The 50,467-nt window shown below is 36.4% G+C and overlaps 1 protein-coding gene across 1 annotated transcript; it reads left to right on the plus strand.

Annotated features, from left to right (window-relative positions):
- The first annotated feature begins 10,751 nt into the window (after positions 1-10,751).
- Positions 10,752-37,174, plus strand: LOC109054387 (A disintegrin and metalloproteinase with thrombospondin motifs 5). Its single transcript, XM_019071687.2, has 8 exons — positions 10,752-11,969; positions 25,340-25,472; positions 25,544-25,711; positions 27,362-27,645; positions 29,783-29,966; positions 31,276-31,451; positions 32,432-32,607; positions 35,691-37,174. The coding sequence occupies exons 1-8, from the start codon at positions 11,028-11,030 to the stop codon at positions 36,322-36,324; spliced, it is 2,697 nt and encodes an 898-aa protein (XP_018927232.1). The 5' UTR covers positions 10,752-11,027; the 3' UTR covers positions 36,325-37,174.
- The last annotated feature ends 13,293 nt before the right edge of the window (positions 37,175-50,467 follow it).

The following is a 50,467-nucleotide window of genomic DNA, read 5'->3' on the forward strand; positions in this document are numbered from 1 at the left end:
CTGGAAACTTTTCGTGCCTGGTTTTGATTTGCTAGTCATAGTTAGTCAGCCCAGGATGTGTTCATAAATCAGATCTTTACTGGCATGATGACTTTTTTGAATGTTTGCTTATATTGTAATGGGATGTGTGAAAATTCTCAAAGAATCTGATTAATATCTAATGGATTTCATTATGACATTATTTTCATGATAATTAAGCATGTTCCTCCATCATCTGAATGCAAAAAAAAAAAAAAAAAAAAAACACTCATTCTCATTTTTTAATGCATTCACTTTTTTTAAAATAAATTATGACTCTCAGTAGATTCTCATGACTATAATTCACAATGATTTATTTTCATTAAAAACAGTATAACACATAATATCATGTTATATACTGTAAAAATGTGACTATATTAAATTGAGCATCATTCTTTTTTACAGTAGAAATTTTGATGGAAATTTGTTTGTCATTAAAATAAGTCACAGTGCAATAAGTCACAATGCAAATGTTCCTAAACACATAGTCTTGATTTTCTTTAAGCAAATTAACATACAGGTTGTTTTTTTTTTTCTCTCCTGTGATTTTGTGATGAAATATCACCTATATATATGTTCTTGACAGGTTTTTAGAGACTAGAGGCTAAATTATTTAAAACGGTCATATGATGCGATTTCAAATTTTTCTTTCTCTTTGGAGTGTTACAGGCTCTTGCTGAATAAAGAAGATCTGTAAAGTTGCAAAGACTAAAGTCTCAAATCCAAAGAGATATTCTTTATAAAAGTTAACAAGTCGTACCTTTTATTCTCATTGTAGTATTGTTGTTGCCGCCACCGCCGTGTCGTATAGACGCTGTGTGTTTCACTGTGAAAGCGAAACTACTTTGTTTGGCCTTCCAAAAGAGGCTGATATCGGCTTCGTCATGTCTGGAGCTGATCCGTGCTGGTCGCTGAGGAAATACATCAACTTTGCACTGTGGATCGGCGAATTGGCTTTCACCGTGGATGAAGCGGCGTCCAGACCCGGGGTCGTCACATGTGGTTGGTGCAAGACCAAGGTACACTCCTTCGTAGAATCCGCCTGCCGCATTGTTCTCAAGCCGTCCGCCTCTGCTCATTCAAGCCGGTCGCTGCTCACTCTAGACCGCAGCTCACTCTAGGCCTCCGGCCCTGCTCACTCGGTGTGTGACATTGATCCGTTGAAAAAGCAAAACAACTTTGTTTTTGCCTTCCAAAAGAAAACACAACTAGAAATCATGTTTATATCACGTTTATAATTGGTTTTATATTTTTGTCTCATCGCTCCAGCCAGACAAGGCTTCACAATATGTTAAGAGGCGTAACATTTCCGTCTCACACTTGAGACATTCGGCCAATCACAACGCACTGGATAGCTGGCCAATCACAGCACACCTCACTTTTCAGAGAGATGAGCCTTGTGAAAAATGAGCCTTTGTTGCAAAATGACTCATTTGTTTGTAGAGCATGTAAATATACCTTAAACCTCTGCAGTTTTCTGTTATGAATGAGGCATGCTAGGACAGAACATAACAGATGCCTCTTAGCACTCTTGTTTTATAAATGGATTCATTTAGTGCTGTTGGCTCTGTGTGTGTGTGTGTCTGTGTGTGTGTGTGTGTGTGTGTGTGTGTGTGTGTGTGTGTGTGTGTGTGTGTGTGTGTGTGTGTGCTTGCACAGACGCTCAATATGCATGCCGTCTGTGCACGTGTCCATGCACGCATGTCCATACGCACGTTTTGATAGTGTGTGCTCTAATTTTAGAGAGCATCGGATGGCCTGTGTGTGTGTCCATATGGTTGTGTGGAGTGTTATTGTGTTCAGTGGATGAAGATTATATCCGATGCTGTAATATGCCCATGTTTGTTACAGTACAGCAGCAGCACATCTCCTACAACATAGTGTTGCTTTCGTCAATGAAAATTATGACTAAATAGGCTTGTTTGAGATGCGCCTTGCCTCGCCTGAAATGTAGGCGAGAGTAGGCGGCTGCAGTAAGGGGAGGAATCAAAAAAGACCTTTGAAGTCGGACACTTCCTGAACCTCGCTGTTTTGTCGCCTGCACAAGTCATCAATGGAGGAGATCGCGTTCACGTTTTTTATCGCAGACGAAGTGGATGTAATCGAAATACCACTGTTTTGTCATCATGCGCATCAATTCCTTTGTTCTGCTGAACACAAAGGAGGAAATTTAGAAGAATGTTTGCAAACAAGCAGGTTTCTGCCATTATTTCACGTCCATAGTATTTTTCCATACTATACCAGTCAAAGCTGTTTTGTAGCAAACATTCTTCAGAATTTCTTCCCTTGTTTTAAGCCAGACCCTGACACTTCTCAGATGAAACCACACAAAGATGAGGCATAATGGCTAAACAGTCCATTTAGATATGTATCTGTGCATGTATATTTTTAATGGATTGATTTATTAATTCACACAAACATACAATAGAATAAAGTGAAAATTACAAGGAAGAATTCTAATTAAGAGAAAAATAAAATAAAATAAACACATGTCCTAATTCTTAACTTCACTAGGCGAGTTTTGTTTTTGTTTAGTACGCATGTAAATATAAATAAATAAATGGGTAATCTAATTCTTAGAATAAAGAGAAAATGTATCAGTTGACATTCTCAGCCAATGAGCATGAAGCTGTGTCAGTCGTTTCCCATCATGCTTTTGAATAGCAGTCGGTTATTGTTTTTATTTAAATTTATGTGTGTACTTCTAACATGTTTGGTTGGTAAAATAAATGTAAATTCAAATCAGAGAGTCTTCCGTGTCTGGAATGGATGTATTCTTGAGTCTGTAAGGTAACAATAATATAATAAGATAACCTTGTTTGAAATGGGTTTGGCTAAAAGAAAATTTTGGTTTCATCTATACTTCTAGGTACTTTTTATTATATTGACTGGGTTAAATAGAATTGCATTACTAAAAAGAGACTAAAATACCATTTTCATTGACTAAAACTAACTAAATGTCATTAGTTTTCGTCGACTAAAACTAGACTAAAATGTCATCAGTTTTTGTCGACTAAAACTAGACAAGACTAAAAGGAGTATGAACGTGACTAAAACTAATAAAAACTAAAATGACATCTTCACACAAAGACTAGACTAAATTATAACAGGCCGCCAGAAACAACACTACTGCTTTATGTATATATATGTATATATGTATATGTATACATATATACATATATGTATATATATATACATAAAATTTAGGCCTATTAAAGTAAAAAATGATGGCAGAAATCTTACTGAAATGTGGAATGACTATATATTTTAAAAAGAAAAAACAAAAAAGGCATCAGTATTGGTGATACTGGCCTTCATTCATATTACTTAAAGATGCCATTAAAAATATATTTAAAACAAACTCTCTTTATGTTGTTTTTACATTAATTTGGAGATTCAGTGTGAAAATATACTTATGATTACAAATTTTAATGTTAGGTGCAATTATGCATTCAATTGTGATTAATTACAGAAAAATGCTCAATTCCTTTTTTTTAATCTACTGACAGCACTAATATAATTCTATACATTTATTGTTATATATATATATATATATATATATATATATATATATATATATATATATATATATATATATATATATATATACACAGCAATGACAAAATCTTGCAGCTAGCAGCTAATTAAAGTGTAATTGCTCTCATTCCAACAACCCCTTTTACACCACTTCTTCAGATACCTAGGCATGTTCTCAGTCCTTGTAAACAACTCTGCCTGTTTTGACAGGAAAACTTGTGAATAAAGCATCTTACTCATTTTAAGAGCCAAAGGTGAGCTGTGGGTTACAGCAATATCTCTAAAGATCCCAAAGCATTCATCACCCAAAACACACACCGGCCCACGCCGACTGGCCTGCGGTTTCCCACATCGCTCTGACCTGAGCAAACATCCACTGACCCCCATGAAACTCTGCGATCACAACATTTCACACAAACTGCTGACAGATAGGTGAGAGATGAGAGGTGCCTCCTCACAGCCGGATCATAACCACCATGTTTTGACCACAGGAAAAACAACAGGCCTGATTGCAAAGTATCTGACATTATTCCAGAATTTCACAGGAAATCAACATTGACTCTATTTACTTTAATTAACGTTCCTGCTCTTATTGTGAGTGATTCAGCTGTGACGTTATAAAGAAAAACATGTTTGTTTTCAGAATCTTTCATCAAAATAACTTGCTCCACCTATGAAATTTCTTATTTTTTAGTTGATGTCATGTAGGCCATTGTGGGTTGCTGGTTAAAGTTAATTTAATATGTCACATTATGTAAGTAAAATCGTTTGTGAATGAAGTTTCAAAGTTGTTTTAGAGGAGTGAAAGTTATTACATTTTGATGAAAGATTAGATTAGATTAGTTATTTATGTAGGGCCGTAGCTGGGGTTTGAAGGGCCCTGATGTAGGTTGTACCCGTGAGCCATGTTTGAATTTGTGTAAATAGCACAAATAAATAAATAGAACAAAGTTACAAATTAAACAATGTTTACGTTTTTTCAAGTTTGTAGGTGTTCAAGTACAGAAACAGAATAATCAAATGTAAAATTTCATTGCACAGTCTTTGTGTGAAATCACTGGGGGCTCCCATAATAGTCACCACATTTCACCCCTTTAGTGACAGCCTTGCATTTATGTAATAAGCAGATGTTTTTATATAAAGTGATTTACAAATATGTTTTCTTTATAATAACATCACTAATGAATAATTCATGATACATCTTAAATTAAGAGAGTTTTAAAGACTGATTGCTGATAATAAGGAATTATACACATCTAAAATATTTTCACTAAATAAATAATAAACTGAAAAAAAAATACTTAAAAAAAAACAAAAAAATCTAGTACATTTCATAAATAATTACAAAGAAGTAACATTTGATTAAATGTGAAATTCTGTTGAAGTAGAAAGACTGAAATAGTATTTCCTTGTAAAAAGTACTCTAATATTTATTTACAACTTTGAAAATAATTTTTTACAGTGTACAAAGTGCATTAATATATGAATTCCCAGAACATCTACTGTAAGTCATATGGTAACTAAAGCTGAGTGAAACTGTTGATTATCGCTGTGGGGTTTGAGCGCATAATGCGGGGTGAACGTGAGGAGGTGGGCTTCACTGTCACTATGAATGGATGCGTGATAGTACACAGCGTTCTCTTGTGAACTCCCACACACTCCTATAGAAATGCAGCAGAGCACTGTATGTGGAGGAACAGAGTGTTATACACGTGCTCGTGGGCTAAAACCATATGTATTGGCCTGAATGAAAATGGAATAATTCAAATGATTAGTTTATCATGAAAAATTATTCTCAATTTGCTGGTATCCATATAAGAGATGCCCTTAAAAAAATCAGTTTAATGTGCATTCAATTATGTTGTGTCAAAATGCATTAAACTTTTATATCAAATGACACACACACACACACACACACACACACACACACACACAAAAATATAATAATAATAAAATAGTAATAATAGTAAAAAAAAAAAAACAATTAAAAATCTTATTTCAAATAAGATTGTGTATATGTTAGACATTTTCCATTTATACGGCTTATTGCATTAATGCATTCACGCATTGTTAGCACCATGCTCTACTATTTGAGCTACAGTACAGTTAAAAAGTAGCATGAACATCCTGCAAAACATTTTCTTTTTTATTGCACATATAAAAGAGACACACAAAATTTAAATAAAAATAATATGACGAAAATGAAATAATTAAAATTTAATTTTTTTTAATGTCTAGTTTTTTAAGTTATGGTAAGTGCGCACTATTGCCTGCCGATAAACACTGTGTTTCAGCAGGTACACATACTGTATGTGATGAGAGAGAGACTCTAAAGATTCCCTGTAGCCTGCATATCTGCTGTTTATGACAAAAAACTATTCATTGACTCAGCTTCAGTAAACAAACACTAAGCAGGAGATCCATGAAGTCTCTTACCTTATATGAGAAGCAGAATGCAATTTGGCTCTGAGTGCAATTTTGAATAGCCCACATTTTAATGTTACACAACACCCAAATCCAGTGTCTGACAGCACTGGTACAAAACCACCAGTGTACCTGAAGATGTAATAAGTATTCTCTTAATGCCACATAACACTTGTGAATATCTGTCAGATTGCACGAGCATGAACATACATGCCGACGCTTTTGTCCCAGTCATTGACACTGAAGCTTCTATTCTTGATGCAGCATGAATTATCCATCAACTCAAAGCTCAGGTCATCATATGTGAGTTTGGAGTAGAAGAAAGTGCCATATTTAATAATTAAAATAATGTTACTCAACGACAGGAAGCTACAGCTTTGAAAGCTTTGACGTCCATCCTTTACTTGCCCTCATGTCATTCGAAACCCAAATTACTTTCTTTACAAACAGCTCTAGTTCATAGAAATCCAAAAGTTATTTTAGTATGAAAGATAATTTTATAGTTTTATTTGAATGTTTTCCTATTTCATTTTAATTTTAATTAAAGTTTTGGTCATTTTGCTGTATGTTTTTGTAATTGCCATTTGTGTGTGTGTGTGTGTGTGTGTGTGTGTGTATATATATATACACAAACCCGATTCCAAAAGTTGGGACACTGTACAAATTGTGAGTAAAAAAGGAATGGAATAATTTACAAATCTCATAAACTTATATTTTATTCACAATAGAATATAGATAACGTTTCAAATGTTGAAAGTGAGACATTTTGAAATGTCATGCCAAATATTGGCTCATTTTTGATTTCATGAGAGCTACACAATCCAAAAAAGTTGGGATAGGTAGCAATAAGAGGCCGGAAAAGTTAAATGTACATATAAGGAACAGCTGGAGGACCAATTTGCAACTTATTAGGTCAATTGGCAACATGATTGGGTATAAAAAGAGCCTCTCAGAGTGGCAGTGTCTCTTAGAAGTCAAGATGGGCAGAGGATCACCAATTCCCCCAATGCTGCGGCTAAAAATAGTGGCGCAATATCAGAAAGGAGTTTCTCAGAGAAAAATTGCAAAGAGTTTGAAGTTTTCATCATCTACAGTGCATAATATCATCCAAAGATTCAGAGAATCTGGAACAATCTCTGTGCGTAAGGGTCAAGGCCGGAAAACCATACTGGATGCCCGTGATCTTCGGGCCCTTAGATGGCACTGCGTCACATACAGGAATGCTACTGTAATGGAAATCACAACATGGGCTCAGGAATACTTCCAGAAAACATTGTCGGTGAACACAATCCTCCGTGCCATTCGCCGTTGCCGGCTAAAACTCTATAGGTCAAAAAAGAAGCCATATCTAAACATGATCCAGAAACGCAGGCGTTTTCTCAGGGCCAAGGCTCATTTAAAATGGACTGTGGCAAAGTGGAAAACTGTTCTGTGGGCAGACGAATCAAAATTTGAAGTTCTTTTTGGAAAACTGGGACGCCATGTCATCCGGACTAAAGAGGACAAGGACAACCCAAGTTGTTATCAACGCTCAGTTCAGAAGCCTGCATCTCTGATGGTATGGGGTTGCATGAGTGCATGTGGCATGGGCAGCTTACACACCTAGAAAGGCACCATCAATGCTGAAAGGTGTATCCAAGTTCTAGAACAACAAATGCTCCCATCCAGACGTCGTCTCTTTCAGGAAAGACCTTGCATTTTCAAACATGACAATGCCAGACCACATACTGCATCAGTTACAACATCATGGGTGCGTAGAAGAAGGGTCTGGGTACTGAAATGGCCAGCCTGCAGTCCAGATCTTTCACCCATAGAAAACATTTGGCACATTATAAAGAGGAAGATGCGAAAAAGAAGACCTAAGACAGTTGAGCAACTCGAAGCCTGTATTAGACAAAAAATGGGACAACATTCCTATTCCTAAACTTGAGCAACTTGTCTCCTCAGTCCCCAGATGTTTGCAGACTGTTATAAAAAGAAGAGGGGATGTCACACAGTGGTAAACATGGCCTTGTCCCAACTTTTTTGAGATGTGTTGATGCCATGAAATTTAAAATCAACTTATTTTTCCCTTAAAAGGATTTCCTCAGTTAAAACATTTGATATGTCATCTATGTTGTATTCTGAATCAAATATTGAAATTTGAAACTTCCACATCATTGCATTCTGTTTTTATTCACAATTTGTACAGTGTCCCAACTTTTTTGGAATCGGGTTTGTATGTATATATATTTCTTGCACTAAAATTACAATATGTTATGTCTTTAGTAAGCATTTAGCTTAACTTAACCAGCCACCCCTTACACAATCCTTGTTACATTAGCTAAAGGTCCAATGATACTAAATGATTAGTTATCATTTATAAACATTTACAAATGATGAATGGTTTCAACTTTAGACTGGCTACTGCAAGAACATGAACAAATGATTAATAAACGATTAGTAAATGTGTGAATAGGGTAAATTCAGGTCTTTCGCCACACTGATAAAACATGGGACATTAATTATATATTAAATAATGATCTGTTAAGCATTATATAATGTTTGTAAATGATTTATAAATGAAAGTTATTATAAAGTGTTCTCAAGTTATTTCTATTTTATATCAAGTAACCTTGTTTTGTTTTAATGGTTTTAGTTTTATCTTTGTGGTCTTTATAGTACACATTCACTTCCGTTAAAAAGAGCAGTGTGAACATTCTGCTAAACATCTACATTTGTGTTCTACAATATAAAGAATGTACTGCAGGTTTGTAACAACATATGGATGAGAATTGAACAACGAAAGATTGTTTTTGGATGAACTGTCCCTTTAAGCCAGTGTTGTTTGTGCTGTTGTTGTTGTGATGATGATGTCATAACATAGTGCTGGAATGAGCCTGACAGCAGAATGAACTGGTGTGCACAATACTCAGTGTTCTGTGTCAGTGGTGTCATTGCCTGTGGCGGCTGATGCACTATTGAACAGGGTTTCCCGGTAGCGGATTCCCTCCATGATGTCACGTTGCTGTTCGGTCTCTCCCTCATGTTCTGTCGAGATTCAACCAGTACTGTACAAATAATAACAACGGAACCCTTCAGATATGTTTCACTGATGTCATCAAACCCATTCGACAGATATTATTGAAGAATGATTTATCTTATCATCTGTAACAAATAGCATCGGATGTGTGTTATGCAATAAGTTATTCTGTTTGAGATCAATTGACAGAAAAGCATCAAAGTCAAAACAGTATAGTGCATTTGACTCATGCATTATTTTTCAGTTCTTCTGAAGTCATGTGATGCTTTGTATGACAAACAGACACTTATTTAAGTCATTATTTGCTGAAAATCAAATAATAATAATAATAATAATAATAATAATAATAATAATAATAATAATAATAATGCCATTTGATGTCATTAATGTCAAATCTTCCACAAGGAAAGTTTAATGACTCAAACATCATTCAGATGACTTAAGCTTAACCTAATAATATTAACCTTACAAAAGCTGATAATAAACAAACGGGTAATGTTAAAAATGTCCGCTGTGAAAAATGTGGAAGTATTATATGTACCGTATAATAAAAGTGAATGGAGTTGGATCCTGACGAACACTGAAAAACACAATAAATACACAAATTAAGCAGATAAAAGTAGTGTACGTTCACATTTTTTATGGAAGACATTTTAACATTACCAGTGTGTTTATTTTAAGCTCTTGTAAATTAAGAGAAGTCATCAGTATGATGTTTTCAAATCATTAAATCAGTTTCATTGTGCAAGATTTGACACCAATTACATCAAATGGGGGCAGCTGTGGCCTAACGGTTAGAGATTTGGACTTGTAACCAGAAGGTCGCAGGTTCGAGTCTCGGTGCTGGCAGGAGTTGTAGGTGGGAGGGAGTGAATGAACAGAGCTCTCTTCCACCCTCAATACCCATAGCTGAAGTGCCCTTGAGCAAGGCACTGAACCCCCAGTTGCTCCCCGGGCGCTGGATATAGCTGCCCACTGCTCCGGGTGTGTGTTCACGGTGTGTTCACTTCTCACTGCTGTGTGTGTGCACTTGGATGGGTTAAATGCAGAGCACCAATTTCGAGTATGGGTTACCATACTTGACAAATGTCACGACTTTCACTTTCAAATGCCTTTTTTTCAGTAAATAATGACTAAAGTTTGTCTGTTTCTCACACAAAGCATCACATGACTTCAGAAGACTTTAAATATACTGTACTGTAATGCACAAGTCATATACTACTGCTATGATTTCATGATGCATTTTGTCTTTTTTTAGAGCTCAACAGCATTTTCCCCCACTGCCCATTCACTTTCATTATATGGTAAAGTAGACATCTGTCAGGACATTTTAAACATCACCCAGTTAGTTTATTATCAGCTGTTGTAAGATTAAGGAAAGTCGTGGATGACTTTGAGTCAGTTTTGTGTCCCTCAGAAACCAAAGAGAACATGAGGATGAAGAAATACAGTCCATAGGCTACTTGACTGCATTGATTCAGGCACATAAACATATACAGATTTATAACACATGCAATCAGAAGCAGTGTTACTAAAATAATGATGCGTTTTCCATAACGTGTTGGCATTAGTAGTTTTGAAGCTTATTTATGAACATTTTAAATGGACAACACTTGTTTCCTGTTTGTGAGGACATTTTCAAACATTTGGCCCCTAACAAGTAAGGAGAGAGAGAGAGAGAGAGAGAGAGAGAGAGAGAGAGAGAGAGAGAGAGAGAGAGAGCTGGGAAATAGTGAGAGGAGGAGGACTGAAGTGGAGAGCGAGCACAAAGGGGCAGGACTCTCTCTCTTTCTCTCTCTCTCTGGTGCTTTTAAGAAGAAACTTTGTGTTTTGTTCTTCAAGTTCAGTTTATTTCTCGTTCCTTTCTCATCCAGTCTTCATGTGTTTATCTCCGTGACTCCTGAGATGCGCACCTGGACTCGTGAATCAGTACGGCTCGAATTCCTCATGCAAGTAATTTTAAAGCTGTAGTTCGGATCGTAATGTTTCCAAAAGTTTTCTGGACCGGACTGAACTACATGGAATAATGTGGCGGATTGTTTTGTTGTGTTGCGCTCTGGACTGTTCGTTTGCGTTCAGCGAGTTCCGTCCACCTGCAAACGCGTCTCTGCTCGCACCTGCCCGCGGCGTCGTGCGCACTGTGGATCGGATTTATCACGGGGGAGGAAAAGCCGGTTACCTTCTGTACATGGATGAGCAGCGCTTTCAGCTGGATATGGAGCGGGACGAGTCTATACTGTCTCATCACTTTGGTTTGAACGTGGACGCGCTGCCTCATCGTCGGGAATGCGTTTACCGCGGCACCGTCAATTCAAACGCAGAGTCACTTGCGGTTTTCAATCTGTGTGGCGGCGGACTTAATGGATTTTTCGCGGTCGACCAGGCGCGATACACCATCACGCCGCTCATTAGGTCGCAAGGGCACGAGAATGACCTGCACATCGTCGAGGACGCCGACGCGACGCGCGCTCTCCACTATTACACCCGCGAGAGCTTCAGTTTCGAAGCTATTCCCGCGCGGCACAGCTGCGGCACGCGCAACCACAAAACGCGCAGGCATAAAAAGCGGAAACGTAACGAGGATGCGCGCGGACGCAGATTGTGGACAAAGTTTGTGAAGCCCAATGCGCTGACGCGACGCAAGCGCTCCGTGTCTCGCGCGCGGCACGTGGAGCTGCTACTGGTCGCGGATGCTTCCATGACGAAGAAATATGGGAAGGACCTGCAGCATTATCTGTTGACGCTGGCATCCATCGCGTCCAAACTCTACGGGCACGCCAGCATAGAGAATCCCATCCGTTTGTCTGTGGTTAAAGTCGCGATTCTGTCCGAGAACGAAAAGGGGATCGAAGTGTCCAAAAACGCCGCCGCGACGCTCAAGAGCTTCTGTAAGTGGCAGAACCAGCAGAACCCGCTGGATGACGATCATCAGCATCACCATGACGCGGCGATCCTCTTCACCAGGCAGGTAAAAACAGAAATATTCGCGTCGGTCACGGGCATCAGCCTAGTGTACATTATTTACATTGTGAGTGATGGAGACGCGTGCGCGCAGGTGCAAACAATTGCATTACACTGTATTATTTCGATGTCCCAAAGCGTCACCATGTTTTTCCATCACTGTGCCATTTATGCTTTGAACTAAGTGACCTTACAGAAGTAATGTGGTACAGTGGTGGAATACTTTTCAATACTTTGGTATTTGGAAATATTAACATGGTACTCCAAGGTACTGTGGCTACCATGGTCGTTTTTGTTTCGACCAGCAGTTCTCAAACTTTTCGACTCCCCCACCCCATATTGTCCAACACATTTTGACCAAGATATTTTCCTTTTATCAGCAGAAACTGAGACTGTTTAAATATTCAACAATTTTGTACAATGATACTATTTTGTAGCATTTTAAATTAAGTTTGGATCATAATATTTTTGTTTCGTTTTGCATTTTGTTTTGCGTTTTAATTAAGTTTACATTATTACATTAATATAATTAAACGTTTTTTCAGATAAGTTTATATTTTAATTTAATTAAATAGCATTTTTAATATTTTAATTGTTTTATTTTATTAAATATTTCTCTTGTTTAAAGCATTTTAATTAAGTTTTAATTATTTTTAATATAATTAAATTATTTTAATATAATTAATACAATTATTTTTTAGCATTTTCATTTTTTTTATTTTAATAAAATTAAATATATAATGTTATTATAACATTAAAAAAAAAGAGGGTTAGTTCACCCAAAAATGAAAATTAGCCCATAAATGACTCACCCTCAAGTCATCCTAACCTTTCAGACGAATCCAGTTGGAGTTATATTAAAAACTGTCTTTGATCTTTCAAGCTGTTTCTTGCCACTCAGCGGGTGTTGCATGCATCAATCCAAAAGAAGTTAAATAAAAATCACCAATCCATTGAAAAAAAAAGTGTCTCACACAGCTCCGGGGGGTGAACAACAGCCTTCTGTTGCGAATCTATGTGTTTTTGTAAGAAAAATATCCATATTCAAAACGTAATAATAACTTTAATGTAGCTTGCTCTCACTGTTGTACATGGAAGCAGTTCCGGGCGGATGATGTACAGTATGGAGGTCGACTTTGCGCATGCACCACTCAGAAGTGACACACTTGGAAGCGCAGGGGAGAGATCAAAACAAAGGTCACAAATTAGAAGTACAAAATGAGAATTTGTGAAGAAGAATGTCAGACGATTTCGATATAAGCCAAGAAGAGACTGGTTTTCCTTTGCTAAAGTAAGGAAACTTTGCTTCCTTTACTCCTGTTAACAAACGTTGGTTTTTACGAGACTCACAGGCGATGCGCAGCGCTGACCTCATATGTCATGCTCCCGGAACTGCTTCTGTGTACAACTGTTGGCGCAAGCTAGATTAAAGTGATTATTACGTTTTTAATATAGATATTTTTCTTACAAAAACGCATCGATTCGCTACAGAAGGCCTTTGAGACACTTTTTTTTGTAATGGATTGGCGATTTTTATTTAACTTCTTTTGGACTGATGCATGCAACACCCGCTGTGTGCCATGCTTGAAAGATCAAAGACAGTTTTTAATATAACGCCTACTGGATTTGTCTGAAAGAAGAAAGTCATATACACCTAGGATGACTTCAGGGTGAGTAATTTATGGGGTAACTTTCATTTTTGGGTGAACTAACCCTTTAAGTTTTTAATGTTTTTAATATAATTAATATGCATTGGTAGATTTTTAATTACAATTTTCAATTCTCTTAATATAATTAAATATTTTTTGTGTTTTTAGCATTTTAATTAAGTTTTAATTACTTAATATAATTCTGTAACAATATAAACGTTCGTAATGACGGGAAGAAAGAGGCGGGAACCGGCGGACATTTAAATAAAAACTTTAATAATAAAATAAACACAAAATAGCATGACAGCCCCTCGCGGACGACTGCTGCGCACAAACAGAACCAAAACACAAAATAAAGTCCAGACCTGGTCCTCTCTCATCCTTCACTGTTGTAACTCCTCTTTTTATCCTTCCGGAGCTCCTCCGTGGGACTCGAGACTGGTGAGTGGCGCAGGTGTCGCTCATTTCCAATTACTCCACCGGCCTCGACCCATTCCCACGGCTCTCGGCCCCACCCCACTCGTCACAAATTCAATAATTCAGAGTCATCCTTTGGTCTCACCCCCCTGATTTAGACATGATGATGCTACAAATACAACAAAATCACCATAGTACTACCATGGTATTTTAAGAAGTAACTTTTAGTTCCATATAAATGCTATGGTACATGGATTTCATTACCAGGGTATATTGTAGAGTACCATTACCACCTGATACCATCAAATCTCAGTGCACAGCAGTTTGTGTGTGTGTGTGTGTGTGTGTGTGTGTGTGTGTGTGTGTGTGTGTGTGTGTGTGTGTGTGTGTGTGAGTGACCGGGTCAGCTGGATCCGATCATGTGTCAACTACTGTGGGAACGTCAGTCTCTCTCCCTTCCCGTTCCACAGTGAACTGTAAAATTATTTCCTTTGTTGCTGTTTTTTTAGGCAGGCGTCTTCGCGTTCCCCTCCCAGTCCCCTGACTAGTGTGTGTCTTCATTCAGTGTGTGTCTGTGCACATTCACAAGGGACACTCTCAAGATCTGAGAGCCATGAACCACAGCAGAGAGCTGTGAGGAAAATCAGCACATGAAACCTATCCTGGGCTGGAGACCACACTCATTTCGCCCCTCACAAATCTCACAGTAAAGCGCAGACTCGGTGCCTCTCACTCAACCACCGCGCTTGTGGTTTGGAGCTTGTTGTGTTTCCAGACGAGGCTTGCGGTGCATGTAAGTCATGCAAGGTTTTGTTCGCTGGAGCACTTAAAGAGACAAAATCCTGCACTTCATCAGTAACTTTGTCTTGTTTTCTAGTTAAAAACTAACTAAACATCCCTAAAGCAATATCAGTTTGCATGGTAACCAAGTTTTCAGGATTTACCCTTAATATGATTTTAAAATTGTTAACATTAGTTAATGCATTTGGTGTCATCAACCAGAGCTATCATAGGTAACTAAAACTCAAACCATAAAAAAACTTTTTCATTGCTTGAAATTAATGTTAACTGGAATAAAATTAAATATAAAAAAGTAAACATTTTAATTTCAGCTCATTTTCATATGTACTAAAATAATTAAAACTAAAACTGAAACAAAAACTCATTTAAAAAGCTATATAAACATTTAAAAATGCTTATTATAATTAAAAAAAATAAAAAAAAGTTACTTGAAATTAAATAAATTTTATCTGAAATAATATAAAAAGAACTTAAACATATCTTATTTCAGCTAGCTGCTGATTTATTATTTGATTATTTATTAAGTTTAAATACTAAAATGAAAAAAGTGAAATAAAAATGTATTCAAAACAATACCTATTTAAAAAAGATAAAACATACAAAATCACTTAAAATAAAATTAATTAAAAAAATATACAAAACTATAATCATTTTTCATTGATACTAAAATAAAACTCATGAACTAATAATTTTTTAATATTATCAATCTGTTATTAACACTATTGTTTTAATTCACATTAATAATAATGTATACAAGTTGAAATGTTAAATATATATATATATATATATATATATATATATATATATATATTAGATATATATATATATATATATATTAGAGTATGCGTAAAATCCCATTACCTGGATTGATGAATGCTTTTAAAGTATTGATATCTAATGCATTAATAAGTGAACCTTGTTCCAAAGTGTTACCAAGAAATCATGTTTTGAGTGATGTTTACAAGCGTAGTTTAAAAGGGATAGTTCACCCAAAAATGATGTAGATGATTTTGTTTCTTCATCAGATTTAGAGAAATGTAGCATTGCATCACTTACTCACCAATGGATCCACTGCAGTGAATGGGTGCCATCAGAATGAGAGTCCAAACAGCTGATAAACACATCACAGTAATCCACATGACTCCAGTCCATCAATTAATATCATGTGAAGCCAAAAGCTGAATGTTTGTAAGATACCAATCCATTATGAAGATGTTTCTAACCTCAAACCATACCTTCCGGCAAAAATACAAGTCCATAATCCATAATAACTCTCCTGTGAAAAACTCATCTGTTCGAATCAGGAGAGAAATATGCACAGCTCAAGCACCGTTTACAAGCTAAAACAGTCCAGAACAATTCTAAATAAATATGTGGGTGGATTTTGATGTGACAGGACAACAGTGAATGGTCTTTTTCACGGGAGGAAGCATTATTACTATGGATTATGGACTTGGTTTGAAGTTAAAAACGTTTCATTCTGACAGCACCCATTCACTGCAGAGGATCCACTAGTGAGCAAGTGGTGGAATGTAAAATTACCCCAAATATGTTCCCATGAAGTAAATCAGTTTTCATTTGTGGTTGAACTATTCCTTTAACTACGTAACTAATTCCTCTAGCAGCAGAATTGAGACTGGCATTCATTCCCAGCTGCCCTCGGTTGGCATCTGTAAGTGCTGCTGACGTTGTTTCCCTCTCACAAGAGCAGCCACACCAAATTCCACAGAGAATTGTAGCTTCTGTTGGCAGCGTCGGAAGGATGGACGTGCCAGCGGAGTCTTTCCTCTGGTGGTGTGGAGTCTGACACACCTGGTGGCGTACAGTGTGTGTTTAAGAGTGTGTGGTTGTGAAGTACACCATGTCAACAAGCCATGATCGGCAGCAGAAGCCCACAGACACCTACTGAGAGCTCTGAAACACCGCCAAACCCAAACACAAAGGCTATGAAATATCCAAAGCATCATTTCCTCTCTGCTGCACATAGCCTCCTCTGCCTCACGACTAACAGTGATTCTAGATATTTGTTAAGAAAAACAAGAAAAAAAAAAAAAACAGAATCTGTCATTATTTTTTCTAAATCTGTATGACTTTCTTCTGTGGAACACAAAAGGAGAAGTTGAGCAGAATATTCACGCTGCTTCATTTCCAAACAACAAAAGTGTTTACAGAGATTTTTACTGCATCAAAAAGGGGAAACAAGCATCCAAAATAATCCAGACTACTTATGCTCTATATTCTAAGTTTTCTTGTTATTATTACAACCAGGGCTTAACATTAACTTTTTTGCTCACCAGTCACTGTGGTTAGTGGTTTTTCAAAGTTACTAGCCACTCAGCATTTTCACTGGCCACAATTTTGTTGTCAGAAAATATGTTTTATGTGATTAAAGTTGACTATGGCATGCTAAAATTTACTTAAGCTAGATTTACAACCCTTTTAATGTAAATTACTGCTGTACACACCCAAATCAAGACCTCATGAACTGTACAACACTGCAAGTCATTATCAAATATTTAGGTCTGATAAAGTTGTGTAAAGCTCCCTTTTTATGAAAACATGCAGTCTATTAAGACATAAAAAGAGTAGCTTCTTGCATATAATACATATTGCATATAATAAATGTGGTCCATAAACATTACTTGAAGAAGATTTTGGATATAACTGTATATAAATGTTAGTGAAAGTTGTGAGAAAATTCTCTGTTAGCTGGGATTGCACCATGTTTGATATCATTGATGCCAGGCACCTTTTACATTTTTGTACTTGGCAGTTGCCTTTCTCTGAAGCAATGTACATTTCTTCCAAGGTGTGCATTTGCTCAGTTCTTGAATTCCCTGTGAAATTATATATTATATAGATCAGTGGCTCCAGGGCATCAGTGGCCATTCAGCACTCATGAACCCGCTGAGAACAGCCTTAAGGGTGCATAACATTAATTCAAAAGATAAAAACAACTAAAACTAAAACTAAAAAAAACTATAAAGAGAAACACTGTTTAAATATTTATTAACAACAGCAGTATATACTGTAATGCAGAGTAGGAAAAATGTCTACTAGAAACTAGAAACAAAGAGCACAGAAGAACACATTCAGTTTGTCTTTCACCACCGTACATCCTAGAGTCAGAGCAGTTCACGATTCTCCTTGCCGATCATATACCAGCCATTCTCAACCTGACTTCCACTTTTCTTGTCTTTGTTTACATATATTCACAGGGTATCTGCAGGTTTTTTAAAATCATTTTTTAAGAGCTACACAAATAAAAAGAATACCGTATGAGCAGGGTAGGCTAATATATTAAAATGTAATATTACATGACTTACAATTCAGATACAGGTTTTCACAAAAACAAAAAGTTTTATAAAATGATAAAATATAGCTGTTTGCCAGTAACGGCTGTATACAAAGCCGCTCTGTGTTCATCCCTGCTGGAAAAATAAACAACTGCTAAAACCTGCCTAAGCCGGTTGGCTGGTCTTAGCTGGTTAGTTAGCTGGTTTTCCAGCCCGACCAGCTAAAGAAGTGGTCAAAACCACTCTAAAACCAGCCTGCAAACCATCAATGATCAGGTTTTAGTTTTTTTTTTTTTCAGCAGGGATAAACACTACTTTATGAGACATTTAAGGCTTTATATGGCCTTAAATTTGATATAACTAAATTAAGACTTTTTAAGGCCCCACTGAAACCCTGATTAAACCTTCCAAGGTAGCTTGTGGGAAGACTGTGTTACACGCCATTACTGAAGTCCACCTGAAATATAACATTATTTGAACATTTCTTTTTAATATTCTAAGAATGTTTAAATGTCCAGTTTTCTTGTCATGATTAGAACGTTATTTAAAGTTAATAAAAAATGTTTTATCAAGTACAGATAAGAATCTAAGAATGTTTTCTCTTAACGTTGTGAGAACATACATATCAAATATTAATAAAGTTATTAAAAAAATCCATAAACATTACTTGAAGAAGATTTTGTGAAGAATGTTAGTGAAAGTTGTGAGAACATCCCCTGTTAGCTGGGATTGCACCATGTTTGATATCATTGATGCCAGGAACCTTTTACATTTTTGTACTTGGCAGATGCCTTTCTCTGAAGCAATGTACATGTCTTTCAAGGTGTGCGTTTGATCAGTTCATGAATTCCCTGTGAAATTATATATTATATAGATCACTGGCTCCAGGGCTCCAGTCGGAATTGACACATTTTTTTTAGAAATAACCTTTGTGCACAGCCAGCCTTGTACTCTAGGTTCACAAATGCGTCCATAAAATGTGTTGCACAAATTTGAACATCTGGGTTGTGCTTTTCTGTTGTAAACAAATCTTAACCAATGATTCCTCATTGCATCTACGTCTGGGAGGCCAAATAAAGTGATTTTTCTTTCGCACAGAAACACACAGTGTCTCCCTGACATGGCTGCATCAACACTACTCCAGTTCCTGAAACCATGCCTTCTTTCTTTGCATGAACGTTTGGATGGCATTATGCAAATATTTCCACATCGTGACATAGAGATGTGGGAGCGTGTTTGAATGAGGCGTTTTAGCCCGGTCTGGATCAGCCTTCTCTTTTAGATAGAATAAATCCTTTTGAGGGAGACTTTGAGCTTTGTATCTCTGCAGATCGTATACAGGCACAAATAGCTACATAACACACTAAAGGAAAGGAAAAATAGAAATCACAAACATCATATGTTTATTAGTTCTAACAAATAAGTTTTTGCTCAAAAAATTCATTTGTTTGTAATTCTGCACAGGAGAGACTCGGTGTTGTTTCAAAACAAAATCGGTGTCAACATTGGATATCAGCAAAATCTAATATTGTGCATCCCTAACCTACGTCCGAATCACAGCAGTGATGATATACAATCATATCGCACTGCTACTCGTGTGATATTGCTCATATATATAATTATAGTAGTTTTTTTTTATTTATATATTTATAAAATAAAGTGGTATATTTGATTATTTATTTATTTACATTTTTTATAGCATGTAAGACATTTTTATGGCTGGTACATTTTCCCAGTTCTACCCTTTTGAGCCTGTATACTGCGCACACACACACTATGTACTGTACACACAGAGGGTGTATGAATGTGTACAGACAGAGTAAATACTGTACTGTTTGTTCAGGAGTACGAGAGAGAGTTCATGTGTGATTTTTACATGTGATTTTATAAGACAAACATTTGTATGTGTTGTCCTTCTCTCTGTTCATAATCATGCATGTTTGGTTTAATGTCTCCTGCAGTGATTTCTAACATAAATGATCATGTTTGTAGCATTCTCTTGCCGCTCCACCACCGTCTGTCTGGGGCATTTCACACGTCCGGTGTTTCAGCTGCTATACGTTGACAGTTCACTGAAAACCTCTTGAGTTATTCTGGATGCTCTGAATCCATCCGTCTGCACTCCCACTGTCCTAAATCCTTATGATCCATGCCAGCGTTGGGTAGCAACAGTCTGTGATCGGATCCGGCCTCAGCCGAGAAACTCAGTAGGATGAAGAATTTGTTTTTGACACAAGAGGAGCTCATATGACCAATATATTGAATATTATTTTGTTCAAGCAAACTGCTGATTTCAGGGATTTTCAGGAGCTTAAATGTTAGATGAAAAGTATTGTTTAATCCCATACAGCAAATAATATATATTTTCAAAAATATTTTTTAATATATTGCAAAATATACAATAAAGGCCCAAAATAAATTTGCTAAAATATATTTCAAAATATATTTAAGTATGTTTTCTACCAATGACCATTTTAGGATATTTTTGAAAATATATTTTACAAATATAAATATATTTTTATAAGCATTCAACAATGTATTTTGCCCTACATATATTTCAATCCAAGAAAATATATTCATTTAAAGCTTATTATAGTTATCTAAAACTAAAACCATACAACAAATTTTAAATAAATGTTAACTGAAATAAAATATAAAAAACTTAAAATTGTTTTATTTCACCTTATTGACAAGGCAAGATTTCTCATTTCCCATTTAGTTTAAATTGACTAATATTAAAACTTAATCTGTTATATTAAAGTTTATTTAAGTTTTGGTGTTAATTATTTATGTATACACACACACACACACACACACAAATGACATAAACACAACAAAATTACTAAAACTTTTACTAAAATTAAAATGAAAGCAGAAAATATAAAAATCGAATTCAAAATATTAACAAAAAAAAAAAACAAAAATACTAAAAACTTTAAAATTAAAATGAAATAATAAAACAAAACTAAAAAATAACACTGAATATGAGACATTTAATGAAAAACTTTGCTAATATGAGACATTTAATGAAAAACTTTGCTGTCTGTAACGTTTGAACATTTAACATAAATATAAGACTGGAAATGTGTTTTCATGCCACTGAAAAAACATTTTGAAATATATTTTGGTATATGAAGGTTAAACTAAGCATGTTTAATTTCTGAACTAACTAACTATATTTAAATATATGAATACATTAAGCTTCACTGTTTAAAAAAACATATATTTTGCATCAGTTTAAAATATATTTTGGACAGAAAAGATATTTTTCGCCATATGGGATCCTTCTCATCCTAAGACATCTGATTTTGTAGATCTAAACAGGCCAGCCGTGTCGTGACTGAACCCCTTCACTCAGATCAGTACTGATGTTCCTCTCATCACTGATCGACTTGTGAGAACAGACCCCAGATCAGCAGACCAAGGCCTTATGTTTGGCCGTGCAATTGTCCCATAAATCAGAACCAGGTGACAGAAACTTGCGGCACTGTAGAATCAAATATCCAGAGTCGTCTGCTCCTCCCGCTCGTCTTCCTGTCTGTCTGCATCGACATGTTTGCTCAGAACCCTTGCCAAATGTGAGAGGCATCAGGATATCAGCGTTCCCGTGTGTTTGTCTGCGTTTGCATGTGAGTTGATGTTCTGGACTGACCTGTGAGCACCCGGCACCTCATAACTGTTTGGATTGTTTCTTAAGTGCAGAAAGCCTTTTGTTTTCCAGTAAATGCATCGAAACATTGATTATGATTATAAGACCCTTTGCAGAGAATATAATAAGGAATTTTTTATTCAGTTTTTGTATTTTTATTTATTTGTTTTTTTTGTGTTTGTTTGTTTGTTTGTTTGTATTTTGTTTGTTTGTTTGTTTGTTTTGTTTGTTTTTAAGTTGAGATGATCTTAAGTTCCATATTGTGATGTGACATATATCCAACGTCTAATGTATGGATCATCAAAAATAAATATACAAATAAATAAATATGTAGGACAGGAGCTTGGTTCCAGTCCTATTAGTATTATTTATATACTTTTATAGTTTTTGTTAATATTTTGAATTAGATTTCATTTATACATTTTGTTTTCATTCTAATTTTAGATACAGTTTATTTCAAGTAAATCATTAAAATTTTATTTCTATTATGAAGTGTATTTATTTCAAGTCCTGCATATGTCGCCAGAGATACGACTGTCTTTTTACTGGAAGATTCAGTTATGACAATTTAATTAAACATTACTAGGTCAAAACATTGTTTAAAAATGAAATGTGCATAAATGATTGTTCACAATAAGACCTATTTATAATTTGAAAATTAGTGAATTTTCATTGAATGCCGAATTTACTCATCAATCCAACAAAACTGTTTTATGTTTAAAATAAGAAAAATAAAACAATGTGTCAATGCTAACAGTTTTTGTTTGTTTGTTTGTTTGTTTGTTTGTTTGTTTGTTTGTTTTTGTTTTGTTTTTGTTGTTGTGCAGCATGCATCTCTCCAAGTGATTTGTAACTGTAATTTTCCCTAAATATTTCCCTCTATTTCTAGCTCGTCCTTTAGCCGAAATATTTCCCTGGTATCCTCAGGCAAGAATTCCTCAGAATTCAAGTTGCTCTATTCATTTCTGTGGAAACTCAACTTGCTTTTTAAAGGTTCTGAAGAAAATGTGAGTTTTGTTTTTCTGTGAAAAACATCCTAGCAACCATCCAGATGTTTCAAGCATCATGGCGGTGGGTTTTGCACAATGCAAACACTCACATTCACTGCTGAACATGTATAAATCTAATAAGAATAAAACAAAAGAGCGAAAGCTGTAAGAATTATCAGTCATCAGTCATTTCTATACTCATTAGGAGTATGTGAATGTGAGCTGTAGATGCGTGAGCTCAGGCTTTCACCTGATTACACATTACACATGCGCTCCGCTGAGGTCATGAGCTAAACTCGTTCTCAAGCTGTTTACTGTGTTGCTTTTATAAATGTGATCGTGTGAAGAGCCGCTTTCAGTCCAGGCTGTTTCCATGCGCTCGCAACAAAACACCAAACAACAGCCTTTCAGACCATGTTCAAGACTGTCTGTGAGGATTGATGGTCAATCACGTCTGACAATAAACATGAAAACATGTTCAGGACGTCCAGTGAAGGTCTGTGCTGCTGATGCTGTTGCTCTGAAACTGCAAATTATTCATAAAGTAGTTAAACTATAGTCAAAATACTCATGGAAAACATTTTCAGACAGATTCACAGCTTATTGACAGCTGTTGTTTTTTTTCATTGGTCTCATTGATTCCAAATACCAATTTGATAAAGTGAGCACCATTGATGTTATTATGTTAATTGTTTTCGTTAATTAAAATAATGCTGAAATAAAAGAAAAGATAAATCTTTGATGAAAAACATCAACTTAAAAATTAGAAAAGTTGCCTTGGCAATTAACTGAAATAAAATGAGTTACAAAGTTACTAAAAAAAATAAATTAAATGAAAGTTAAATTTAAAAATGAATCACTTGATTTGAGATTTTCAGATTAGTGGCATCAGTTCAGAAGACATTCAAAAAGCCAAGTATAAATTATATTTGGCTTTGCTTTCATTCTCTGAAATAATCAGTTCATATTTCCAGACCTCCACAGAATCTGTACAGTTTTCCACAGATTTTGGATTTCTTCCATCCATTATTCTTGTAAATGTATTAAATATTTGGCCTAATTTGATCATGCTTTCATCTTGCAATTGTGAAAGCAGTGTAATATACTACTGGTTGCATAATGTAATCAAATCTATTCTAATCTAATCTAATATAATCTAACAAACATTATTGAAAATTATTAATACCGTCAGCTCTGTAATGAGTTGTTTTGCATAAAAGCATCTGCTAAATTAATAAATGTAAAAAAAATTTTTTTTTTTTTTTTTTGGAACTGGGATTAATAAAAAACATAATAATCTTGTTAATTTAAAATTTAATTGAAATAAAGCTGAAATAAAATACGAACATAAGATGGAAAAACTTTTAACAACAAAAAGAATATTACCTAGGAAAATTACTAAATGAAATTTAAATTTAAGCACTAAAATTAATAATGGGAAATAAATAAAAACTAAAACTGAACCTTTTCCTCAAAATTGCTCACCAGTGTTGTTGTTTTTTTTTTTCTAATTTATATTCTATTACAAAATTTATTAATTAGAGGCCAAGCCCTGAAGGGGCATAGCCCCTATTGCATTTGTATTCTTCTTATTATTATTACACCCCAAATTGAGGCAATGGCAGCCAACTTCGAACTTGTAGTGGTGGTCCTTAATAGTGAGCTGAACTTTAGGGTCTCGAGGGCCATCTCTATAGTGCCACCACCAGTTCAAAATCTTTTCAACACTTTGTTCTATGAAATTTAGTTCATCTGATTACTCTCCTCATGCTGAACACATTCAATAGCTTACATGAAGACTCCGCCCATTACATAACATTTTGAAAAGTACAGTTTTCTGATTTGTCCAGTTCTTCCGAAAATTGGCAGAGATGATCTTTGGACTGAGCCACACAGAAATTACTGAACAGAATTCTGATATTCAGCTTTGATTAAAAGTTATTACAAACAACAGTCAATCGAAATGAATTTTGGTATGCTTCATCAACACTGTGATATAAAGGTCCATGCCCAATTTGGCAACAGCGCCACCTATGGATTATGAAATACAAAAATATTGAAGTAAATTTTCGCTACTCCTCCTACAAAGTTTGTCCAATTTTGTTGAAAATCTGATCAGATGATCTTTGGACTGAGCTGCACAGAAATGACTGGACAGATTTTTTATATTTGCTACCATTCATGAGAAATACCTCACCGAAGTACACCTTGCTTGTTTTTTTACTTATGCTAGTTAGCTTAGCATGCTAACCAGCCATTTTATTTGCCGATTTCATTTTTGTAACTATAATACAATCAACCTAAATTAATTATTAACAACAAAAAATAATAAAAAAAAAAAAAAAAAATAAAAAAAAAAAAAAAAAAAAAAAAAATAAAAAAAAATATAAAAAAACAATTAGTCAAAATTAAACTAAAAGAAAAAAACCTAGAAATTATACAAATAAAAAGATAATTTAAGAATATGAATAAAAACTAAACTAAATAATACTAAAATAATGCTGTTTGTGATGGTGGGGATGCAGGCACGTGTGAGCAATGGGTCTGATGTCCCGTGTTGTTGCTGATGTGTGCAGGATCTGTGCGGTCATCACTCGTGTGACACTCTCGGCATGGCTGACGTGGGAACCGTGTGTTCACCAGAGAGGAGCTGTGCCATCATTGAGGATGATGGGCTACACGCCGCCTTCACTGTGGCACATGAGATTGGTAAACACACACACGCATGAACATCTATGTGCACTCTCACACAAGCTGATGACATCACTTCCTGTGTGCAGGGCATCTGCTGGGTCTGTCACATGATGACTCCAAGTTCTGCGAGGAGCAATTCGGCTCCACCGAAGACAAGCGGCTAATGTCGTCCATCCTGACCTCCATCGACGCATCCAAACCCTGGAGCCGCTGCACGTCCGCCACCATCACAGACTTCTTCGATGATGGCAATGGTGAGAAACAATCGTGTTTGAACATTGCAGCTCAAACTGACTGAATTATTATTTGGTAATGATCATAAGGCTAATTTCAATTTGATAGGATCAGATTCAAAACTGTGATACTGCTCATTATAGTAGAATGCGTCGCAAATTGCATGTTGACTAAAATAATATACATTCATACAAATTTAAAGTTAACTAGTACAATTTCAATTTAGTATTACTTATGTTAGTCATTTTTTATATTGATCTTAAACAGTCACAATTGAGTTTCAATTTAGTATTATTTATATAGTGTCATACTGTAGTTCATATTTATAATTTTAATTTATTTGTTTATTTATTTTTTTTGTTTGGTTTTTTTAAATAGTCACACTTGTGTTGTTTGCGGTTAGAAATGACCGTCATTGGAAATGAATGGGAAGTATGCAAAAATACGAAAATACAGAAAAATTTTTTGTGTGCACAATCTACAAATCATTCACAATGCAGAAAAAAGTGCACAGCAATGAAGGGGCGACGCTCTAAAATATCAAAAGTGCAAAACAGACACACATATATGATGGAGGTAATTGTGGTCTAATAGTTAGAGAGTTAGACTTGTAACCAAAAGGTTGCGGGTTCAAGTCCCAGGTCCAGCAGGAATTGTTGGAAGGGAGAGTACCATCACTGAGGTGAGTCCCTTTAAGTCCCCTTGAGCAAGGCATAGAACCCACAACTGCTCCCTGGGTGCTGCAGAAATATGGCTGCCCACTGCTCCAGGTGTGTGTGTGTGCACTTGGAAGGGTTAAATGCAGAGCACAAATTCAGAATATATGTCACTTCACACACACAATATTATTATACACACAAATGAAAGGGTGCTGTAATAGTATGGCAAAGTTGAGTAAGAATTAAAATAAGAGGTGAAAATCAGATTGATTAACCTCTGATAAAGTATTCCTGTTCAAAACAAAAAGTTACATTTCAGGTGTCCGGTCACTTTTGACCACGAACAAACAAAGTGTGACTCCCAAATGAACAATACCAGAGAGTTAAAAACTAAGACATCTGCACACATATATTATTGCTGTCAAATTTTATTAAGCAGATTTTGGCAATGTTTTGATCTAAAATAGTAAAAAAAAAAAAAAAAAATAATAATAATAATAATAATAATAATAATAATACTTTTATTCATCAAGGCTGCATCAAATTTATCAAAAGTGATGTTAAAGACATTTATAATGTCACAAAAATTTCTATTTCAAATGAATGCTGTTCTTTTGAACTTTCTATTCATCAAACAATCCTGAAAAATGAAATTAATCATGGCCCAAAATATGAAGATGCACAACTACATTGATAATAATCAGAAATGTTTCTTGAACAGCAAATGATTTCTGAAGGATCATGTGACACTGAAGCCTGGAGTAATTATGCTGAAAATTCAGCTTTGATCACAGGAATACATTTGATTTTACAATATATTAACAAAGAAAACAGCTCATTTAAATTTTAATAATATTTCACCTTTTTTACTATATATTGATCAAATAAATGCTGTATTGGTGAGCAGAAGAGACTTTTGAACAGTACTGTGCATAAACAGAAAATCAACATTTTGCACACAGTTTCTCCATAATCATCCTGACATATTGCTCTTGTGGTTTGTGTGTGTAGCTGAGTGTCTGTTGGACACTCCTCGTATGCCTCTCTTGGGTCCAGAGGAGTTGCCGGGTCAGAGTTATGATGCGGTTCAGCAGTGTCGTTTGGCCTTCGGGCCAGAGTACACTGTTTGTCCTGGGATGGACGTGTGCGCTCGTCTGTGGTGTGCCATCATCAGGAAGGGACAGATGGTTTGTCTGACCAAGAAACTGCCCGCTGTGGAAGGAACACCATGTGGGAAGGGACGGATCTGTCTTCAGGGAAAATGTGTGGACAAAACCCGAAAGAAACACTACTCGGTAAGACCTCTTATTTATCATCTTATATGTCTCACAATATAGATTTTTTTTGTTGAATAACCTTTTTCACTTTGAATCAGGTCACATTTTGTTATAAAACAGATTGCAAATTGCATTTCATGTTGACTAGTTGAATTTCCATGCTGTTTTCTGTTGGTCAGTTTTGATTTTGAGCTGGTCCAGTGTTATTTTAGTATTGTTTATATACTATTATAGTTTTTATTAATAATTCAAATTAGCTTTTATTTTTATGTAATAAATGTAATATTTCTATTACATTTTTAGTCATTTTGTTGTGTGCTTACTGCTTTTGTCTTTTCAGTTTCAGTTTTGTTTCTGTTCTTAAATACAAAGTATTAGATATATGTAATATTTGGAATCAGTTAATATTTTGGCTATTTTAATTATTTTATTTTAATAGTTTGTCCTGTTGTGCCTTTAAACAACTTGCTCTCATTTGTCTATTTGAACCGCACCCATTTTCTCACCGCATCTGGTTTGCAGTCTTTCTCTGAGCTGCACAGAATTGATCTTTCTCACCACTGCCTCCTTCACATAATAAACATCAGATCTCTGGTTCAAATGAGTTCTGTGGTCCGTTTCTCCAGTGCTCCAGAATTTTTTTCAGTGAGGAGCGTCTCAGCAGGTCTTCAACGTCTCTCATCATCCCCTCCAACTCTCCTGCGCTTCTTCAAACACATCCATCAACCTCTCTCTCTGCTGCTTTCTACACTCCCACTCAACAATACAAAACCCTCACCATCATCACAATAACATCAACATCAGAATAACATCTACATAGTGTTCACTAGTGCCTTGGGTCTGCAAGATTTCTAAATTATTTAAAAGTCTCTTCTGCTCACCAAGGCTGCATTTATTTGATCAAAAATGCATTAGAAATTGTGAAATTACAATTTCAAATAAGTGTTTTCTATGTGGATATATTGCAACATGTAATATATTTCCGTGATCAAACCTGAATTTTTAGCATCACTACTCCAATCTTCAGTGTTACACAATCCTTCAGAAATCATTCTAATATGCTGATTTGCTGCTCAAGCAATCATTTCTAAATATTAGCAATGTTGAAAACATGTTTTGCTGCTTCATATTTTGTGCCATGATATATTTTATTTTTCAGGATTCTTGGATGAATGGAAAGCATTTATTTGAAATAGAAATCGTTTTAACATTATAAATGGCATTACTGTCACTTTGCGTTAATTTAATGTGACTTTGATAAATAAAAGTAAAAATTTCTTCCAAAAAAGAAATTAAAAAGACATTTTATTGATATTTAGCACTGCTGTGGAGGAGAGACGTTTTTCTAACATTATGAAAACATTCTATAAAGATTTAAAATGTCGTTTTTTTTATGTTTGAAAAAATTATTGGTTAAGGAAACATTAGGGGAACATTCAGTTTTATTGCAAGCATTATGGGAATGTTACTTTTGAATGTTCTGAAACAAGTAGTAACTTTTAAAAAACGTGGAATGAACATTTAACTAACATTTAAGAAAAAACATTCCATGAACAACGTATAAATAATGTCTTTTGTGCTAATATTTGGAGGACATTATGAAAGACCAGATAACTTTGAATGAGCGTTCTATTAACATTACTGTTCATAACTTTGAGAGAACCTTTCAGAATGTTCCCTGTCAGCAGCTCAGACCGTCAGACATGTGAACCTAAAGCAGAGCACTTCTCTTAACACTGTTGTCCTCCTGTGTCTCACTGTTCTGACCTATCTAGATTAGTATCAAACACATTTAACCGCAGGAATTTCCCATCCTCTCGTCTAGCAGGGTATTTTTATAGACGTCTCAGAGGTCATTAAGTGTTTTAGAGACTCGTTTTAGTCCCGATGAAGAATGTTCCTCTTGTTTGAGCCTTCTTCATGCATGCACACCCTTCCTCTCTCTGAATGTCCAGCGTTCAGGTCTTAAGCTCATTTTGGCTCTGAGCTTGTTTATTGCGGACCGGTGAATGAATGTGCACACGCCTTCACATAAAACACTTACTTTTGTCCACAGTTCAGCCCATTCATGTCAGTGAATTCCTCAGACGTGATTCAGTGTGTATTCAGTCTGCTCTTTATCATCTGATTTCTGATTATCTCTCTCATGTCACAGACATCGAATCATGGCAGCTGGAGCTCCTGGGGTCCATGGGGTTCCTGTTCTCGTACGTGTGGAGGTGGCGTCCAGTTTGCACATCGTCTCTGTAATAATCCTCCACCCCGAAACAACGGCCGCTACTGCACTGGGAAGAGAGCCGTCTACCGGTCCTGCAATGTCACACCGTGCCTTTCAGCCAGTGAGTGCATGCACACAAATTCTGAGGCAGCATTACGCATACAGCAATCCAAAAATGACTGCAACAAGTTCAGTGAAAGGTTTTATCTAATATGACAGAGTAAAGAGAAATTATAAGTAGGTAGTTGACACATTACAGATTTTAGGTTAAAATGTATATGTATATGCATATGTATATGTGTTCATGGCCTCTGGTTGCGCTGCTAACCATTGCATTAGCAGCGCAAAAGGTTGTGGGTTCAATTCTCTAAAATAATAATAATGTATAGTCTGAATGCACAGTAAGTAGCTTTGGATAAAAGCGTCTGCTAAATGCATATGTAATATGAATGTATAATGCAAAGTGAATTTTAGATACTGTTCACTGTACTTGTTTGGCATTTTATTAACCTTTTTGTTTTCAGTAGTAGTTTTTAAATTGTCCTGCAGTCTGACATGAATTTTTAAAATATAAACTTTTTAATTCAAAACCAATGTTGTCACTGGAACTAATATTACTTTTAGCTGTTTAGCTGAAATAAAGCTGGAATAAAATATAAATGTTAATAAGTGAATTAAGTGAACTAAGTGAAACTAAGTGAATGCAACTAACTGAAATAAAATAAGTTACTTAGGGACTGAAATTACTAAAACTAAAACTGAAATAAAGTTAAATTAATGATTAAAGCTAAATAGTAATATAAAAAAAATCTAATAAAAAAACACAAAAAAAAAAAAAAAAATAAAAACAATAAAAAAAAAAAAATAAAAACCAAATCAAAAAATAAAAAAACAATATAAAAGAAAATAAATAATACTCAAACTCAGTATAAATGACAGCAGTGCCATTTAATTAAAAAATACATTTAAAATAATAATTATATTAATCATAGCAAAAATGTTTTTAAGCAAAGAATTTAAACACATTTTATGTCAGCTACACAAAAGAGTTAATATTTTTATTAAAATCTGTATTTATAGCAATAGTATGCATTAGCTCAATCTGTGTGTGCTTATGCATGTAGTATTCCAGATTTAGTCTTTCACATTTTTATGTTTAAAAATTGAGAGATTTGGGTCTGGGGAATAAAAAAAATACAAGTTTAAAAGTTCAACTGTGTGTGTTTTATAACACATCATGTGCGAGACAAGCAGTAGAATGCAGAAGCACATTCTGTCTCTTATGGCCTCTTATGAAGTTCATCTTCAGTTCAAAGCTTTAGATAGTAAAGGATTTACAGTAAACAGATTTCACTGTTTTCACAATATATCCCACAAGCCCTTCATATATTTGAATATATTTGGTCATATTTGTCTTGTGTCTTTGTTAGGTAAGAGTTTCCGTCAGGAACAGTGTGAGGTGCGAAACGGCCCTCAGACGGACCCTAAAGGAGTGAAGACCTTTGTGGAATGGGTGCCAAAGTTTGCCGGTGTGCTTCCCAAAGACATGTGCAAACTCACCTGCAGGGCCAAAGGGACAGGATACTATGTAGTGTTCTCACAACGGGTGAGTAAGTCATGAACAACAGACGCTTCATTTATGAGCACTTACACAAGGACTGCGAAGGTACTGTTTTTGTTTACTGTAATGATTTCCATTTTTGTACATGATCTTATGGTAATTCCATACGTTTTTTTAAAGTGATAGGTTTCACGTGGTACTTCAAACCCAGCTAACACGGAACATTCACAGAGCATTCTCACACGGTTCTGTAACAGTTTTGAACAAACATTCTTCCAGTAATGTTAATAAAAGATTTTAATAATGTGTTCCAAACTTTAGCACAAAAACATTATTTATACATTGTTCATGGAATTTTTTTAAACATTTAAACATGGAGATTTTCTATTTTTATTTTTTTAATTACTACTTATTTTAGATTGTTCAGACAATATTGAAAAATAATTTTTCCCATAATGTTTACAAAATTATGAAATAACATTTTAAAAACATTTTGAACATTCAGAGAACATTCAGAATTGGAATGTTAGCAAAACGTTCTTAGAACATATTATGTTAAGAACAAATGTTGTGAACAAAATAGAAATGACTTTCAAAGTTATCTGGTCTTTAATAATGTTCTTAAAACATTATTTATACATTGTCCATAATGTTAGATGTTTTAGTTGGATGTTTATCTATTTTTTTTTTTTATTGAACATTCAAAAGAACATGCCTTGATGTTTGCAGTAATTATGAAATTCCTTAAATGTTCAAGAAAAAAATGTTTTTAACTGCTTAAAAACCGGACGTTTAGAAAACATTCAGAGATAATGTTTTGATAACTTAATGGGAACATTAGGAAAATATTGTCAATATCTTAGCCAAAAAAACATGTTATTAGCATAGTACTTTTGTTGCTTTTGTGTTAGTTTAAGTTGATTTGTAAATATATTTGATAAATTATTTGAAAGAGACTTTTTATTTTTAGCAACAGATGAATACCAAACAGTAGTTTATGTTTGGTTTGTGGGGTATTCCTGCAGGTGGTTGATGGGACGGAATGCCGTCCATACAGCAGTTCGGTGTGTGTGAAGGGGAAGTGTGTTCGCACCGGCTGCGACGGTATCATCGGCTCTAAACTCCAGTATGATAAGTGTGGCATCTGCGGTGGCGATGGCAACAGCTGTATCAAAGTGGCTGGAAACTTCACCAAGAAGAGGTTAGAAAACACAAATGGTTCCACTTCTGTTGTTTTTAACCAAACCCTAACAAACAAGTACGTCATCAGAGAAAGATTTTTGGATGTTTGGTCAGGTTTACATCACTTCTGGGTACAAATATCTCCCCAAAATATGGTTAAGTGGTACATAAACACACACTCTCAGACACAAGTCGTCTGGAAATCTGACACTCACTGTTTGTGTTTCTGAGCTTGAAATATACAAAACTGAATGCTTAAAGGAGTCATGAACTGGCTTTATTTATTATTTTATACTGTTGTCTGAGGTCCACTTATGACATTCGCGTGGTTTTAACATTTAAGAACATCAAAATCAATAAGTAATAGATTTTCTACACTGGTTTTGAGGCCGGCTCAATGGGAAGTAAACGCCCTCTGCTATGATTGGATAATAGTTTTGCATAGTAAATTATCTTTCTGTGTGTCTGTTTGACAAGCTACATCCTTCATAGTTGGAGCCTTCTGTGACTCTGGTTAGACATGTACACAGGCGTGGATTAACCCACAGGGTTGCCTAGGCTGCAGCCTGCCCAGACAAAATGAATTAAAAAATTAAACAAGACAAAATTAATGTCTTGTATTGTGGAATGCATGCTCAGCACCGCTGGGGGGGGGGTTAGATTAAGACCATCTTAATCTACCCCTGCACATACACATAATCAGGACATAGCAAAGCGATCTCTAACAAAGCAAAAGTGACACATAGTACAAATTTTTTACTCACGTAAATGTGTTGCGCTATTCCTGTCGGATCCAATATAGATTTTTAATCTCAGTCTCTCTGCAAATCCAGCGTCGACCTGTGTCTTGTTTACAAAGGAATCCGTGGTGTAAAGTGCAAACAAATGCTCAATGTTGTACTTACGTGAACTGAAACTTTATTAAAAATAAAGTTCAACCACACATACCTAATATTTAAAACCGAAGGAAGGTTATGCAATGACGTGTTCTTCCACAACCAGGCACTGCACAATATTTTGCAATCTTTAGCGGCATGTTTATTGCTTGGTTGATCCAGTTTAGTGTCACTTATGTTATTTCCCTTCTATGTCATGCCCAAATCAGTGGGTGGGGCTACAGAATTAGGTGTTTATATTCTTCTGTGGAGGCGGTGTTTAACTTATCCATTATGTTATAGGTAGGCACATTCCAGGATCTGGTGTTCCCTGGGCCTGGTGTCAATAAAAGCATTTATTTCAGTAACAAGGACGTTTTCAGTTCTGAAACTTACAGGGATAATCTTTTAGTACGATGACCTCTTACATATCAAAACCTCAAGTAAAAGCTGATTTCTCAATTCATGACCCCTTTAATGTGATTTACAGAAGTAGGAAATGTTCCTTGTATGACATCCTTTTTCCCTGGGAGAACATTGAAAGAAAACAAAAGAAAAGTAAAATCACAAATCAAATCTCTTGTACAGCTCAATTGTTTCTTCAGTTGTTCTGAGAAAATGTTACTTCCGCATCTGAAAAACACCAAAACTGGAAGTGACGTAATGGGAAGGAGTGCGGTCAGTTTAAACAATACAAAAACAATGGATCGCAATATACTATCACACAGTATTCAAATCCGGAACAAATGAGCTTTTTTCTAGATTAATGCAGATGCAGTGTGTGTGTGTGTGTGTGTGTGTGTGTGTGTATTCTGCAGTTCTATGTGATAGGATATGTTTTTTACATATTATAATGAACTGCCAGATATCACGGTGCATGTGGAAAACAACTCTGAAATATAACATTGTTTATGTATCATGTGAAAAACCCAGCTCTGCGTAAAATATATACAGTATGTATAATAAAATCTAAATTAATTTTTCACTCTAACTAGCATACAATGATTTTTTAAAGTTGTTCTAAAATAGGAACCAAAGCGTGATTCGCTATTAGTCCTATAGATTCAGTTTTCAACGTATTCTGTAGCTTATTATGAATAAAAAAACATCTGTGTGGAGTTTGAATGTTCTCTCTGTGTTGACCTAATATTATTATTATTATTATTGTGAAGTGAAAGGAATAAATAGCGATTCTTTCTCTTTGAGCAGACACAAAGACCTCTTAGTAAAGTTATTCATAGTCAAGTTCGTGGTCACCAGTATCAATAGCATGGATAAACTTTAATTATTATTAGAATTATCATGGCCTGTCCCTGCTTTCTTGGCAGCATAGCTTGGCCGTATAGTAGGCTCATAATTGTATGGCTGTTGTCCGTTATACAAGTATGAATAAACATTTACGATTTCCTCAGCGTCCAAACTGTCATTGCATCCATTGTTTTCCTATTGTTTAAAATGGCCGCACTCCCTCCCATTACGTCACTTCTGGTTTTGGTGTTTTTCAGATGCAGAAGTAAATTTATTTTATTTATTTTTTCACAAAAACAACTCCAGAAGCCTCAAGTAGTGTATTTATAAGTATATTTTAAACAAAATCTAGTTCCTACATTATTTTTCTATACATTGACTTACTGAGTCACTAACCTGCAAAATGCATTTTAAAAGATTTAAAATAGATAGATAGAAACTATGAACATTTAAAGAGTTGTTGCTTAAAATATATCTGCCAATGTGGTCAGAAAAATAAACTTAATTCAAAGGGAAAACAAGATAGTTACACATTTTTCCATAGAAATATTATTATTATTTATTATTATTATTATTATTATTAAAAAAATACAAATACTAAGTTTTGTTTCTGGAAAATGTATTATGAATTCAGGTAAATTGGAACACATTTTGCCATTGAGTTGACTGGAAAAAATATCCCAATTAACCGGAATTAACCCTATTAAAATTAAGTGAGTATATTAAAAATATTTGCCAATAGGTTAAGAAAAATAAGATTTTCAGATTTTTCTGATCCTGTTGGCAGATATCACTTGTTTTAATCATAACCTCTCTTAATTTTTATTGGAAAACAAGACTTAATATCTAAAGTTATTTTGCTTCTCAGGTAAATGTATCTTGATTTAAGAATGTTTAGATATTTGTACTGAAAAAACAAAAAAGACAAAATAAGACAAAAAGACTAATGAGGTTAATTGATGTTATCTGTGTTTTCCAGTAAGGGCTACACAGATGTGGTGAAGGTTCCTGAGGGTTCAACGCACCTGAAGGTTCGACAGTACAAAGCCAAAGGCCAGTCACGCTACACAGCGTATCTGGCGCTGCGGCGGCCTGGAGGTGAATACCTGCTGAATGGGAAGTTCATGATCTCCACATCCGAGACCATCATCCCCCTCAACGGCTCTGTTCTCAACTACACTGGCTGGAGTCAGCGGGACGAGGCCCTTCATAGCATGGGTCCCGGGGCCCTTCAGGAGAGCCTGGTGGTGCAGATTCTGGCCACGGATGCTAAGAAACCACTAGACATCCACTACAGCTTCTTCATGCCACGCAAAATGCCGCTTCCACCGAGAACAGTCGTTGCAACATCAGGAACTGCCGCGGCGCTATCATCAGTGGAGATCATGACGTTTACTACCAAGGTTCCTGCGACGATGGAGCCTCCGACAACGACAACACCTGCGGGGCCACACTGGGTAATGGGATCATGGATGACGTGCTCCAGAACTTGCGATACAGGTTGGCAGAGTCGCACAGTTCAGTGCAAGGACCCTCAAGGGAAGCTGTCCAAGAGCTGCCCACTCAGCGCACGGCCGTCAGCCTTCAAACACTGCCAGATTAAAAAGTGTTGAGGACCCCTCAATCAGACAAACTTCCTAACTGAGCTTTATAGAGCACTTAGACTGAACCATTGCAGTTGTGTTTGCATGAATGCTGTTCCAATCACTGTGGAATTCTGCTAGTGTTTGCAGTCGTGCTGCATTGTGACTCAGACAAGGAGCTTTGACTCCAGCCTCGATCATGGTGGTGTTCAGCCACACCCCTGATCCAAACGATATGCCTCTTGACTTCACAATGGCAGTGATTTAAACCATTGCTGTAGTGTTTGATGTTAAGATGCGTTCACATCTACCATTGATAAAATGGAATGTTCCCTTAATGTTCATGTAACCAAGAAAAATGTTTTTAAAACATAAAAAAAACTGATGTTCAAAAAACATTCAGAAATAACATTTTTATAACTTTTTGGGAATGTTACCATAAATGTTTTGTATCAATATCATGTCCAAAAAACAAAAAGTGTTAAGGATCCCTCAATCAGACAAACTTCCTGAAAGATCTTTTTGGAGCACATAAACTAAACCTTGCATTTATATAAATGCTGTTCTGATCACGGTGGAATTCTGCTAGTTTTCACAATTGTGTTGCATTGTGACTCAGACAAAGAGCTATGGCTCTAGCTTAGAATGTGGCCACAATTAAGCCACGCCCCTTTGAAAAATACACCCCCTTACTCCCTTTGAGTTCACACTGGCAGTGATGTTAAGATGAATTCACATTGATAAAATGCAACATTCCAATAAAATTCACATAACCATGAAAAAAATATATACAGTATTTTTAAAAAACAGACAACATTCTGAAATTACATTTTCATAATTTAATGGGTATGTTAGCAAAATGTTCTGTATCAGTATTTTGTCCAGAATTCAAAGAGAGTTGAGGACCCCTCAGTCATATGAGCTTCCTGACTGAGCTTCGTGGAGCACGTAGACTGAATCTTTGCAGTTGCATTTGTATTAATGCTGTTCCAATTACTGTGGGATTCTGCTGGTGTTCACAATCATGTTGCATTATGAATCGGACAAGGAGTTTTGAATCCAGCCTCAAATATGACAACACCAATTCATGCACCTTTGTATCAATATCATGTACAAAAAGTAAAAAGTGTTGAGGATCCCTTAATCAGATGAACTTTTTGAATCCTGCTAGTGTTCACAATAATGTCACGTTGTGGCTTGGACAAGGAGCTTTGGCTCTAGCCTCGAAATGTGGCAAAGCCATGTCCCTTTGACAAAACCAAGCAATGAAAACCAAATAACACACCCCTTGAGTTCACATTGGCAGTGATTTAAACCATTGCTGTAGTGTTTGATGTGTTCACGTTTACCGTTGCTCTGCGAAACCAAGTCATTCCAATAGGAACTGTCCTGATCAAGAGTTTTGCCATGCAGGTTTTGCTCATTTTCAGGTTGGTCACAGGAATTCGCCCCATTGACCAACAGAAAGCTGCTTAGTTTGAAATTGGATTCTGTGTGAACAGTGCAATAATTGCAATAATTTTAATGAAATGTAAAAAGCAATTTCCCAAATGAGAACATTCATGATTTCAGAGGAAACTAATCATGGTTATAATATTATCATGCAGCCCTACTTGTGCTCTGATTGGTCATCACAGCATTACATCACACTTTATTTGAATAAAGTTAACTTGAACTCACATTATCAACTCTCCCTGAAAAATAAAGTCAAAAGAAATTTTGCAAATTGCTGTCAGTGTGAATGCCCCCATTCAGGGTCTGGCACATTTCCAACATCTTCCCTCCAAAGTAAGCTTCGACTGCAGGAATAGAAAGGTCAAGGCAGAATGCTGATTTTCCATTGTGAATCTCGTAAGACTCATAAGACAAACCAGGAATATGACTGACCGAAAGATCCATTCCTAAGCTCATTTTCAGGTTTTCAGCTGATGTTGATGTGTTTGTTCCTCTGTGCTCTTTGTTTATTTTCGTCTGAGTCTTAAACTCCCACGATGAACTGATCTTTCTTTCTTTGTTACAGAGAAACTAAAGAGGGCGCTGATTTGTAAATGAGTTTGTCATTTTCTGCATTCAGGGCTTGAAACACACTGTGTGCCCTTTATAATCACAATAATGCCAGCCGATCACTCACTAACTCACTCACAGTAGTACCGTTTACATGTTCATTGGAATGTTCCAGGTTCAAAGCAATCAAAAACTTTGTTTGCAGTGAAACATTTATAATGGATGTCTAAGAGGCAAGAATTACATAGGGTTAAAGCAGAAATGTGAAATGTATGTTTATTAAAGCCTGTATACTAATTGCTATGAAAAAAAATGTGTGTTATTTGAACTGTAAGCCCAGTTAACAGGGAACATTCTCAGGACATTCTGGCAAGGTTCTCTCATAGTCATGAATAAAGTTTTTTTTTTTTTTTTTTTTTTCAGTAGCATTAATGGAATGTTGACTCAGACTTATCAGGTCTTTAATTACGTTCTCAAAATGTTAGCACAAAAACATCATTATACATTTGTTCATTTTATTTATTTCATTTTTTTTCATAAATATTTCAGAAGTAACATTCCAATATTATTTGCAAAATTCTAAAATGGAATGTTCCCTTAATGTTTATATAATTAAGAATTTTTTTTTTTTTAGATATTTGGATAGTTGGATATTTTGAACATTCACCGAACATCAGGAATAGCGTTTTAATAACTCTATGGGAACATTAGCACAATATTCTTAGAACAGTGGTGTCCAAACCTGTTCCTGGAGGTCCACTGTCCTACAGAGTTTGGCTCCAACCCCAATTTAACACACCTAAACCAGCTAATCAAGGTCTTCATACTCACTAGAAAGCTCCAGGAAAGTGTGCTGGGGCTGGATGGAGCTAAACTCCATGGCACTTATCCTCCTGTCTTAAAAAACATTTCTGTTAGCTGGGAGACTTCTGTTCTTGGCAGATGAACTTATGTGTTAGTGATGTAAGTGACTTTTACATGTTCATATAACTTTGACAAGGTGACATTTAAAAAAAATTTTTTGTTAAAGTCTTGTTCAAAACAGTGTTTTTTGACATTCATTCTGATACGATGTCTTGCCCCATAGACTTCCATTGTAAGTTACTGTAAACAATCTTTGAAATTGATGGAAGAGTTGAAATAATTTTTTTTCTGTGTTAATGAACAGCTTGACTTGTATTGAGACCAGAACATTCCTTTAAATCATTTTTCACCTCAGTTCAACCTCAACTTCATTTCTCAGACCGTTAAACACTGAAGCTGATGGAAAGAATGACACAGAGTGTGTTTTCATGCTTCATTGCTCAAATAGTCTTATTTACATTTGCAAATGCTCATGTGATGTGTGTTCAAATCATTCAATAACATACATGTGATTTATGTGTGTCTTATTATAGTAGCGGAGATTAGTTTAAAGTCAACATGAATCAACTCTACTTTCATTCATGCTCTTTTTTATTATATATAATCTTTCATAATAATTTGATATCATCTGACTCCATTCCATTTGACCATCTCATCAATTTGTAAATAAAAGTAATTTTAAAAATTAACACAATTTAATGCAAATGTACTACTTTTTTCTCATTGAATATGCTGTTTCATTTGGAAATGCATCATATTACAGAAGTACAATGGGTGGCGAATGCATTTCATGTTGACTTTAAACCTGCTGAAATTGCTTAATTTTGTTTGATTAATTTTACACAAATCCAGTAACTGAATGAACTCATGTGATTCAATGTTTGGTACATTAACTTTTTTCCAGGATTTCATCTGTTTACTCAATGTAATGCAGTACTGTTTTACCGTCTCAATGGGAAATGGCCGTTTCACTGAAAATATACAGCACTGATTTTATAATTTATTGTTTGTAACTGGTATGTGAAAAAAAAGAAAAAACACATGATGATTTTTTTATTTATTATTATGCTCATTTTGTCATATAAATACTATTTAACTATGAATATGTGTGAGAAGAATAGTTCCTTTTGAATATTTTTTTTTTTTAGCCATCTTCATAAATATATGTGTATATAAAACAAAGTGCTATATTTAAAAGTTTACATTTTATTGATTTGTTTGTTGCCTCACTGGAGATGTGTTTTAGTTTCTAACCAGTTACTCAAATGCAACCAATAAAGGGTAAAGTAAATGAGACCAGGGGGGATATTTCTAGCCTGACAGAGACATAAAACACTGCTTCTACTGAACCTCTATTAAACATGACACTAACTACAACACAGTGCTTCCGTAAGCATTTCATCTTAAATGAGATATGAATGAGCGGTCTTGCTGTACAAGACTACAGACTAAACTAGAAGACTGCAAGAACTGAGTTTAATTTAGATTTGATCGAGAGCAAATAGGGGAGAGAGCAGCAAGTTGTCACAATTTTTACTCCAGCAAATATTTCTCAGAACATGTTTATAGTTTTGATTTCTGCATAGACACCAACCACCGCCACTAATGAACATTTCCACTGTTATTTCCCAGGAAAGAAACATACAGTATACAGTTTAACACATGAAATTAAAACATAAATTGTTACATGGAAACTTGCCATTTATTATTGACATTGATTTAAACTTTAAATCATAGATATTACAGGTCAATAACAAATAAAACATATGCCAACATATGATCAGAGAAACACCTGCTAGCACAAAGTGCTGCTCAACCAAATCAAACTAATCAGTCACTGCAATCAAAAGTCAGAGATCTCAATATGAACTCAAACTCATCAAAATCAGGGTGGCAAAGTAAAAATGAAAAAAAAAAAAAAAATGCAGATGAAATTACCTAACTAAAAAGTGAGCAATATTAAATGTTTGAAGAAAATGACTAAAAATAAAAATGCATTCTACTTTCTGGGGTCAGCCATCAGGAGTTAAAGGGGATGTTATACAACACACTTTTCTTTTTTCTTTTTCCTTTTTTTCACTTTTCACTTTTTTTTTCCATATGGTATTGAAAATGGGTGAGGGGGTTCACCCCTGATGAGTTTGTATTCTTCCATACCCAAGAATGGTCTTTCGGTCATTGACTGTGAGAGTTAGTGTTAGGGGTTATACAGGGGGCGCAAACACTGATCTTGCATACCCCTCAGCAAATGTGCAGTTGCGCCTTGTGTGTGAGAGAATCTTGTGGAGAAATCGAAACAAATGAACACAACTGCACACAGAAGAAACACACTGCTCTAAAAAGTAGTAGTTTTTTATATTTTTCATAACATATAGCCTAGTTAAGCAACATGACACGACCAAGTCAGTGCAGTTTTCCCTGAAAACAACGATTGCAAATTTGACATTGATTTTATACAAGAGTTCAAATGAGTAGTTAACATTAAGTGACTTACATTTCAGTACAGTATTGTTAATGTTGACTGTTTTTGCTCGATTTGGTTAACGAAAATAGTTCCAAACAAAGATCACAGCAGAATAGTGGCGCAACTCTGAGCAACACTCAGTGGTGTTTCCTTACTGAATGATTCTGAATTTTTAAATTAATCAGGCACTTGCTTCGTTCTTGAATTAATCAGATGTCTGAATGAATCATCTGAATAAATGCCTCAATAGCCCCTTTCACACAAACAGACTTTATTGGTAAATGGTAAATTACTGTTAAGAGATCATGTGTGAAAAGAACCTTTTCAAAAATAACGTTAAAATCGTTCGAGCAATTTTCTGGTATGAGAAGTTGTAACATTTCCAGTAAATTACCAGTAATCTGCTCTGTTTGAATGCAGAATGAAAATTACTGATATAAGCACATTGAAGTTTGGTACAAATTCAGAATGCACTGACATAAAGATGTCTACTCTGGGCCAATCCAGAGCCGTTGAAATTATTTTTAGGTTTAATTTTATAACCTAAAGAGAACCTTCACAGAACATTCCCTACAGGTTATTTTTAGGTTTTATTTTTATAACCTAAAACGTTCTTATTTGGTTCCCAAAAAAATAACCAAGTGGGAACCATACGTGAACGTAGCTACCTAACAGAATCCTCAACTGAACACACAAGTCCTTTAAGACACACAGATACATTAATCTTTTGAATGAATAAATAATAAATAAATAAAATAATAAATAAATAAGTAAACTATGTAATTCTTTAAAAATGTTTCTTTTGTTTTATCAGTTGTAGCCGAGCCAAACACATCATCATACAGTTATAAGATCATAATTAAGTAATTAGCTACATATTTCCAATATTTTTTATATTTATCACACTTTCTGATGTTCAGCAAAATAATTTTCATCCTCAGAAAAATGACACACATGCACAGCTCATCGGTTCTCAGCCTCGGACATGCCTGAAAGAAACAGTTCTCAGTTCAGTGTCCTGGTAATCCGAAAACCGTTGCAGCAACCAAGAAGGAGAACAGCTCTATGTTCGTTAGCACACGGCACCCGCTGCTCATGTTCATCATCAGTTCTCTTTTCACAGCAGTTCAGTCAGTATTCCGATGGAGTAACTTTCAGTACATGGCATCCACCATAGACGCCAATCCTGTGGGTGCTCCAGGACTCGAGCACCCACGTGAATGGCTGAGCACCCATGGGGAAAACTCAAGATATACTGTATTCACTATCATATTGGCGAAACATATCTGGCAAACTATCCAGTTATTATTTGTGTTTGGGCTCTGGAAAGCGTCAAAAGGTGTCTTTACATTTTGTTTTGTGCAGTGTTGAGCAATGTAGCCAATCAAAGACATTTCTGTTGATTTCTTGAATGCAAATTGCCAATCAGAGGCGTTTAAGTTAAAATCCATTTAGGATTCAAAACACCAGAGTCCAGTGCTGGGTTTTCCAAGAATCCTCTCACCATAACAAAACTTCCTGAGATTGTGATGAACTAAAACATGGAAAAGCTTTTTAGTGATTATAAAGGGAGTACTCTTTATGTGCTTTCTAGGCTATATTATCCATTTAGATTGGTATGTACTTTTTAGTTTTTTGGCCAAATACACGCTGCAGAGTTTCGGGAATGACATCTGCATATTTATGTGGAATTCACACTTGAAAGAGCAATAGACAATACAAAAAAATACATGAAATTGTATTTTCATTGAGGCTAGAGCACACATTTCTGAAAAATCTTCAGTATTTAATTCTGGAACCAGACCTGGATAAATCTGTGTTTGAGCAGTTTTCATTATCAGTAGCTCATATTTAGGCGACCACAAAGAGTTTTATGTGGCAGTAGACTATGCCAAAGTCTGAAAAATTTGCAGGATATTTGTTAATTTCCTTCGTGAAAATCTGTATACAGTTAAAGTACACAGTAATGCATACAGGCTTCATCAAATAGCCTTGCATCTGTTGATAATCATATGTGTGGATTATTTGATTTTATTTAGTGCGAATCTCCGGTAAGCTGCCATCTGCAAGGCATCTGCTACACATTTCCCCTGTGTGTTAACATCATTTATGACTATCAAATAGTACACACCAAGTACATGCCTAGTTAAACAATGAGTAATGAGTCCATACCATTTGCTCAACAAATTATATTTTGTTGATAATATATTTGCGCTTTCAAAAGAAAAAAAGGTGGGGGGGTTGGTTGGGCACCCACCGGCAGAAACGTAAATAGGTGCCTGTGGTATCCACCTTATTTTTCAAAGCTTAAGTAAGCCTTTTTCTGTGAATGTGCCAGACTTCTGGTTCATTAGCCACTATAGGTAAAGAACAAGAAGAATAACAAAGTCCAGTAAATGGTAAAACTTTTTTCCCTACAAACCAGTGTGTTCATAATTAAAATAATACGTTAAAATAAAATGGTAAGAAACACCAGTTTGCAATATCAAGCAGCAAAACAAGCTGTTCTGTACAGCTAAAAATAGCTGGAAGAGGATGAAACCGAAAGCCAGACACATTAAATTTACAAATGGTTGTGCCCGCTCTTACTGGAAAAATAATTTTTCCCTGTTGGTTATAAATAAATCAAATTGTTAAGTTTTTCATACTTAACTTTTGTGTTGATTGAAGTTATTCTTTGTTGGTTTAATTCCCATGCTGTATAGGAATATTACTATAGGAGTATAAACCTAGTTAATCTGGGTTACAGTGACCAAATAAGGTAATAGGAGAAAAAGTTATATATAGTTGGGAGACACACTGTCAGAACCTGGTGCTCCGCCCTATTAAAGGTTAAGGGTAGGAGGGCGCTACACAAATTAGGGCTCGTCCGGGATCACTACTTCCTGTTACCCTCATGAAGACAAAAGATTGAAAACAAGACCTGAGTTATATTTGAAGTGTCAATAAGTAAATTGATAATTATCTGCCTGAAGTTTCAGCATGGCCTTTGGATGTAGCCCCCTTCTTCTCACTGAACTCTCCAAGTGGTGTAAGTAGGCAGGAATTGAGGAGACTCATGCCATACTGTTGATTGGCATACCTGCAACTACTGAAGTAGCAAGTATTGAAGATACTGTTCAGACTGTAAAATCTTTGGAAGAGTGCGGGTTAGAGACTCAAAATTGGGGCCAAGTCCTGGTACCCTCTAGGTGCTACAGTATGTGAGTGCCGTGAGGTCATTGACCCTGCCCGTGTTCCAGCTGAACTGCTGTGGCCAGATGAAGAAGAGTCATGGAAAGTTGTAGTGGCACCTGTTGATGTTTCAGCCTTTTCAGAGTTTTCCAAGAAATTGTTGAAGTTCTTACTGGATGAGGGAAAGTATATGACTGATATACAGGCCTTATTCTCTCCACAGAGTTCCAGTTCTCCTGAGTCTATTAAACATGCCATGGGTGAACTTCTGGAGAAGACAATGAAACCATCAGGTGAAACTAATGTTTATCGATGACTATGTATCTTTTCTGGTACTGTTCCAATACCGACTGGAGAGGAAAGTCTAGAAAACTGGATAGAACAGGCCAGATTAATGACTGAGGAATATGAGTGTTCGGAGAAGGAAAAACGGTGAAGAATAATGTAGAATGTGAAAGGGCTAGCCCTTGACATTATCAAATGTGTTCACTTTTCAAGTCCTGAGACAAGTGCTTCTCAATATCTTGAAGCATTAGAAAACACATTTGAAACCTCTGAGAAGGAAAGGATCCACGCTTTGTCTGACTTTCTGCGTAGGATGGAGAAATCCTTAACGAAAGTGGTACAAAGAGGAGGATTGAGTCCCCAGATGATGGACAGAACAAGGGTTGAACAGCTGATTAGAGGTGCGGTTGAGTCGGATCTGATGCTTCTGCAGTTAAGACTGAGGGAAAGAAGAAAACAGCCACCCAATTTGTTAGCACTGCTAAATGAAATCAAAAAAGCTGAGGAGAACGAAGCCACTCGCTATAAAATCAATGCATCTGTGAAACCCATACAGCTGAAGCAGGATGATAAATTAGACTCCTCTATAATCCGACAACTCCAAGCAGAAATTCAGGAGCTAAGATCTAGATTTGGGGAAGATCCAAACACCTTTGTTCCATCCATGAAGGTTGATCTGAAAGATAAGCAGGAGAAGAAAAGAGCTGATACCATGGAGGGTCAAGAATTAAAGAGGCAAGTTCAACAACTGCAACAACAGCTAGCAGTCATGAGTATTAATTCCACTGCTCAGTCACACCAAGCTCAGGCAAACCCCAGGCCTATTGCAGTTTCAAAGGCCAGTTAAGCACAACAATGATTTCTTCTGTTATCGGTGTGGAGAGGATGGACACATCGCTACCAAGTGTCAGTCGCCTGAAAATACCTCCCAAGTAATACAGAAGTTGTTAGGGGTAGACTGCAAGGAATCCGGTGACTGGAAACAGTGCCACTTCTATTAGTCTAGACAGTTTCTTCCCAGAGGATTAGTGGGCCCTGCATCCACTATTTCCTTGGAGCTGAATGGATGTCCTTGTCTAGCTTTACTGGACAGTGGGTCCCGGGTCATCATTGTATTCGACCAGTGGTATTCCAAATACTTACCACAGATACCCATTCATCTACTCACTGGATTGTCCATTTGGGGACTGAGCTCATCATAGTGGATGTTTTGCTCCCTGTTTCCCTCACTGGGGTGAAAGGGTCGGTCTCCATTCTCACGTTGGTCTGCCCAGAACCTCAAGGTCTTCAGCAAGTTCCAGTAATAATCGGCACCAACACAAGCATCTTTCATCGTCTGACCATGCTCAGTCAGGGCTCTGGTGTATCAAACCAAGCACACTCACTGAGGATTCAGTCATCACTCCTCAAACCATGTTTACACCAGGACCACGGAAAAGAGGATGTCCCCTAGCCAGTTGAGGGACAGGTCAAGTGGAAAGGACCAGAAGCCCTAACTATCCCTTCAAGAAGTGAAATGTATGCAGTGTGTAAAGTGGAATGTGAGAAGCCACTGAGAAAAGACATATTTCTTGTGGAAACACCAATGGATAGTCAACTGGACTGGACTGTTTATCTATCCAACTGTTCTGTCTTCTTCTGCCATTGATGAGAACAACTTCAGAGTGCTGGTTTGCAATGAGACCTTCAAAGACATCAGCATCCCACTGACACAGTTATTGCTAAAGTCTTTCCCACGTACACAGTCACAGTTACCCCAGATGCTTGGACTGAACCGAAGACAATTGATCCCAAAGTGTTCAAGTTTGGGCACTCTCCTATTTCTGCTGATTGGGAGAAAAGGCTTAGAGAGAAGTTAGCTGAGCACAGAAATGTGTTTTCCCTTGAGGAGTGGGAAGTGGGATGAGCTAAATATGTGAAACATAACATCAGACTGTGACAGTGACAGCCAACCAATTAGGGAACGATCCAAATGTGTTGGACCTGCAGACATCGATGACATGAGGCGGCACATAAAAGACCTGTTGGCTGCAGGTATAATAACAGAATCCAGGAGCCCTTATGCCTAGCTAAATATTGCTAGGAAAAAAAATGGAACCATCCATATGTGCATAGACTATTGGACTTTGAATTCCAGAACAATTCCTGAGCAATATACCACTTCCAGGATGGATGATGCTTTGGACTGTGTCTGGAAGTAAATGGTTCTCTGTCTTAAACTTGTGAAGTGACTATTACCAGATTGAGATGGCTGACGAGGACAAGGAAAAAACAGCATTAATCTGTCCTCTGGGTTTTTACCAGTTCGAAAGCATGCCACAGGGGATCACGGGGGCTCCAGCCACATTTCAGCAGCTAATGGAGAGCACTGTGGGAGATATGCATCTTCTCCAGGTCATCGTTTATCTAGACGACCTCATTGTATTTGGGCGTACATTAGAAGAGCATGAGGAAAGGCTGCTTCAAGTGCTGGGTCAGCTAGAAGAATATGGGCTCGAAGCATCTATAGACAAGTGCCAGTTTTGTCAGCCACAAGTCAGATATGTGGGACATATTGTATCTGCTGTTGGAATAGCTCCTGATCCAGAGAAGGTGAAAGCCATGTCTCACTGGAAGATGCCACATGATTTAAAGTCCCTGAGGTCCTTTCTAGGATTTTGTGGTTTCTACCTCCGCTTTATTAAGAACTACTCTGCCATCGTGAGACCCCTGACTGACTTGGCCAAAGGTTATCCCCCTGTCAAAAGTCAAAATAAAGCTGTATAGAAAGGCAAGTACTACCAAGAGTCAGAGCCATTTGGTGAGCACTGGGACCAAAGGTGCAATGAGGCCTTTCATAACATCAACAACTGGCATATGCAGATCAAGCTAAGCCTTATGTCCTACATGTCGATGCAAGCCTGAGTGGTTTAGGCACCGTGTTGAATCAGGAATTTCCAGATGGACTGAGACCTGTTGTCTATGCCAGTCATAAACTGAGTGCTGCGGAACACCACTATCCCATTCATCAGTTGGAATTCCTGGCACTCAAGTGGGCTGTTTTGAATAAATTCCATGATTAGTTGTACAGAGCAAAGTTCACAGTTAGAACGGATAACAATCCCCTCACCTACATTCTGACAAGCGCTAAGCTTTGTGCTACTGGGCATCAATGGCTGGCTGCCTTAGACACTTATGACTTTAGCCTTGAGTACAAGCCAGGGTGCCACAACATCGATGCGGATGTACTGTCATGCTATTTCTCTCCCACTGACCTGTCGCTAGAATGGATGGACCTACTAAACTCTAGAGTAAGGGCCATCTGTTGGCTTGCCGATACTCACCACTCCGATGAACCCTGCAGTAGACTGGTGGATCAGTTAGGGGCTACATCAGAGGTCATTCCCTCTGTGTATGTTTGTCCAGTACAGCTGGAAATGGGACACAAGGAGCAGTTGTCTAACTGTGACTTGAGACTAGCACAAGAGCAAGAACCCATCATTGGATAGTTGAGGCAGGAAGTGGAGAAAGGGCATATACTTACCACTAAGAAGAGTCCTAACCCCATTGAGACTCTCTTATGGCAACAGGGTGCAAAGTTCAACAAAATCTCTTGTACCAAATTACAAAAAGCACCTGCGGGAGGGAGAGACAGCAACTAGTGTTACCAGAAATATATGGGGCCCAGGTGCTACATTCACTGCATGATAAATCAGGTCACCTTGGAATTGGGAGAACCACAAAACAAGTATTGTTTCTTCTGGCCACGCATGAACAAAGACATGGAGCAGTATGTGAAGGAATGTGGACAATGTATGGCTAGGAAGACTTTACCTCAAAGATCTGCTTACATCATGAGCAGTGGCCCACTCTATTTGGTCTGCATCAATTTCCTGTCTATTGAAGTTACAGGATCGCTGGAACTCCTTACCCTACCTTGTCATGGAGAAGCTGCCGAACTTGCCTGTGTATAGGGTAAAACCAAAGACTGGCACAGGGAATGTCAGAACGTTGAACCAAGACCATTTGTTACCTATTGGAGACAGATGGAGGATGTACTTATCTGATGAGAGGACGGATGTCCTGCGTCCAGTGATAACCAGGGCAAGAGCTATTGAGAGAACACAAAGAAAGCAATCAGCACAAGATCATTGTGATTCAATAGATCACTCTAATAGTGATGACAGTAACCTGTGTAAGTACATCCCAGTTCCACAAGGGAGACCTGTAAGGCAGATGCACACCCTCACATTAAACACAGAGAAAGTACAGATCCATAAAAGCCATGAAAGTGTTCCTAATCAACTGGAAGTTATAGGAGATCTATCTGAGTGTGAAGCAGAAAGCATCTTTTTGCCAACCCTTGCTCGAAATGAGGATCTGGAATCAGAAGAGGGAGACAGGCGATTCATGAATGCCCCTAAAGAAGCAGAAACGGAAAGAGTTGATCTTTGTCCAAAGAGAGAAGTAAAACCAGGTGAAAAAACTTTAATAAATAACTGGGACAATCTACAGACAGACCCTTAACCCTGGTATATAGGGGTATGGTGGTGCAAATTGAAGATTTCCCAAGAAAAAAAGAATGTTTGCCAAACATTGTGGTGCCTCCCTATGGCCCAGTGGCCCCAATGTTTGAGTGCAAAGTTTGAGTGCAAATCAAACATCTAGAGCCATAATACTGATGTAGTGGGCTAGTCTCATGGGGACATGAGTCATTAAGCAAGGGGAGAGTGTAACCCAGTGCAGGTTATTATTAAGCACATTAATACCTTTTCCCATGTAATGTGATATTTATAAGGTTTTATGAGTCAGATAGTATTCTAACAGTCTCTGTGTGCTCGGTTGATGCACTCAGGTACTGCTCCTTTAAGAGTTACGGTGAACTATAAAGTTTGTTTGTGTTGCACTTGCTCAAAACCTGTTGTGACCCAGCAAGTTTGTTGCTTCTTTGGTGATTTGTTATTTTTTGACTTATTCCCGCCCTTGTGAATATAGGGGAAATTTTGATTGGACAGAGGGAGAGACCGGGGGATTAAAAAAAAAGTGTTCATGCAGGTAGAGGGGAAAAACCTAGAGATACTGGAGATATAACCACTGAATAAGTGTGTTAAACATATACTTTAGGTGTAAGAAGTGTTGTGTAGACTTTCGTTCAATTTTTGTGTGTTTTATACTCTGTACAAGAGTTAACTTAAGATTTTTTTCCCTCCGAACCTGCTTTTAAAGACAGCCCAAAGCTTCATTAAATTGTTTTTATTGAGTGAGAAACCAGCCGTCTAACTGGTTATTGACTGCCTACAATCATCTTAATTGGGTTTATTTAGAGGACGAGACTGAGTTGGCTGCAAGTCCTCGCTGTCATCGTGGGAGAGACTTGTGTCATTATGCTGACTACTGGACGAT

The sequence above is a fragment of the Cyprinus carpio genome, chromosome A1 (genome assembly GCF_018340385.1).
Source record: "Cyprinus carpio isolate SPL01 chromosome A1, ASM1834038v1, whole genome shotgun sequence".
In the NCBI taxonomy this organism is placed as follows: domain Eukaryota; kingdom Metazoa; phylum Chordata; class Actinopteri; order Cypriniformes; family Cyprinidae; genus Cyprinus; species Cyprinus carpio.

Excerpts from the sequence above, each read along its gene's own strand:
- LOC109054387 (XM_019071687.2), top strand. The coding sequence starts at position 11,028 with ATGTGGCGGATTGTTTTGTTGTGTTGCGCTCTGGACTGTTCGTTTGCG. Across the intron at positions 31,452-32,431 it reads ATGTAGTGTTCTCACAACGG|GTGGTTGATGGGACGGAATG; the intron begins GTGAGTAAGTCA and ends GTATTCCTGCAG. Across the intron at positions 32,608-35,690 it reads GGAAACTTCACCAAGAAGAG|TAAGGGCTACACAGATGTGG; the intron begins GTTAGAAAACAC and ends TGTGTTTTCCAG.